At 51.3% G+C, this 67839-nt stretch overlaps 5 protein-coding genes across 12 annotated transcripts; 3 read left to right on the top strand and 2 right to left on the bottom strand.

Moving 5' to 3' along the window:
- The first annotated feature begins 25399 nt into the window (after positions 1–25399).
- LOC311162299 (polymeric immunoglobulin receptor-like) lies at positions 25400–32712 on the top strand. Its single transcript, XM_084220580.1, has 8 exons — positions 25400–25531; positions 26440–26763; positions 27115–27399; positions 28013–28339; positions 29684–29744; positions 30505–30620; positions 30897–30946; positions 31442–32712. The coding sequence occupies exons 1-8, from the start codon at positions 25483–25485 to the stop codon at positions 31640–31642; spliced, it is 1413 nt and encodes a 470-aa protein (XP_084076706.1). The 5' UTR covers positions 25400–25482; the 3' UTR covers positions 31643–32712.
- A 1034-nt stretch (positions 32713–33746) lies between these two features.
- LOC311162396 (triggering receptor expressed on myeloid cells 2-like) lies at positions 33747–38389 on the top strand. Of its 2 annotated transcripts, none has more exons than XM_084220726.1 (4): positions 33747–33872; positions 36152–36493; positions 37466–37520; positions 37640–38389. In XM_084220726.1, exons 1-4 carry the CDS (start codon positions 33833–33835, stop codon positions 37851–37853), a joined length of 651 nt encoding a protein of 216 aa, XP_084076852.1. In that variant the 5' UTR covers positions 33747–33832; the 3' UTR covers positions 37854–38389. The 2 variants fall into 2 exon arrangements, with proteins under 2 accessions (XP_084076852.1, XP_084076851.1); XM_084220725.1 differs by having other exon boundaries at positions 37463–37520.
- Positions 38390–40782: 2393 nt separating this feature from the next.
- On the bottom strand, positions 40783–56534 carry NFYA (nuclear transcription factor Y subunit alpha). 7 transcript variants are annotated; one of them, XM_084220668.1, is made up of 10 exons: positions 56415–56534; positions 54155–54241; positions 52088–52174; positions 49802–49948; positions 48048–48179; positions 47281–47386; positions 46680–46846; positions 45110–45283; positions 44540–44641; positions 40783–43768 (listed from the first exon to the last, which is right to left on the bottom strand). In XM_084220668.1, exons 2-10 carry the CDS (start codon positions 54227–54229, stop codon positions 43715–43717), a joined length of 1044 nt encoding a protein of 347 aa, XP_084076794.1. In that variant the 5' UTR covers positions 54230–54241; positions 56415–56534; the 3' UTR covers positions 40783–43714. The 7 variants fall into 7 exon arrangements, with proteins under 7 accessions (XP_084076794.1, XP_084076797.1, XP_084076796.1 ...); XM_084220671.1 differs by having other exon boundaries at positions 46680–46828; XM_084220670.1 differs by having other exon boundaries at positions 52091–52174.
- Positions 56535–56807: 273 nt separating this feature from the next.
- On the top strand, positions 56808–60038 carry OARD1 (O-acyl-ADP-ribose deacylase 1). Its single transcript, XM_084220452.1, has 6 exons — positions 56808–57075; positions 57379–57443; positions 58071–58215; positions 58317–58375; positions 59050–59162; positions 59439–60038. Exons 1-6 carry the CDS (start codon positions 57000–57002, stop codon positions 59539–59541), a joined length of 561 nt encoding a protein of 186 aa, XP_084076578.1. The 5' UTR covers positions 56808–56999; the 3' UTR covers positions 59542–60038.
- A 125-nt stretch (positions 60039–60163) lies between these two features.
- On the bottom strand, positions 60164–66471 carry APOBEC2 (apolipoprotein B mRNA editing enzyme catalytic subunit 2). Its single transcript, XM_084220451.1, has 3 exons — positions 66211–66471; positions 61901–62448; positions 60164–61511 (listed from the first exon to the last, which is right to left on the bottom strand). Exons 1-2 carry the CDS (start codon positions 66333–66335, stop codon positions 61908–61910), a joined length of 666 nt encoding a protein of 221 aa, XP_084076577.1. The 5' UTR covers positions 66336–66471; the 3' UTR covers positions 60164–61511; positions 61901–61907.
- Between the last annotated feature and the right edge of the window lie 1368 nt (positions 66472–67839).

The raw sequence follows: 67839 nt of genomic DNA, 5'->3' as shown, positions 1-67839 counted from the left end.
CGTTTGTCCAGACTTAACCCAATCCCCTGCAGTGACCAGGACGCCCCTTCCAGAAAGGCTGGAGCCATGGAACCACGGGAACCTCCGGGTCCTGGGGCAGATCTTCCAGGGCAGCATCACCTGGAGCAGGCCAGGGGGAGATCTGGACACTCCTGGGCTGCAGGGACAGCAGGGACAGCCTGGTTTGATGGTGGCATCTCAGAGCTTCAGATGGAATCAGGTCCCTGCCGTGCTTGGTGCTGGAGAGAGGGGACAGAGCCAGCCAGGAAGGGACAAAGCCAATTGTGCAGGCCAAGAGAAGCCTCAATTTCTGGCATTATCAAGGTTCTATCATCATCAAGGTTAATTCAATCCAAGTATGGACAGAAAGCCCTACACAGCTGAATTTTGGGGGTGCAGATGCATTTCTCTCTTCTCAGAACTGACCAAAGGCTGAATTCTAACCTGGTCCTAACAAAGCGAAAAGGGATTCCAAAATCCTTTTTCCTCAGCCATGCAGAAAGGGTGACTGGAGAGATGGAAAATGGATTTTGAATTTCCCAACGTGGGTGGAATTTCAAACCTCATCTCTGCTTGCAAAAAAAAAAAAAAAATCCCAAACAAAACCTCTTTTGGGGAGCAGAGGGGGTGAAACACTGCAGAACTTCCCACTCCTCTTTTTCCAACTTGTTGTTGGAAAAGCCAAAGTCTCTCCAAGCACTCAGGATCATTTGTGACCTTGGGCTTCCCACCAGGCTAAAAGCCAACTTTGGATCCTGGCAGCTGGAGCTGGGATCCAGCAATCCTTGCTTTAGGAATGCCCTGAGAGGTTCAAATGTAGTTTGATGAGTGGGATTGTTCAATGTGGACAAGAGAAGCTTCAGAGTGATGTGTGATTGTGATTGTGGCCTGAGGGAGCCAGGAGGAAAGATGGAGAGGGAATATTTACACGGGTCTGGAGGGACAGGACACAGGGAATGGCTGCAGACTGTCAGAGGGCAGGGACAGATGGGATTTGGGAAGAAATCCTTCCCTGGGAAGGGGCAGAGGCCCTGGCACAGGGTCCCCAGAGCAGCTGTGGCTGGGTTGGATGAGGCTTGGAAAAACCTGGGATAGTGGAAGGTGTCCTCATGGCAGGGGCATGGAATGAGATGAACTTTAAGGTCTCCAAGCCAAGGCATTCTGTGATTCTCGGAGTGCCATCCAGGTGGCAGCCAGCAGGAAGGCAGAAACCTTTCCCCCTGAAGCTCCTGCCCCCCAGGCCAGGTCTGATTCTGCCCCAGGGACACCCAGCAGCACTGCCAGGCCAGAGCTATTTTGGCATCCTTTTCTTTGAGCCCCATCTGCTGGAGTCCCACGATTTCATGACACATTTGATGTTTCCCTCATTTGTTCCTATTTCCAAAGCCCCCTCTGAGCCTTTGCAGCCAAGGGCAGGAGCCATAAACCCTAAGAAATGAAGTAAAACAATAAAATTGAGGAATTTCAGGACAGCCCCACGATTCCACAGCTTCTGGGTGTCAGTGGCTGGGGATCCCCTGCTGAAAGGAACCTCCTGGGCCTGGCTCTCATTCCCATGGGTTCCCATGGATTCCCTGCTCTGGCCACGCCAGCACATAAAAAGGTGTTGGTGTAAATGACAGCTAAGCTCACTTGACCCCAGCCAGCCTCCTCCTAATTTCCTCCAGCTCTGGGGAGGTCTGACTCAGACACCAGCCCGGCAAAACTTGACGGAGAGACAGACAAATGTACTCCCCAACCTGCTGCTGCCGCAGAGGCCTCGCAGCCAATTACCCCAGTGATCTCACTCCTCCCTTCCTCCTCCTCTCTCCCCCTTTTCCCATCACGTGCCAGCTCCCAGCACACGCACAGTCCTCCTGCAAGGGGGAAAAAAGGGGAAAAAAGCAGCACAGTGGAGGAATGTGGAGGGTTTGGGAGCCCCCTGAGAGCAGGTAGATCCATCTGAGCAGCGCCCGCCTCCTCCGAGGAGGGAGGAGATCGGTTTACATAAGTGCTTTGCCATATGAAGGAATAATTCAGAGGTATTAATAGAGGTTAAAGTTTCCCAGGAATCCCAAGCAGGCCCCACAGACACAGGTGGGTTCTTTCACTCACAGGGATGGGTGGAGTGACGCACTCCAGTGGGGCTCTGCCCTGGGCTGGGGGTGCCCAGGGGTGGGCACTGCCAGAGGGGTGAGTCGAGGGGAGTGGGAGTGACCCCAGACCCTCCCTGGGGCAGCTGGGGGGACAGGAATGGCCAGGCAGGGTGCTGGGTGCTCACAGAATGCAGGGATGGGTTGGTTGGGAGGGAGCTGGATCATCCCTTTCCATGCCCTGCCGCCTTCCACTGTCCCAAGGTGCTCCAAGCCCAGCCCAGCCTGGCCCTGGATGCTTGCAGGGATCCAGGGGCAGCCACAGCTGCCCTGGGCAATGCCAGGGCCTCACCCCCCTCACAGGGGGGAATTTCTTCCCTATATCTGATCCAAACCTGCTCTCCTTATCTGGGAGGAAGGAGCCGAGCTCCAGGTCAAACTGGAAGGGATCTGTGTGGGACACTGGCAACACACCCAGGCAGGGACACACGTGGGGTGAGGCTCATGATGTGTCCCACTGAATCCCAGAGCCTCTGAGGCTGGAAAAGCTCCTCAAGGCTGGCAAGTCCAAGCTGTGCCCGATCCCTACTTTGTCACCAGCCCAGAGCATTGTGTGACTCTTCCTCGGACACCTCCAGGGATGGGGACTCCAAACCTCCCCGGGCAGCCCCTTCCATTATCTGACCACCCTTTCCATGAGGAAATGGTGAATTTATCCCAGCCCAGATGAGATCAGGGATGTGTGGAGTGAGCTGTGCCAGTGCCACACTGGGAAATTCTGTTTTTCAGCTTTCTGAGCTTTTCCCGAGCTCAGGTGCCACAGACCAACCTGAAACCTCCTCCTGCTTTGGCACAAAGCCCCAGCTGGTGCCCAGCCATGATCCAGCTCCTGGAGAGGTGGCTCCATGCTCACTAAGAGGATAAACCAGCATGGAGCACAGCCAGAGGGGTACAAGAAGAGCCCAAATCCCCTTTTGTTTGGATTAGGATCCCGGATAATGTTGCTGATTCTCCAGCACGGAGCTTTTCACAGCCCAGCGAGTTTTACACCACCCCAAAAATAATCATCTCTCAGATCCCCAGTGATTACTGAGCTTTCACCCTGTAAACACACACAGGACCAAGCTCCAGCCCACCCTACCTGGACTGTGCTGCTTGCACAGATTTGGGATTTGGCCCAGAGCCTTGGGATCACAGCCCTGCCCGGAACATGTGGCGGCTGCTCTGCCCCAGAAGGGACTAACAAAGAAATAAGAATATTTGTTAATTTTTTTTTTCCACTGCAAAGCAGTTAAACCTCCTAAGACACTTTTTCCAGACATCTAAATCCTTTAAAAATATTCTCTAGACTCCATAAAACTTACATTTTCCCTGGGTTCTCCGGTGAGTTATTAAAAAGCTGAAGTCCCTACCTTAAGAGCTTAGAGCTTGGTCATGAGCAGAAAGCCAACAAGGTGCAGTGGCACCTCCTTGTGCATTCAGAGACACGGCCCAGGCTTGGTGGGGAACAGCTGGGGCTGCAGAGAACAGCCCAGCCTGGGGGGTTTTGGGGTATCCAGGCTGAGGCAGAGGGAGGGATGAGAGTTTGGGATCACTGATGGGCACAGCAATGTTTGAGGCTGTTGGAAAGTTGTTACCATGTCCTCAGCGTTTGCTCTTATCTCAACAAATGCTGGCAAAGTTGGATTTTAGTGGCATTTGGTGCAGTTTCTACCAAAATCAAGTTTTATTCTCTTGGTACACAGGCCAGAAGAAAGTTTTTGGATGCTGTTGTCCGTCCATCCATCCATCCATCCATCCATCCATCCATCCATCCATCCATCCATCCATCCATCCATCCACCCATCCCCATAGTGCTGCAGTGACAGGACAAGGGGAATGACTGAAAAACTGAAAGAGGGAAAATTTCACTGATGGGAGGGTGGGGAGGCCCTGGCACAGGTTTGTCCTGTGGCTGCCCCATCCCTGGAAGTGTCCAGGGCCAGGCTGGAAGGGGCATGGAGCAACCTGGGACAGTGGAACTTTTCAAGGGGTGGGACTGGAAGAACATTGAGGCCTCTTCAAACTCAAACCCTTCTGTGCTTCCATCCCAGCTCAACTCCGAGGGGCTTCAGACAGAGCCAGCACAGGGTGGATTTTTCCAGGGTTTTTCCATCGCTGCTTTCCCAGATCTGTGCTCCAACAAGGCTGGAATCAAAGGGATCTAAAACCCTCCCTGCTTGCCTTGAACATCAGTTTGTCTGGGCCGTGAACTCTGCCGACAGCAGCTCCAGTGGAGTGCTTTGCTCTCACTTTTCCCCTTTTTCCCCCCTTTTTTAAAAGCTTTCCCTCCCTGCTCTTGCCCGGCTCCCTCCCCGCAGCCTCCCAGAAGCACCGGTGGTGTTTTTAACCCAGGCATGAAACAATCCCGGAGCCGCAGATTGTGATGTTTCAGATAACATACGGAGAATGTAAATCCTGTCAGCAAGTGCAACAGCCGTAAAAGGCTAAAATGGATTCCTGCGGATTAGAAATAAAGCACAGAAAGGGCCCTGTTCTCTCACTTTCCTCGTCCCACAACCTCCTCCACCCCCACCTCCTCACTCCCCTTAAAAAAAAAAAAAATCTCCTGGAAATACAAGGGGCGGGTTTTTTATTTTTATTTTTTTTATAATTATTTTTTATTATTTTTTCTTCTTTTTCATCAACTTAAAAGAAAAATAAAATACATTCCAGGAAAAGGACTGCTGCTAAGAAAACTCAAACCAGAAAATGCTTAAAGATGTTTTAATGACTTAAACACAGGGCCGGGATTGTGCCTAAAAGTTTCCACATTTAAAAATGAAAAAAAAGAAAGAAAGAAAAAAAAAGGGGGGGAAAATTCAATACGAATCATCCCCTAGTACAAGTGCTGCTGGATTTCTTGCCGGATTTCTCTCCCAAACCATCGGATTTAAGCTGGGGGTTGTTAAATGAGGTCCGTTTAAGCAAAGTTTATGCTTCTGGTCCGAAGGAAAAAAATAAAGGAAAAAAAAAAAAGTTGGGGAAAATTCAATACCAAACGTCCCCCAGTACAAGTGCTGCTGGATTTCTTGCCGGATTTCTGTCGGATTTAAGCCGGGGGTTGTTAAATGCGGTCCGTTTAAGCAAAGCTTACACTTCTGGTCCAAACCAAAAAAAAAAAAAGGGAAAAAAAAGGGGAAAAAAAAAAAAAGCTCCTAAAAATAATGAAGGCCACGTGAGCGCGGGTCCGAGAGGCTGTTAACAAGCAGCTGACAAGTTTCTGCTGGAGGAATTAGCCCCTCATTTAGGAGGAGATTAGCAGAAATCTTCCCTCTCATTACGGAGCGAGCCGCGCTCGCTGCGCCGGGGCCGCTCCCGGAGCCCCGGCCCGGGCTGCGCTTCAAGGGCGGCTTCAAAGCCCGGGGGCAGCCCGAGGGGTCCCCGCTGAAGCCACCCCATGTAATTTGTCACGACTGTGTCGTGGAGGGCCCCGAGAGCTGATCGGGGCAGGGCCGGGAGCCGCTGCGGGGTCACGGCCCCGGGCAGGGCTGGGCTGCAGCTGCCGGAGCCGGGAGCGCTCGGAGGGGATGCGGGGAAAGAGCCGGGGTCCCATGGGGTGGGAGCGGGGAGAGAGAAAAGCTCCCAAAAGGGAGAGAAAACCTGCTAAAATAGCTCCGAAAGGGAGAGAGAAACTGTGCTCAAACGGCCCCAAAAGGGAGAGAGAAAATGGGCTCAAATGGCCCCAAAAGGGAGAGAGAAAATGGGCTCAAATGGCCCCAAAAGGGAGAGAGAAACTGGGCTCAGACAGCCACAAAAGGGAGAGAAAATCTGCTAAAATAGCTCCGAAAGGGAGAGAGAAACTGGGCTCAAACGGCCCCAAAAGGGAGAGAGAAACTGAGCTCAAACGGCCCCAAAAGGGGGAGAGGAATCTGGCTCAAAAAGCCTCAAAAGGGAGAGACAAAACCTGCTCGAACAACCCTGAGACACCCACGGGCAGCTCCATCCAGTGGCACAGCTCTGTCCGAGGGAGCAACGCCTGGAGTGTCCTGGGCAGAATGAACCCCCAAATCCCTTGATAAAAAATCAGCCAGGCTGAGCTTTGTCTGTGGGTGTGCCCCGTTACTGATGGGAGTGTGGACAGACAGAGGTACCCACAGGCAGAGCTGCTCCCAAAACCCCCCCAGTGCCTGGGAATGTGGGATAGGGGAGTTTGCAGTGTTCCACAGCAGAAACATCACCTGGGTGGAACCCAAAAAGGTCCTGTCTGGAGCCAAATGTTCCACCCTGCTCCCACCACAGCACCCTGGAATCAAATTTGCTGCACCCAAGGCTCTTCCACAGCTTTGAGAGGAAGAAACTCCTCTCCTACAAGGATCCTTGGTGAAAATAAACCAGTGTGGGACAGGGGATCCATCAAAGCACCGCTCTCCACCCCTCTGCACAGCAGGAAGGACCTGCTGAGGCTCCAACCCAAAACATCTCAGCAGCTGCTCTGCCACCTTCTCCCTTTCTTCATCCAAAAACCTCATTTCTCTTTTCCACTCTCTGTTGGGGAGGGCTGGGTGGTTCTTGGTTTAGTATTATTATTATTATTATTATTATTATTATTATTATTATTATTATTATCGTGCAATCGTGTTTCAAAGCCCAGATTTCTATCCAAAAGAGTAGGAGGCCGTAGTCAGACTTCCCAGACCACAAAGACGCACGGCTCTGTGGCTTTTCCAGCCAGTTTTTCCATTGTATTCTTCCCAGATGAACTTTTAAAGTGTGTGTGTGTTATGTGTCAGTGTGTGCACAAACGTGCGTGGTTTTACCTCTCTTAAAAATAATAAAAAAAGACTTAAAAAAAAGAGTGAGCAAGTGAGGCTTTCAGGAGGTTAATCACTGACCTGCTGCCAAGTTGGATATGTGCGTGGAAGGGGGGAGTCAAGGGTTTTAATCCCAGTTTTTGATAAATAGAAGACATTCTAGTCATAATAAAACGTGTTTTACACTTGAGGGGAGGAATAAGGGGGAGAAAATAGGAAAGTTTTGGCCAGGCACTGCGAGCTCCTGAGCCCAAACAATGAGGTTCAGAAACATAACTGTAACGCATTAGTAAATTGACAATGAAATTGCAGTTACTTCACTGGCTCTTTATTAAATAAACACAGCCCGAAAGGGACCTGTCTGCCCCGGAGGTATTTGCAGAGGGTTCACGTTACAAACCCAACACCGGCACCGCTCCCCCCCAGAGCAAACACATTCCAGCCGGACCCTGCGAGGTGGGGCTGCCCTGGCTTTTCCCCCTGTCACTTTTTCCCTTTGGTGGAGATCCCGGTTTTTACAGGCTCTGGAGTTTCGCCCCCAGCCACAGCTGCCCTCAGGGCTGGGTGGGAGAAGGGAGTGTGGGAATGGGACTTTGGTGGAGCAGCCCCTTCCCACACACCTGCCCTGCTCCTACCCCTTCAGAAAGCTGTGGATCTCCTTCCCATCCCAGCCCCAGCTCCTGGTGGCAGTTCTGCTCTTCCCGACCCTTCCCACTGAATCCCAACAATAAAAATTCCCCCACCCCGTTCAGCCGAGCACCACGGAGCCCTGGGCAGCTCCAGCCCCAAGCAGTGACCAGCAGCACTTCCCACTCAGCAGCTGCTCAGAAGGGGCTTCCAACAGCACCTCCATCCCTGTCCTGCTCTGGATTGATCTCATCAGCATTTCTGATGCTTTGCCAAAGCTTTGCCCACAGCCCTCCCAGGGTTGTGGAACCAAGATCCCCCACCAGAAACCTCTGGAGAACCAGCTCCTGGAGCTTCCATGCAAGGTGAAGCCACCTTCCCCTGCAGCTCTGCCTGGCTATTCCAGCCAAATCCCAGCCTCATTCCAGCAGGGAAACTGGGGTAATCCCTCCCTGTCCTGCTCTGGATCGATCTCACCCACACTCCTGATGTTTTGCCAAAGCTTTACCCACAGCCCTCCATGAGTGGAGCCGAGATTCCCCCATCAGAAACCTCTGGAGAACCAGCTGGAGCTCCCACTCAAGGTGAAGCCACCTTACAAACCCTTCACCTGCAGCTCTGCCTGACTATTCCAGCCAAATCCCAGCCCCATTCCAGAGGGAAGCTGGGGTAATCCATCCCCACACACACACGCCGGAGACAAAAGGAACGCCGGCGTGTTCAGCACCTTGCGAGGCCTTGAACGGCTGCCAAGGGCCTTTGGAGAGGGGCCAAGGCAGTCCATGAGATGTGAGGGATCAGGATTCTCAGCAGCCCACGGGGTCTGGAGCAGGCTGTGCTACTGTTGGAGCCTGGTCACGACAGGCTCCCCCTTGTTCCGAGATGTACCTCCTGTGGAGGCAGCTTTCCCCCGGCAGGGATTCCATCCCTGTCTGCCAGGAGCAGGGGAAAGCCTCTGCTCCTCTTTCCTGCAGCACCAGAACTCAAAGAAGCAGTGGGTTAAGTGTTTTCCTGCTCTGCTGTCATCGAGGGCTTTGTGGGAAAACATCAGACTCCCACAAAGGTAAAACAGAGAGAGGGGAGGAACCCTGTGGAGCAGAGGATTTACCTGTCACTAATTCCATCCAACCAGCCTCCACCTGGACTTCAAATTTCCCCAGCTCAAGGCTCATATTTCCAAACCTTCATGCAGACGTCTGAGGGGGTGGGAAACCACGCCAAAATTCCTTTTTTTGGGGGTAATTTCTTCAATGTCTTCTCCACAAACCTGAGCCTTGCAACAAGGGCATCCCACTCCCACTGCGGAGCCCCCTGCTCCTGCAGGGAGCAGCCAGAGCCAAGGGGATGAAGAGGAAGCAGAGACACAACCCCTGATGGGAATTTCAGTGCCATGGGAGATGAAATTGGCTTATTTTGTTTTTGTTTGTGTGCTATGGAAATCAGGAGGTGAAAGCTCAGGGCAATAATGTGATGTGGCTTTACACAACTCAGTGTCAAAGGCAGGGCTGGGGATGCTCTGCACCTGAACATGGTGGAGGGTGATTTGTCCCATCCCCTCAGGTGTCCCACTCCTTTAAAATCCACCAGGATCAAGTTCACACCAAGTGCTTCCTTTGCCATCCTGTTTTTCCACGTGAGCAAACAGTGCTGTTGGCCCATGGAGCCTTTGGAAGGGCTTAGGGAAGGGGGAGGCAGCAAATTCTCAGGGATTTTGGGATCTTAAATCAAGGCTGGGTGTCTCTCCCTAGGACATGATGCTGTGGCTCCACCAGGGAGTGCTGGAGCCTGCAGGAGAGGGTGGGAGTGGGCAGGGGGTGAGCCCAGCTGCTCCTGGGGATTCCATCTGGCCCCGAGGCTGAACATGGAATCACAGACACGGCCCCTTCTCTGCCAAAAGCAGCTTTAATTTGGTGAGTGAGTGCAAAGGAGAGCTTTCCACAGAGTTCTTTCATTCCTATAGACTGGTGGAGTTTCAGATTTTTTTTTTCCTCCCAACTTGGTGCAGCCTCCAAGTTTCCCTGTGAAAATTCCATGCAGGGATGGTTTTGTCTGTGAGTTACCTTGTGCAGACTGCCCAGGTGCAGCCCTCTCTCTAAAGGGGTTCTGACCTTTTCCTACCTGGGACAGGGATGAGTTTCCTACTCCCACTTTAAGAAACATCCACTGTGGGTTTGCCCTTTGTGGGCAAGGCATGAGGGAGAGAGGCTGCCACACAAAATTTACAGGGAGTTCAACTCTTGGAGTTTCCATCTTTTCCCCATCCAGGTGGTTCTAAGCATCGTCTCTCCTGGCAGTGGAAATCAAACCCCCTTGATTTCAGCATGCTCCCACCTTCCCCTGCCCCATTTTCCAAGCCTTCCCTTGCCATCTGGGAAAGAGGGCTCGAAGCCACCCTGCAATGAAACCTTACCCTGCCTCTTTTTCCAGCCTGTCTGACAGAACAAGTCAGCTGTGGGCCCCAGCCCCAACTTTAAACAACCCCCCAATCCAGCAGGTCAGGCCATTTTAGCATCTGTACCTTTTATTTGTAGCAGACTGTTAATAATTAAGTGATGCCTTTCATACAGACATTTACAATAATTTAACCTTGCCCTTGCTGTGTAATTTATTCTTCGCAGAAGCCAATAAAAATAAAGGCCCCAGATTTCGTCCCCCTCGCTCATTCTCTGTCCATATATATAAATATATACACACACATACAGCCAGGAGAGTGTAATAGGTTTCACATATTGTTCCATAGGTATCATTAGGGTACCAGAGCCAAGTGTCTCAGTTCATATGACTCTTTATAGGTGCCTTATAATCCACATAAAATTGAGTTTATGTTTCCTTTCCATCTGCTGATTCTAAAACAAGATGAGGAAGGGTTTTCTCACTCTTTTTCTCTGTTTTTTTTTCCTTCTTCACTCCAGTCCTCACTGCATCAAACTCAAAATTTAAAGAGGAACCGACAATCTCCAAACTGTGCATCCTTTATGATCCATCTTTGGTGATGCCTTATCTCTGACCATGATAAGCATTAAAGGCTCCAGAAAAAAGGTTGGAGCAGAGACAAATATCAAACCTCCTGCCCAGGGAGGAAAACCCTTCCCAAGTTTGCCATGGAGTCATTTTTCCTGTTTCTAAATCCACATAACAGAACCTGGCAGGTAGATGGAATAGGAGCAAGGGAAGGGACTAAAACCTGAGATTAATTTCTTCTCAAAAAAAAAAAAAAAAAAAAAAAAAATCAAATGGAGAGGAAAAAAAAAAAAGCACAGGACAGGGAAAAAAAGATCCAGAGCTCAAAGTATTGGCTGCACTTCCACAGCAAGTCCTAAAGAGCCTACGCAGAGAAACAAAAGAAAAACATTTTCCCCTAAAGAAACATTCGTAAAAACACATTTATTAAAGCCCCAAAAATTCCATAACACTTCAGAGCCCCGGTGCTCTGGAGAGTGCTGGGCTGAGCCTGCCCTGCAGGGCCTCCCAGTCTGCCCAGTCCAGCCCAGCCAGGGCCACCAGCACAGCACAGCTTGGCCTGATCCTTGTGGAACAGGGCCTGGAGCCTCAGCTGGGCTGCTCCAGCACTCCAAAAATCCCCTTTAATGCCCTTCCTGTGGTCTAACCCGCTCTTAAATCCTCTGCTTTAGTTATTCCAGCTTTTCCAGGGGAGCCATGCTGTGGGACAGGGCTTGGAGCAGGCTGGGATGGTGGAAGGTGTCCCGGTCCATGGCAGGGCGTGGAATGAGATGGGATTTAAGGTTCCAATCCAAACCAAACTGGGATTTTATGTTGGAGAAGCCTGGAACCTCTGTGGCACACAGGGGACCTGTTTCCCCTGGCAGGCTGGGATGGTGGAAGGAGTCCCTGTCCATGGGATGGGATTTAAGGTCCCTTCCAACCCAAACCAAACTGGGATTCTGTGCTGGAGAAGCCTGGAACCCCTGTGGCACACAGGGGACCTGTTTCCCCTGGTAACACTGCAAAAATTTCCCATTCCATCCCAACCACAACTTTTTTCTTTTCTCCCCTGGCTCCTCTGCAGCAGCAGCTCCATGAAATCCCCCTCACGCTGTTCCTGGCGCTGTTTTCCAGCAGGAGGACAGGGAAGGACAACCCAGACCCCGATCCCCGGCAGGGCTGGCTCAAAACTGCTCCGTGGTCCCCGTGAGGTGATGGAAAACTTTCCCCAGCATCAGGTGTGAGTGTGAGCAGCTCCAGTCCCACCCCAGCAAGTGTTATAAACACACAGGCACAATCTAAATATTTATGGCACATGAAATCTCCCGTCTGCTGTTGCTCAGCTCCCAGAGCCGAGGAGGGAGGGGGAGTTAAGAGGTGATTATTGTGAGGGGCCTGTAAACCCAAAATGTGGATTGAGCTGAGGCCAGTGCCCTGCAATGGTCACTGCACCAGGGCCAGGTGTCAGCTCAGCTCCCTGACGAGGATCTGAGGGGTTTGTCACCGCTGGGGCTGGCTTCCATGGGGAAACAGCAGATGGAAAACACGGCCCTGGCTCTGTGGGCTCCTTTTCCTCTCTAGCACCTCCTGAGAGAGCGGCTGCTCCAGCTCGTAAAACCTTCCTGGGGCTGGGAAGGAGGAGCAGAGCACGCCGGGCAATTATTTCCCTGGCCTGGAGAAAAATTATGATAGAATTTGTTTTCTTATTCGTGCTATTTTTTGCTCGGATCTCTGGGGGTTTTGTTAAAGGTTGAAATAAAATTTTCAAAAAAAAAAACCCCAATGAAAACACAAGACAACAGAAGGAGAGAGGCAGGCTGGGGAGTTCCATGTGTTTCTGGAACAATTGCCCATTGATCCAGCCTGGAAAGTGCTGCGTATCTGGAGGTGATAGGACTGTCTTGGCAGCAAGGAGCGGAGCTGCTTGAGGAAAAATGCTCCACTTAGCAAAGTTTGGGGAGCTGGTACTGCCCAAAAAGGCCACACCAACACAAATCCTGCCCACGCTGCTCTTTGGGCTCCCACCAAACGAGAGCTGCCAGGGTGAATGATGCCCACAGCAAAGAACTTCCTCCCCTCCTGGGAGCTGCTGCTGATTTCACCCTTCCTGAGGAGTGATTCCCCAGGAGGAGCAGTGGGGTTTCAGCTCCTGGTGGCTTTGGTTCCTGGTTTGGTTCCAGGAGAGCAGCAGTGGGCATTGGCAGCTGAGCCCCCAAAGCCACTCTAACTCAGTGGTGGAGCAGAAGGCTTTGAGGCTTTTTCTGAGCGAGTCCCAAGGCCAAATTATAAAATCCAGGCAATTTCAGCTCCATCTGGGAATTTGTAGAGAGTTTCACCTTGATTTGTGCAGGCGATGTGGGCACAGGCCGCAGACAGGGCCAGCAGGACACGTGTGGGTCCCTCTGGGCCGAGCTCCACCGACCAAACCCTCATTTCTTCGTTTTTGTTCCCCAGCCCTACTCTGCAAAGCCACCCTCAACTTCAAGGAAGCCTCAGGACCTCCAGGGGCTGCCAAAGGAGAGCAAACACAGCAACTTCCACATCCCCTGGAGCCGGGAGCGGGGCAGGGATGGCTCCGGAGAGGCTGCAGAGAACCCAGCCCAGCACAGCCAGGGCACGCCAGGCTTGGCACAGCCGGGGCACACCGGGCTCGGCACACCTGGGGCACGCTGGGCTTGGCACACCTGGCTGGTTTTGGCATTCCTGGCTCGTGTTTACACCCACACCCAGAGCGGCGCCAGCCCCGCGCCCCGGCCATGGCAGGCCGGGCTGGGCCGGGCTTCCCCAGCACAGCCCCGCTGAGGAATTCTGCGCCCAGGAGGCTGGGAGAGTTTCCTACAGGGAAAAAAAAGGAGTCTGTCCTTGGGAAAGGTGCTGGGTTTGTGTTTTAAAGAGGCAAAGTTGGATATCACCTCACACGGCCTAGCACACGTTCATCCCCGGCACTCGGGGATTCACCGGGGCCGTCAGTGAGGCGAGGGGCAGCTTTGGAATTGTTCCCGTTCCCCATTTCCCTGATCTCTCATTTAAACCTCTCCTATACCTCAACAAAGCACATTCCTCCAGGAACAACAGCCCAGCCAAAGGTAAAGCTACTGTGGATGTCCAGGAGCCTCCAGGCTACACCACGTCTGAGCCCAAGCCTCCAAAAAAGCCAAACCCCTCCAGCTCAAAGTAATAGACACATCTGCCAACAGCTTCTTTTAATTTTTTGGAACCACTCTCTAGATGACTTCATTGCCAAGAAAAAGAAGAGATATTTATGATAGCAACTGGAAAGCCTTGAAATTCCAAGTCAGATCCTCGCTGGTGTAAACTGAGGCTGCTCCAGCGAGTCAGGGGCCGCTGCCAATTCACACAGGTTGGAGTGGCTCTCTGCTCTTATCTCCGGGCTCCCCAGCACGCAGGGACAATTAAAGGCAGCTCAGGCAGCCACTCCATGAATCTCTGCCACTCTCTGCTCTGAAGTCATCCCCTTGGAAAAGAAACAGAAGGGCAAAAATGCGGGAGTGAAAGCAGACTTGAACTCAGAGCTATGGCTTCAGCAGGGAAAGCAAAAGCTGGAGGGACACAGAACACCTGCTGAGAGTGCCCAGTGATTCCCTTGAATGTTTTGTTCTATAAATCAGGGGGAAATATGTGGTTTTAATTTGAAATGGGTTCAAGCAGGTTTAGTTTGTGGGTATTAAAGGCGGGGAGAGGTTTCAGTAGCAAAGGAGCACGAGGGAGCTTTGGAGACACCTGAGCAGGTGCCTGGGTTTCTGGAACATTCAGCAGGTGCTGATGTGCAGCTCAGTGAATCCCAGACTTTCCTGTCCTGAAAAATGTTCTTTCCATCAAAAAAACCTTTCCTGGGGTGGTTTGGTTCTGAATCAGGGGCTGGTGTGACATGGGGTGGGTCTGTCACTCACCTGGGTGTGTGTGAGGAGACATCTCTGTGGTTAATCAGGGGTTAAAGAATGGACTTTGGAATTAGGAAAAAAAGCAGAATTTGGTCCACAGAAAAAGAAAATACAAGCTGAGGTGTTTACCAAACACACACCAGACTTAGCCTGGGAGTAAATTTACTCATGGTAACAGTTCCCCTTGTCTTAAACTTCACACTGGTGAAGTGATGGAGACTCCTGCAGGACCCTACAGAGCATTTAAAAAATTATTTTGAAAATTTTAATTTTTTTAATGTCTTTAAAAGCCCCATAAACCAGTGGTGAGCTCCTGTCACCCTGGGACAGGGGTTTGCACCCTTTGTTAGATCTGAATTTAATCTCAGCATGGAATTTTATGGGCAGCCCTGGGAAGGGAGTTTATAAAGGACAATCTGAATTATAAGGCCACGAATGGCAGCACTTCAATCACCCCATTAAAGCCACCAGTGCCTCCCAGCAATGCTGGGCAGGTGGAAGGATCCTCACTGGCTTCTGAGATCTTGGGATCAAGCCCAGATTTTCTGTGGATTTCAACTATTTTATATCCTTTCAATCCTTACTCAGCCAGATATTTTAAAATATGCTAAAAATCTGCCATTTCCTAATCCCAAATTCCAAATTTTGCCTGGGTGTAACTGTTGTCCCAACTGGTACTGGATGAGCTCCTTGAAGAGGTTTTTCCTTGAATTTGGGATGGGATTTTCCTGTGATTTTGGTGACACTTTGATTCCTTTAAAGCACTTGTTCCCTTTTGTTCCAGCCCACACTGACACTGCAGAGTGAGGATTTTAATTGTGGGGGTTAAAAAAAAACCCTTTTCAGTTATTTGGGGTTTCATTTTCATTTTCTCAGGAAGAAAAGACACAGAAAAAAATAATAAAGAGAAAATGGAAGGTTGAAAATTATTGGGTTTCGGGGGAAAATATATTTTTGGCATTGAAATGAGGAAAGGCACCAGGGTTAGGGAAAAAACCTGAACTGAGCTCTGAAACTTTACCTTCCTTTAATTATCCAGGTGACATTTCAGACATTTATTCTGATTTTTCTTCTTTGTTTTGCATCTGCATATTGAAAACACCCTTTTAAAAACATTTTCAAAAAAACCCAGCCGCTCCCGAACATTTATTTAGCAAAAAGTAAATCTTATAAAAATTCAATTGCAAAGTAGTTAAGGTATTTGAATTTTTTATATATATATTTTTTTTTTTTTTTTTTTTTTGAGGAAAGAAGAATCCCAAGAAAGAAAGTATTTGATGGCTAATAATCTCATTTCAATATAATAGGACCTTTCTTTTGCAAAGAGCAAGACAGGTTAAAAGATATAATTATGACTTTGCAAACTCTCCCAAGTGCTACGAGATCATCTGACAGTTCTGATCCCGGGCTCAGCTCTCAGAGGGGAAAAGTCTTTGTCTAGTTCGAGAGTTAAAGAGACAGGATCCCTATTCCACCCTCTGCCTACATTGCAATTTAACTGTCAAAAAAATCCAAGCTGCAAAATTGTCTTATTCCAACACAGCACAAGGAAAGAGAGAGAGGTTTGAGACTGACCTGTCAAACGCACCCTCTTTAAAAATGTATAATATATTTTAAACATTTTTTTCCAGAGGTACTTAAAGGTTAAAGATGTGCCAAAGAAGGAGGATGGATTTTTTTTTTCTTCTCCCCCTTTTCGCTAAAGCTTTTTAAAACAATTAAAACCAAAAAAAAAAAAAAAAAGAGGGAGGAAAAAAAAATTTGAAATTAGGGATCATCAGTGTAAAAAATCCCCTGAAGATCAAAAGGAACACATTAGAATCACATTAATTCTGATTAAAAAAAAAAAAAAAGAAAGAAAAAAAGAGGAGAATAAATCCCCTCTTTCAATGGGAAGAGAAACTTGGAGGACATTTAAATGGTGTTTCCATTGTCAGGATGTGCAGGAAGGTGGAGCAGAGTGTCAGGGAGAGATGGAGCCACGGGCAGAGCTGGAGCCTGGTGACACTCCAGGATATTCCTGGGCTTTTTAAAGCTTGGCTTTTTTCGTGTTTCAAAATAGGGAAAGAAGGAGAGGAAAATATTTTTCCCAAGTAACCAAACAAAAGGAGCCATTTCCACGGGGGGGTTTCCAAGGAGCCACAAACAAACAATTCCCAGTCATTTTTTGACCAAATATAGATGGCAAAGAGCAGCTGGACATGGCCAGAGGCTGGTCCGTGGTGCCACCACCCGGGCACGTGGCCGTGTCCCCACGCACCCCCTGTCACTCCACAGGGACACAGGGGCTGGCAGCAGAGCCTGGGAGCTGCAGGAATGCCAGGCTGGCATCGGGGAGCACAGGATTTGGGTGTTTGTGGAATCACAAGATGGGTTGGGCAGACCTTAAAAATCATTTTATCCCACCCCCTGCCATGGGCAGGGACACTTCCACCATGCCAGGGTGCTCCAAGCCCCATCCAACCCGGCCTTGGGCACTGCCAGGGATCCAGGGGCAGCCACAGCTCCCATGGACAACCTGTGGCAGGGCCTCATTGTAAAAAAAATTCCCATTATTCATCCTGGAGTGAGACCCCCACAGATCAGGAGTGGATCCCCACGGGACTGTGACTTCCCACCTGACAGAAACCAAGTGGGAGCGTGTTCAGGTCCATGATCCACCTCCATCCCACCCCAGCACACTGGGAACTGGAACTGGGATCTCTCAGCCCTGCAGGGTTTTTGGAGTCTTTATCTGCTGCTTGTCCAAGGAGCCAGGTGGGTTTTCCTCCCTCCTGAACTGGGATCTGCTCCTTGCCAGCCATGCCTTGATGGATGGGTGACAGATTGGTGGCTTTGGGACAAAAGGCTTGTGAAATAACATCTCTCCCTGTCCCACCTGGCATTGCAGGTCATTCTCATAATGGTTCCTCTCCCAAACCCACCAGAAAAAAACGGGAATCTCATCCAGGCTCTCAGCTGATCCTTCTACCCAAAGGTTGTGTGAAAGTCACGAGCTAAAATCTATTTAGGACTGAGAGCCAAAGGACAAAACCTTGGGGATTTTCCCAAATTATTGATGATCAAATAGTCCCAATCCAGCAGCACCTGCAGACTTGTGTCACCTGCACAGCTGGGCTGATGCTTCAGACTTTAAAGAGCTTGGAAACAGCCCCTGATTTCCTTGGATTTATACAAACACCAAGGCCGTGGGCACACCCAGTAAATCCACCCTGAATGGTATCAGCACAATCCAAGATAACCTGGCACCAGCCTGATAAGGGGCAGGAAAATCAACCCCTCCCTGTGCCAAATTCCTGCCTTTCCAGCCCTCCTCATCCTGTGCTTCCAGGTGGGAGGGGAAACTGAGGAGTTTTGCAGCACTAAAAATGTCAGATATAGAACTTGGGAACAGGGAGAAGTTGTGTGCTTATCTTCAATATTTAATAGATATCAACCTATGCTGGGCTGGGGGTGACCAAACTGAAAGAAAAATTAAAAAAAAAACAGGGATGGGGACCTCCTTAAAGCATCTTGGCAAATGGATTTGTCCCTGGTGCCACACTGGGAAGTGTCACAGCCCTGATTGCCTGGGACCTGCAGGGTGACAGGGCTTTTGGGATGGCTCACTGAGAGTGGAAGCCAAACTGGACTCCTGCCCCAGGAATGCTGCCAGATTCCTGCTCTGAAAGGAATGATAAACCTTTGGGATGCTGCTTGTCTGACTCTGCAGAGCCAGGGGTGAGTCTGGGATCTGAGCTCCTCATTAAATGGCTCCAGTCCTGCTTCCCTCCCATCAGAGGGGCTGGCCCAGAACCCAGCAGTGACACCAAGGTGTGCTCCCCATGGGTCATCCCAAGGCTCCAGGAGCTCTTCCATTCATGGATGTCTTCCCAAGGAGACAACAAAGCCTTTCCCATCCTTTCCATCCCAAATTCTGCTTGGTTTGCCTCAGCCTTTCCAGGGATGAGGTGGTGATGGGGCTTTCCCTGGTGCAACCAGGAGCAGGATTTTCTCCTTGGAAAAATCCTTGTGCCAAAGCTGAATTCCTCGTGGAAAACTGCTGAATTCCTCATGGAAAGCTGCCAGGATTCTGCCCACAGATGAACCCAAACTCATGTGCTTTGTACAACTTCCTCTCAATCCAACCCATTTTCCAGCTCATCTTGCCTGGTTTGGGATGAGTTTGGGAGGATTTGTCTCTCTCTGCCAGGGACAGGCTGGCTGTGACAGCACCAAGAGGGCTGCAGGTGTTGGGAGGGAATTCCAGCAGTGAAAATCATGGATGTAGCTCTGAGGAGACAGGGACAGTGGGGAGTGAGACACTGTGAGTGTCACCCGTTGAGAGGACAGCGTGTGACAAAGGTGACATGGTGATTCCAGGAACGCCCATCTGAAGGGGAAAGGGAATCAGCAGGAGAAACCCCAAGAAATCACAGACAAACCCATCCACGTGTGGATTTATCTGTTAAAATCACAGAATGGCTGATCCAAACCATGGGGAGCCACCAGCAGCTTTTCCAGGGTTTTCTCAGGAGGGGGATTCTGCAGGGGGTGTGAGGCTGGTGGTGGCAGTGCCACCCTGTCCTGGGTGTCCCCAACACTGGAGTGGAGCAGCCCTGGGCTGGGCAGGGCTCTGGCACCATCCCTGTCCCCAGCTGGGCCCCCCTCAGTGCTCAGCTCTGGTTTGGTTTGATTGATTTTGTAATTGCTCCTTTAATTGAACAGTTACAGCAACACTACCAGGGAAAGGTTCCAGGGCTGGGAGGGGAGGTGGGAGGGTGTGGGGGTGGAAGGGGAATTGGAGCTGGGGAAAGAGCAAAATGGGTTTTTCCCTGTTTCTCAAGATGAAAACAGAGGGGAGAGGCAGGGGATGAGTTCCCTTCAGCAGGAGCTGAGGAGGAGGAGAGCCGAAAACAATAAATTACAGGAGGAGAAGAAGAAAAATGAGAAGTGGGTTGAAAAGTGTGGCAGGGCCAGAGGGTCCCAGGGACTGCTCAGCCTCCAACTGACATCGGCTTCCTGAGGGCTGGGAGGGCTGGAAGAGGAAAATGGGCCACCGAGAAGGAAAGAGGGGAAGCTGGGAGGGGGAACCAGCAGGACAAGGTGGGAAAAGAGCTCAGTAAAACGAGCAGGAGCAACGTGGGGAGGAAGGGAAAGACATCCCTGTGCTAGAGGAGCTGCAGAGAGAGGAGTGGGGGAAGAGAACAGGTGGGATCAGGAAGGGCTGTGCTGCAGAGGGATTCCTGACACGGGGAAGGACAATGGGACAGTGGGACAGAGGGACAGAGGGCAGGGACACACGGGGTATTGGCAAGGGATTGTTCCCTGTGAGGCTGGGCAAGCCCTGGCACGGAATTCCCAGGGAAACTGTGGCTGCCCCATCCCTGGAAATACCCAAGGCCAGGCTGGACAGGGTTTGGAGCACCCTGGGGTGGTGGAAGTGTCTCTGCCATGGCAGGGGGTGGCACTGGGTGATCTTTAAGGTCCCCCCAACCCAAACCATTGCACGATTCCATGTGTAAGCCCACGATGTGCCACAGCTCTGAGCCCTGCTGTGGCACTGCCAGCCCCTGGCTGGGGTGAGTGTGAGGCAGGAGCTCACCAGGAGCGTGTCAGGAAAAGGACAGGAGAATCCAGACGGGGTCAGGGGGGAAGGTGCACGCAGAGGCCACGGTGCAGCTCCGCAGTGAAGCAGCTCAGGTTTCAGGAGAGCCTGGAGCCGGGGCTGCAGGGGGACAGGAGGTGGGCTCTGCATTCCCTGGCAGGCAGCACAAGGCAGGTTTAAAGAATATCCTTCCATTTAGGAATTTGTTTATTATTCTTAACTAAGCAGCTCAGACAGGCAGCACGGCATCCACGCTGGCTGCCCAGGAAGGCAGGGAAGGGAGGGACAGGAAGGCACATTTCCACACGGGGGGCAAAGGGATTTGTGCCCTGCTGGGCGAGGGAAGGGGGAAAAAAGCTTTGCCAGCTCCTTAGGAGAAGTGTGGAAGAGACTCAGCTTTGGGATGTGAGGGGAGGGGGTGAGGTCCAGCTGAGTGCCCAAAGGGATCAGAGCTGAGCTGCTGTCCCCAAACACAGCAGCACCTTTGGGGTGGCTGCTCCTCTGACACTTCAGACCTCGAGACTTTGATCTGAAATTCCTCAGACCCTAGAGCAGAGACTGAGAAGTGTTTTCTAGGGAGGAGGGAGAAGTGATCTCTCTGCTGTTAAAATCCACTCATCTGTGAGGAGTCACGAGGCACATTCGTGGTCGTAGAAATCCCCTCCCCTGGCAGGTGTGTCCATACTGGGGGGTCAGGGCACATCTCCCAGCTCTGCATTTTGAAGTTCTGGACCATCTGGAATGCCTTCAGCTGCTGCAGGGATGGCCAAGAACACGGCAACCCAGGCCAGGTTGGACATTTCTCCTTGTGAGGGTGGTGAGGCCCTGGCACAGGATGCCCAGAGCAGCTGTGGCTGCCCCATCCCTGGAAGTGTTCAAGGCCAGCCTGGGATGGTGGGAGGTTTCCCTGCCCATGGCAGGGGGTGGAAGGGGAAAAGCTGTGTTTTTCAGCCCAAATCTTCCAATATCCCTGACCCTGGTGCTGCAGATTTGGGTGCTGGACACCCACCCTGGTGTGAGCACCAGCAGCACAGCGAGGGAAGGACAAGCTGCCCTCCCCCAGTGCCCTGCATGCTGGAAATGAGGGTGAGGAAGGTCATTCAGGCTGAATCAAGGAGGGAAGTGGAGTGGGAGCCTGTGGATGCCAGGGAGCTCTCAGCAGTGGGAGGTGGTGGCAGAGGAATGGCTGATGAGAGCGGGAGCAGAAAATGCCAGGAATGGAAGCAGGGAAACGGTGGCAGCCAGAACAGGAGGCAGGAAAGGTGCCTCACCCTGGCCATAAGCAGGGCTGGTGTTAACTCCCAGGATTATCCTGCCCCAGAGGCAGGAGGGCTCCAGCCTCTGACAGGAAACCCTGCTGGGAACTCGCTGGTGCTCGGTGCAGAATGTCTCACTGCTGTAGAAATTCATTCCCCAGCCCTGGAACATTCCTGGGAGCAGAGCAGCAGGTGAGGGCTCCCACCTGGGCCCCCCAGCAGGGAGCTGAGAGCTGCCTGTCATCCCCTGCCAGCCCTCAGCCTGCCTTTCACCACCTCCCCTGCCACCTCTCCCTTCTCTCCTCCCTTTTGCTCCCATTCTCCACTTTCCTTTCATCCCTTTCTGTTCCTCTTGCCGAGCCTCTCCTGCCTCCAGGCCTCCCAAACTCATCTCACCTGTGCCCCATCAGCAGAGCTCAGCACTTTCTCCTGTGGCTCAGGCCGAGCCTCCAAAAGCCTTTCAGTGGTCAGTCCTCCCCCAGCCCTCTCTGGACAGAGTCTCCCTCTCTCCCTGCTCCCTTCCCCCTCCTCTTTCCCTCCCTCCCATAATATTTTCCATATGAAGAAGCCTTCCTGAAGCCTCACACTGCCCTCTTGGCGAGTCTGAGGCGGGTTAGAGGAGACCCTGGGAGCCTTTAATCCTCTCTCTCTCTCTCTGGCTTTCTTTCATCCTCAGCCACAGCTGGACGCCCCATTGATGTGGAACAGACCAAACACCAGGCCCCTCACTAAGCTGCTGCTGTGGGGCCTCTCCTCCTCCTCAGGAGCCCTGAGCCCGTGTCCAGCTCCTGAGCAGGGTCCAGTGTGTCCAGCAGCCCCTCCTCACCCAGCCTGGGGGTCCCAGCTGCCCCCCTCTCGCTGCCTCTGCTCCTTCCTGAGCCATCTTTAGCACTTTTATTCTCCCTCATCCCAGGATTGTTTGGGATCGATTCCCCCCAGCCCCTGCAGAGCTGGGTGAGGGTGAGGAGCTGCTCTGTGTTGGTGCCAGGGGGGGCCTGGTGGGCTCCACCAGCTGAGCACTCAGGTGTTGACTCTGCAATCGGCTCCAGGTTTTGGGGAGAAGCGTTGTTTAAAGCCCACTGCAGGTGAGGCAAGGATATCTTTGAATTGTGTGATGGTTTGGGTGGAAGGGATGTGGAAGATCACCCAGTGCCACAGACACTGTGACAGGGATCCCTGGGGGTGTCCCAGGACAGGGCTTGGAGCCACCTGGGCTGTGGGAGGGGTCCCTGCCATGGCAGGGTGGCACTGGGTGCTGTGGCAGGGGTCCCAGGGTGGCACTGGGGGTTCGGTGTGGTCCCAGGGTGGCACTGGGCGCTATGGCAGGGGTCCCAGGGTGGCACTGGGGCTGTGGTGGGGGTCCCAGATGGCACAGGTGGCTGTGTCAGGGGTCCCAGGGTGGCACTGGGGGCTTGGTACAGTCCCAGGGTGGCACTTGGGGCTGTGGCAGGGGTCCCAGGGTGGCGCTGGGGGCTTGGTGCGGTCCCAGGGTGGCACTGGGGGCTCGGTGCGGTCCCAGGGTGGCACTGGGGGCTCGGTGCAGCCCCAGGGTGGCACTGGGGGTGGCACTGGAAGCTTGGTGCGGTCCCAGGGTGGCACCGGTGGTGGCACCGGGGCTCGGTGCTGTCCCCGGCCCCCGGTGTCACTCGCGGGTGTCACCGGGGCTCATTCCTGAGCCTCCCCCGCCCCCTGGCGGCCCCGCTCCGCCACTGCAGCCCCCTCTGCTACGAAAACAACAACCAAAAAAGAAAAAAAACCCCATTAAAAACCCCCCAAATCCCCGATATTTTCAGAAAAGTCTAACCCAGAGACGCTTCTGTGGGTGTGACAGCAAGCAGAGTCAATCAGCTGCAATCAGCTGCAGTTCCAGGGTTTCCTGGAAGGCAGCAGAAAGGGGATGGCTCCATCCTTAAGCTCCAAAGGAACTTTGGGGAATCCAAGAAGACAGGGAAGAGGTGGATTGATAACAGAGTTCAGAGAAAGGGGGAGACAATGATCCGAGTTGTCAGGAACACAGCTGAGGACGGAAAAATGAAAACATTTGTGATGCAACTGTCTGGAGTGGAAGGACTGAGGGAAGGAGTGGAGAATGGGAATGATCCGATCTCTGAGGTCATAGTGGGTACAAAGTCATTAAAGTGGAGCAAGGCATCAAAGAGCAGGGAGAGGCAGAGCTGGGAGGAGTGCTCAGATGGGGCTGGTGCAGCACTGGAACAGGAAAATGCTGCAACCTCACTCAGCTGCTTAAAGAGATCTTTAGAAATGCCACGGACAGGCCTGATCCTGCTGTGTCACTGGGCTGGATGAAGTGACCTCCTGAGACAACATTCATCTTCTTCCCTGTGATTCTATAATTAAAATCACATTGATCCTCTGCCAGAGATGCAGCAAAAGGCCCAACTTCATTACATCCCTGCTGCTCCAAGATGCCAGGCCCTGCATGGGCATCTCCTCATGACCTGTCCTGCCCACAGAGCCTCTCCCCTGGGGCAGGACCCCCCATGGATGCAGCAAATGCTGTGGGAAGGGCTGAGGAGCAGCTCTTGGCTCAGTTTGGAGGCAACCAGTTGCAGCAAGTGAACTAATTGCAGACTCCTGGGATTTGTTCAGCAGAGCCCGAGCGTGTTCCCCCTTCTCGTTACCGAGCATCAAGTGCCTGATGAGAGAGGGATTTGGGGACGAGACAATGCAGAGATATCTAGCACAAAATGATTAGCCAGAATGTATTGTTAATAAGCTGCTTATTCACATAATTGGAAATTCTTTGCAGCTGGGGTGTCAGTGGAGCCTGAGTGTGCTGCTCTGCTGGAGCGGGGCAGGTACCGGCCCAGGGGACGCCGTGCTGCCACAGCAGCTCCTGCTCTGCTCCCTGCTCCTCCTTCAAGGGCAGGGAAGGACACAGAAAGGCTCAGCCAAGCCCTGCTGGTGAGGGACACGATTCCCAGTGTGGAATGGGGGCTGTCTGTAAAGCACAGGCCTTCTCCAGCATCCTTACAGCGCCCAGAGAGAGGCCAGGTGCTGGGGAAGATGAATCAGGAAGGCCTTATAAACATGATTGTCTGGCAAAAGATTTTGAGAATATGGGAACTCTAGGTGAGATTGAAATGAAAGCAAGCTCTGAGATACCTTAGCTACTGAACAACTGGAAAACAATGGCACAGCCAGCTGAAGGTAATCCCCTTTTGATCAGACAACACCCTCTGCTTGCAGGCAGCTCCAAGGGGCAGAGCAGACCCTGCCAGCCTGGCAGAAGGGGCCCAGAGAGGAGTTTTTAGGGTTTAAAATGGAGCACAGTGTGGCAATGTAATGATTCTTATGGGCTGTATGTAAATACTGTAGGATTTGTATCTTGGGCTAGATTGGTTAGTGAGAATTAGAATATTCAGCACAGGAGAAGATTTATGGTATTGTAACGGGAACCTCGCTCCCTTACTCTCTTACCCTCTCATCCTCTCTCTCTCATCCTCTTTCCCACTCTCTTCTCTTGACCCTGCTCCGAGCTGTGGCTGGCAGCTCCCAGCAGGGCCCTGCACTTGGCCCTTTGCAATAACCCACAAGTTCCAAGCCCTGGCTTCAGAGATCTCTCATCTCCATCCATCCCCACCATGGTACCCCCGATGCTCCTACAGCCAGGGGAGCGTGGCCTCGAGGCAGGTAAGACCTGACCCTGCTGTCCCACAGCAGCTGTTTGGGACAGAACCAGCTGTGGAAGACACGAGGGAGCCCCCCCAGAGGGGACTGTGGTTGTGGGATGCACACAGGGCAGCTCCAGGACTCAGCTGGAGGATCGCACAGGAGCACTGGCTCTGTGGGGGTTTGCAGAGTTCCTCAGAGAGGTGAGGGAAAGGAGGGAAAGAAGCCATTCCTTCTGTTAGCCCTGGCTGAGCCCAGCCTGCAAAGCACCTGGGTGCAGAATCACAGCACCATCACAGGAAATTCAAGTGACACCAAACCCTGGAACATTTCTCTCCCACCAGCCAGGGAGGAAGAGGAGCCGGGTCGGTCGACGTCACCACAGGCTGGGGGACAGGAGGGTGACAAAACAAATGCCACCAGCCAGGCGAGAGCAGCAGCAGCCTTTGGCACCAGGAGAGGCTGTGCCACTTCCCCAAAAGCAGCGCCCCGAGATTGCTGTCATATTAATTTTGTAACAAAACAAATGGGGAGGTGTTTCCGCTTGAGGCGAGAACTCAGCACTTCCCCCCCCAGCTGTGTCACTGCCAGCCAGGAGAGGCCAAGGGCACCCAGGCTGGCACAGGACAGCTGGGCAGCCCCAGTGATGCCCCTTCCCTGGGCCTGAGGATGGCCATGGAGCTGAGAGCCCTGTTCCTGCTGCCACTCTGCTTCCCAGGTAGGAGAAGGGCTCGGGGTGTCCCTGGGGACAGGGAGAACCGTCCCCACCTCCTGCTGCCCTGGGAGCTCCTCCAGCACCAGCCGGGCTCTGAGCTGGGCATTGCTGCAGGGCTGGCAGGGAAGGGCAGCCCCAGCTCCTCCAGGTGTCCAGGATGATCCATGCTGGGAGCACAGAGCCTCTCCCACCACTCTGGCTCCTCTGAGGCATCCCTGGGTCAGGGCAGTGCCCAGGGCAGTGCCAGTCCCTCAGCAGAGAGCACAGAGCTCCCAGCACCCAGAGCCAGCAGGAGCCCTGGCAGGCTGGGATGTGCCAGGGGAGAGCTGCTTCCCTGCCCTGCCTGCTTCCCTCTGCTCCTCCCCAGCACCCCACACTGAGCCCCTGGCCCCGGGGTGCTGTGGGCAGGGCATGGTCCCCATTTGCCTGCAGGGACAAGGGGACAGCCGCAGCCACTGTGCCACACATGGCCAGCGCCTCGAGCACCCTGTGAGATTTAATCCCCAGCTCAAATCTCAACGCTGCCCTTCCCATTTCCAGGCAGGTGAATTCAGCATGGGGAAGGGGTTTGGGGTTTTGGAGTCCTTCCAGCCACCAGGCTCCACGGGGGAAGGCTGCAGGCAGAGGTTCCCTGTGTGCCCTGAGGGGCTGTGGGCAGCTCTGCACCTTCACAGAAGGGGTGGTGGGGCATTGGAAAGGGCTGCCCAGGGGGCTGGGGGAGTCACCACCCCAGGGGTGTTCAGGAACAGACTGGATGTGGCACTGAGTGCCAGGGTGGTGTTGGGACACGGATCAGGCTTGGTCATCTCAAAGGTCTTTTCCAGCCCTGTCGATTCTGTGATTCTGTTGTGCTGTGATTCTGCAGTTCTGTGATCAGCTCCCCTCTCCCTCACCACGTCTGATCCTTCCAGGTCTCCAAGGCCAAGCCCCAGAAGCCCTGAGACGACGGGAAGGGGGCACTGTGTACATCCAGTGTCCTTATACAGAGTGGGCTGCTGACCGGACAAAATACTGGTGCCTCCAGAAAAATGGAGCATGTCAAGAAGTTCTGCGCATATACCCATCTGAACTCAGCAAAAAATCCCAGGATGGGAGAATTAAAATAAATGCTAACACCACTGCTAAGACTCTTTCTGTCACCATGACTGACCTCAAGGCAGAGGACACAGGCACATATTTCTGTGCTGCTTCCTACAACTATCTACTAAAGACAATCTCACTGATTGTTTTCAGGGGTGAGTATCTGCACCCCACCCAAAGCCAAGCCTTGTCAGGAAACAGCATCATTCCTTCCCCTCCTCTACCCTCCTGTCCCCCACAGCTGAGCAGCTTCCCCTGGTCCCCCCAGCCTCGCTCCCTGCTTTCCCTCCCACACAGGGGGAGAAGGAGCCCCACAGACCTGCCCGGTCCTGCTGGCTCCCAGCTCCTGCCCCACCTCCTGAAGGGTCTGTCCCAGGTGCCCCTGTGCCCAGCACTGAGTGGGCAGTGCCACTTTGGTGTTCCACAGAGCTGCTCAGGTGGGAGCTGGACACGCTGACAGTCTGTGCCCAGCACTGAGTGGGCAGTGCCACTTTGGTGTTCCACAGAGCTGCTCAGGTGGGAGCTGGACACGCTGACAGTGCAGTGCCCGGAGGGGAGTGACGCCTGGTGCCAAGCACAGAATGACTGCGCAGTCCCAGTGAGAGGAAGAACATCTTCAAAACAGAGTGAAAGGAAATCCCTGCAAGGCAGAGTGTCAGTGCAGTACAATGCTGGATGGGCTCTCGTTGTCACCATGAAGAGCCTGCAGATCCAGGACTCTGGTGTGTACTGGTGTGCAGCGGACTCCGGGCGCACCCGGAAAATGGAGGTCGTGCTCTCTGTGTTCAAGAGTGAGTACCTGCCACGTTCCCTGTGTCCAAGGGTGGCTTCTTCCTTCACTCAGCTCCTACTGCACTCCCACTGCCCAGGAGTGAGCCCCTCCTGGCAGCCAGGTGTGGATGTGGGCAGGTCTCAGCCCAGGTGACACCCTGCACTGTCCCTGTTGCACACACAGTGCCAGCTGGTTCCTGCCACCTTCGAGCCAAAGCTCAGCCTGGCCCTTCCTGCTCTGCCTGCTCCCAGCAGAGGCTCAGGGGAGCTTCCTGTGGGTCCCACAGATGGGGATGCTCATCACAGGACTGCTCCAGCACTGGTTCCCACTGGGTGCTGCTGGGACCCTTCCCCATGCCAGGCCCTGCTCTTGCTCTCACCCCACAGCCCCCAACCCTCCCAGATCCTATGGGCTGAGCCTCCCACTCTGAAGGAACCAGAGGAGGGGGACAGTAGCCCCAAATTTATGACACCTCTGCCTGGGGAATCTGGGTGCAGTCCCCTTCTGCCTAGGGGAGGTGGGTGTGCAGGTGGAGGTGGAGGCAGCTCCAGGGTGCTGCAGTGCTGGGGAGGGGGTGCCCCACTGTGGGACCCCACTTTGGGCTGTCAGCACACGTCCTGGGTGTTTTGCAGGGACCCAGAAGCTCACAGCCGAGGAGTCAGGCAACGTCTCAGTCCACTGTCACTACAAGACCTCAGACTACAGCGCTGTCAGCAAAGCCTGGTGCAAAAGGGAAGAGGGGAAGACGTGCAACGTGCTGGTCACCACCAGACCAGAGCCCCCAGCAGCAAACAGCACGGCTCAGGAGCGTGTCAGGATCCAGGATGACAGCCAGCAGGGCATTGTCACTGTCACCATGGAGCAGCTGCAGGTGCAGGACTCGGGCGTGTACTGGTGCGCGCTGCAGGACGGCTCCGGGCTGCTCCGCGTGGAGGAGGTCACGCTCAGCGTTTCCAAGGGTGGGTACTGGAATGTCACCAGTGTGGCTGGACAGGACTGCCTGAGCTTGTCTGGCCCTTGGTGCTGAACCAAACAGCAGCACTGTGCTGTTTCACCCCAGGGACACTTTTGGCCATGGCTGGGTGGTGTTTCACCCCAGGGACACTTTTGGCCATGGCTGGGTGGTGTTTCACCCCACAGACACTTTTGGCCATGGCTGTGTGGTGTTTCACCCCACAGACACTTTGGGCTGGCTGGGTGCTGCCCTGGGCACGTGGGGACAAGTCCAGGCGTGCAGGAGCTCTGGTGGGGCTGGGATGGAGCCTCCCCCCATAGCAGGGGCTGCTCCTCAGGGTTCCCTCTGTGGAGAAGCTTTGGGGCGATGGTGAAGGAAAGGAGTGGGTTCTGCTGGAGGGTTTGGGTCCAGAGCTTTATTCTGCCCCACAGCCTCTGAACCCACAGCAGCTCCAGCAGAACTCCTGACCCCGTGGCTGCTGTTCTTTAACCCCGGGAGAGGGCAGGGAAGGGGCAGGGAGCCACCAGCCAGGGACAGGAGGGGAGGGCTCAAGGGACAGAGGACACCTGGATGGCCCAGTGCCCCCGGGGGTAGAGGGCATCCTTTGAACCTGCCAATCACTCGAGGCCCTTCTGGAATGCCAGGACAGACAGACAGTGCTGGGAGGGGTCAGTGAGGGGAAAGGAGAGGGGACTGACACACCTGGGAGGGAATGATCAGGGGAGGGACCCGAGGTCCTGAGGTAAATCCTGAAATCACAACTCAACAGGTGGGTATGGCTCTGTCAGGACACCTTTGTGGATTCCACACTCCCTGCCCTGCTCTGTCCTGTACTGCCCAGCTCACCCCACTTCCCACCTTGCCTCTGTTTCCCTGCAGCTTTGGGTCTCCTCGTGGCCACCACCCTGTGCAACAGCAGCAGGGATGGGAGCAGATCCACTTCAGTGCTGCCCCTCCTTAACCTGGGAGCAGCTCCAGCTGGGCTGAGAGGGGTGTCTGGCACTCAGTGTTTGATATCAGTTCTTCAGAGTGACTTCAGAGCCCTTTTAGAGTGATTCATCCTTTGGCTTTCACAGACCTTCCCTTGGGTTGTCAAGGGAACAACCTTAGACTGGGATTTCACAGATCTGTGACTTGTGGGTTCTCTTTCAGACAATGTTTCAGGGGAGGCACTGAGGTCATGGCAGAGCAGCACCAGGCTCAGCCTGGCTCCTGCAGCACTGAGAACAAGCAGGGCAGATGATGAGAGGGGTCACTGGGATGCTCTGGACAAGCTCAGGGGATCAGGGCATGGGAATGCAGAGCAGCCCCACAGTGACCTCTCCTCTCCTCCTGTCTGTGATTGCAGGACCTCCAGGAGGTTTTCCAAACTCTGGAAGACAAAGTCAAGGAATTCTCTTTGGTGACAGGTAAGGCCTAAGGTGAATTTCTGAGCCTGAGCACTCACAGGTTACTTGTGGTGTACACCTGGGACAGGCAGGCCCTGGGCACTCTGCCTCCTGCCTGCAGAGGAATGGGATGTGACATCTGGATCCTCACCAAGGGTGGCCTCTCCTCCTCCAGCTCCTGCCCTAGCCCTAATTCCAAAAGAAGAGCCAAATTGGTAAAATCATGTCAGAGCCTTCTGCAGGCGATTTTCTGCTTCTTTATCCTTCTCTCTTCTGCACTTCACATGAACAGAACGCCCAGATTCTGCCCCTCAGCCTCAACTTTGCTCCCTGCTGTCTGAGTGCTGAACAATGGGACAGTCCTTGGCTGCTATTATTCCATTTACCAGTTAAAAGTGAAGGATTTTTCCCCCTTTGTACATCTGCTGTCATCAATGCCTCAGCAGCACCTGAGAGCAGGATCATCCCTGCTCCAGAGAGCCTGGAATTGTGCTTGGAGCTCTGAACAGTGGCTTGTTTCTGGAGAATGGTTTAGGAAAAGCTCAGAAGATAAAGCCAAGTAGAAAAATCAGGAACCAGGGAAGGTCCCCAGTGCCTCTCTTCCCCTTCTGAATCAGCAGGGCCTTGCCCAGGCTCATAGAGGGAGGAATCTGCAGGAGAACCAGACCCTCCTCCCAATGCTTGAGCTGGGCACATCAAACCTGTCCCTGTCCTTTTGGTGCCTGTTTGGTGCTGGGCTCTTCACCCACCCCACACTGGGAACTGCCTTCCTCTCCTGCAGCTGCAGTGGGAACACCTTCCTCATCCTGTCCGTGGTGCTGCTGCTCCTGCTGCTCCTGGCCCTGCTCACCTGCGTGGCCCTGGGGGTCAGGTACTACAGGCTGCTCCTGACAGCAGGTACGTGGGGCTGGGGCTGTGCCAGGTGAGCTCAGTGCCCTGGCAGGACCAGGCAGGCTCCTCCCTGCCTCCCCTCGGGATAAATCCAACCCAGGTTCCTCCAGAGCCTGCACAGGAGTGCAAAAACCTTCGAGGAAGGGTGGAGAGAGCAAAGTGTTCCCCAGGGCAGAGGCACATCCCATCAGGGCAGTCCCACAGCCCTCACAAACCTCCTCGGGCAGAGCTTCTCCTGGATTTCTCCACATCTAAACCCTCTGATTTTGCCTCATTCTAAAGGTGGCAAAGAAGCAGAGCACACCAGTGACAGAGCAGAAGGCACAGCACAGGTAAGGAAAATGAAACATTTCACACAAGGTGCCAAAGCCCTGAGCAGCAGTCTGGGAGGAACTGCCAAACCCCCCTGGGGAGGAGCCTGGAGCTCAGTTTGGGTATAAACTGGAGGGAAATGGTGTTTGATGGCAGCAGAGAGAGGAATACTCACAGCTGGAGAGAGAGGGGGGATTATTGCAAGGAAACCCCAGTAGGAACAAACCCAGCAGAGCAAATTCTGTAACCCCTGAGAAGAGACTCAGGCAGGGTCAGAGCATGAGGCTCCACCTGGATCCAGGAGAGGTGGGGAAGAAAAGAATTCTCTGTTCCTTCACCTCTGTCACGACCAGAGGTAAAATTTGACACAGCTTCTCCTTTGCTTGGGAAGGAAAATCAGAGGTAAAATTTGATACAGCTTCTCGTTTCCATGTGGGAAAATCTCCTTCTCCTGGCAGCAGCTGTGGCCTGGCACTGACTCATGCTAACAAGTGTTTTCCCTTTTTTTTTCCCAGCCTGGCAGCACTGGAAGGAGGGAAAGTTCTCAGGATGACAGCAAAGGGCCAGCATACATCAACCTGGATGTGCAATCCACCCCCAGCCCTGAGGATCCTCTTTACTGCAACGTGGAGCTGGGCCAGGCTCCCAGGAACCCCCAGCACGTGGAATATGCCATCATTGCCTTCCACCCATCCCCAGGGACCAGCAGGGAATGAGCACAGAATCCCAAACAGGCCAGAAATGGGAGGAAGGAACTGGAATACAGAGTGGGAATGAGGAGCAGGAGGTGTGTGTGCTGCTACCTGAGTGTTTTCTGCCCTCCCTCCTGTTTTAGGAAGCAGAGGTTTTGCCAGATTGCCTCAGGTCAGGCAGAGCTGTGGGGGAACTCCCAGGATCTCTTGTACATCTGCTTTTCCAATTCCATTAAAGTGCAGAATCTTGGAGAGGCAGGTGTGGAGGCCTGGCCGTGTGAGAAGGAGCAGCGTGGACGTGGCTGGGTGGGATATCCCAGCTGTGTCCTGGTACAAACCCTGCCCCAATCCCAAAATTGAGCTACTGTGGGCAAGCAAAGCCATTCCAGGGCTGCAGGGATTGAGCTCAAACCTCGCTGTGGCTGGGTTCATTTTCATGGAATGGGCTGGAGGTGCCAGTGCTGGATTCCAAGAATATGCAGAACCAGCTCCTGCACTTCCCTGTCTCTGCTGGAAACGCTCCAAATGACACATCTGATTTAACAGTCATGTGGGGAGCAACGTGAAATGAGTTTATGGGGCTCAGTTCCATCTCTCCAGGAGCTCTGGCTCCTGATTTCCCTGCCCCAAGCCCTGCTGGAGGTGACAGAGCAAAGGTGCCTGAACCAGCCCTCATTCCCAGGCCAGTCACATCCCACAGGCTCCTCTTGCCAGGGCTGGAGCAGGGAGGCTGATGGAAATTTTTGGAGATTTTCAAAGTTGACCTGACAGAAAGAAAAAGAAAATGGTTCTGGAAATGGTTCATTCAGCCCAACATTCCCCCAACAATTTGCTCTTCGTGCAGTTGCGCTGGGTCAAGCTGTGGAAGAGTAATAGCAAAAAACAGTGGAGTGGAAGAGAGGCATTTTGGGGAAGATTCTTGAAGAGAATCCAGATTTGTGCTCACTGGAATGAGAAAGAACAAAAGCTGCCATCAGTCACCTGACAGAGAATTTCTGGGCACTGTGAGGGACCATTTTCTTAACCACTAACTGGAGGAAAGGCACATTTAGGAATGGCCAGGCCTGCAGGTTCAGCACCACACCAGTTTCAAAGCCAGGGTCTATTTGTACTTTCATAGATCTCCAAGTAAATAAATCACCCTAACAATGAAAATCCAGCAGCCCACCCCCATCAGTGTGCTGATCCTCTGGGGGGTCTGTGGCTGCATTCCTGAGCCCCTCCAGCACCGTGGTGGCACTGGGGGCTCAGAATCCCCAGCAGAGATTTTGTGCCCTTTGTGCCAGGCACAGAACAGCACCCACAGCTTCTCCTGTGGCTCCTGTGCCCCTGCCCTGCTCTGTGTCTGGCTGCATTTCAGACAAGGATGCTCCATGCTCTTCTTTCCCCTGAAAGCCCAGGGGATGATTTCCTTGTCCTCCTTCACCCTCAGGATGAGCTACCAGGAGAGCCTCCCCTTCAGCTTTCCAGGAATTCCCCCCATGCACAGCTCCTGTCAATCATTTATCCTGATTTATCACCATTGTGCTTGGAGTGCCAGCACAAGGGATGGCTGCCCAGCACCACAGGGATATTGGGAAGGAATTGTCCCCTGTGAGGAATTGTTCCCTGTGAGGGGATGGCTGCCCAGCACCACGGGGATATTGGGAAGGAATTGTTCCCTGTGAAGGGATGGCTTCCCAGCACCACAGGGATATTGGGAAGGAATTGTCCCCTGTGAAGGGATGGCTTCCCAGCACCACAGGGATATTGGGAAGGAATTGTTCCCCTTGAGGGTGGCCAGGTCCTGGATCCCTGGTAGTGTCCAAGGCTGGTTTGGACAGGAATTGGAGCAGCCCAGGATGGTGGAAAGCATCCCTGCCATGGCAGGGCTGGAGCTGGATGAGCTTTAAGGTCCCTCCAACCCAAACCATTCTGTGATTCCGTGATTCCACGAAATCCTGCTCCAGGGGGAGCAGACACCCAGCCTGTGGCTTCAGGCCACCACGTGCTGCTCCCTCCCAGGCTGGCTCTGGGCACTGCTGATGCCTGAATTTTCAGCCCACGAGAGCAATGCCTGTTCCTGGAGGATTGCTCAATGTGCAGGATGAAAAGGATGCCAAGTTCCTGTGCTCCTTCCTTCCGGGCCGGCGAGCAGGGGGAGAGGAGCTGCCCGTGGGCTGAGCCAGCTCGCTCCTCTCCAGCTCCTCTGCTCTTCCCTCTCTGCTCAGCCCCATGGAGAAGCTCCTGCACCTCACCTTGCTCTTCCTGTCAGGTAAGAGCCACACTTTGGGCTCAGGTAAAGGGGGAAGGATGGGGGCAAAGCTTTGGCTCCATCCTCAGAGTTTTCCCTTGGTTTAGCAAAGGGCCGCCCATCCAAGGGTGATCCCAGTGCTCCCAGGTTTTCTCACAGGGATCATTTTGAGACAGAACAGGAAGCACTGCTGAGAGAAGTCCTGTGTGTGATGTGAAATTGCAAAATTCTGGGTTGTTTGCATTAGCAAATGGGATTTACATGGATGCAAATGATCACAGGTGGGGCTCAGGGGAAGGAAATGAAACCCAGCGAAGGGCACAGCTCTGAAATCCCTGGGTTTTCCAGCTTGGAAAGGAATGTCCATCTGAAATGAGGTACAGGGCCCAGCTGGGGCTCTCTGCAGTGCTTTGGGGATCCCAGATCCTCACAGCACTGCAGGGAGAGGCAACAGACCCGGGGTGTGGGAGCGCAGGAACCTGTCCCAAAAATTGGGATGAGTTTGGGAAAAGTTCACTGTGCTTTGCCCAGTGGCACCCAAGAAGAGAGGAGGAGCATCAATCGTTTATGATCTGTCAGCAGAGCTGGTTGAAAAGAGAATGACACAACTTTTTCCAGAGGGACATCAGGGAATCCATCAGTGATTCTGTCTGAGAGATGTTTTGCAGTGCTCTGGGAATTCTGGGACTGAAGGGGCAGAGCTGGAGGAAGGAAGGGGAAATAGGAGAAGAAGTTAAAGAGTTTGGGAGGGATTGAACAGGACTGGACTGGATATTCCATGAGGTAAATTCTGGCTGGAACAACCAAGTGGAGCAACACATCAGGATAAAGCCCTGTAGGTGTTGGACTGCAGAGCACAGATCCATTTTAGGTCTTCTAGTCAAGCTGAAAGAACTTCACAGTTTTTAGTTTACAATTCGCTTACAATTGTTGAAATTATTGTAAGAAGTGTTATTAAAAGGCTCAGCCAGCACTAATTCCTCACAAGAGCTTATTTTTAAATTTACTTCTGTTTTATCATTATGTATGATCTCCCAGAAGCATTTGCCTGTGACTTTTTTTCACTAGAAATAGAGATTTCCACAAATACCACACTGCACTTCTCTGGAAGTATTAATAGCTCAGACTCTCCCCTCTGCCTGTCACAAGGAGGAATGGAAATTAGAAATGAGGAACCAAGACAATAAAAAAAAAAAAATCAAGCAGACAAAGACCAGTTGTCAATATGGTTAAAATTAGCAAGGTATTAAAAGATAGGGTGGAAAAAAAAGTTAAACTGGATTTGATAACTGGGATTCAGAAGGAACCAGTGAGCAGGGCAGGGGCTTGGAGGTGTCACCGGGACAAATTCCAGATCTGAGCACAGTGGGCTGGTCATGGGGAAAGTGGGCAGGTGACATCCTACAGGTGACAACCCTGAGGGTGACAACCCTATGGAGACACACCTACAGGTGAAATTCCTACAGGTGCTAACCCCACAGGTGACAGCCCTGCAGGTGATGCCCTATGGGTGACAGTTCCACAAGTGACAGCCCTACAGGTGACAGCCCCATAGCTGATAGCCTTACAGGTGACATCCCTATGGGTGACAGCCCTACAGGTGACACTCCTACAGGTGCTAACCCCACAGGTGACACTCCTACAGGTGACAACCCTACGGGTGACAGTTCACAAGTTAAAGCTCTACAGGTGACATCCCTATGGGTGACAGTTCACAAGTTAAAGCTCTACAGGTGACAACCCTACGGGTGACAGTTCACAAGTTAAAGCTCTACAGGTGACATCCCTATGGGTGACAGTTCACAAGTTAAAGCTCTACAGGTGACATCCCTATGGGTGACGTCCCTGCAGGTAACCTCTTTACAGGTGACAGCCCCATAGGTGGCTCTCTACAGGTGACAGCCCCATAGGTGACAACCCCATAGGTGACAGCCTTACAGGTGACATCCCTAGGGGTGGCATCCCTACAGGTGACAGCTCTACAGGTGACAGCCCCATAGGTGACAGCTCTACAGGTGACAGACCTGGGTGACACCCCTACAGGTGACACCTCTACAGGTGACAGCTCCATAGGTAACAGCTCTACAGGTGACAGACCTGGGTGAGATCCCTACAGGTGACAGCCCCATAGCTGATAGCCTTACAGGTGACATCCCTATGGGTGACATCCCTACAGGTGACACCCCTACAGGTGACATCACTAGACGGTGAAAATGACATTCAGCATCCCCACAATGAGGGACAGACCTGGCAGAGCCCTGGCTCACCTCTCTGTCCCTCTGTCCCTCTGTCCCTCGCAGCCCCCTGCGCCGCCCAGAACGTCACCGTGCTGGTGGCCGTGGAGGGTGACACCATCTCCGTCAACTGCTCCTACGACCCGCGGCAGTGGTGGCGGCACAAGAGCTGGTGCAGGCAGCTGGGGCAGGGCCGCTGCCGGCCCGTGGTGAGCGCGCCGCCCGCCTGGCTGCCCTTCCCCGGGGGCAGCCGGGGCGGCACGTCCATCCGCGACGACGCGCGCGCCGGGCTGCTGACCGTCACCCTGGGCCGCCTGCGCCCGCGGGACGCGGGGCTCTACCGCTGCCAGACCGAGTTCCTGGGCCACACGCGCAGCCTGAGGACCGTGCGGCTGGAAGTGATGGCAGGTACGGGCTGGGGCTGCGGTTTGGAGGGATCCTGGTGGAGGTTCAGGGGTTCCTGGTGGAATTTCACAGGCTCCTATTGGGATTTCATGGGCTCCTATTGGGATTTCGCGTGTCCCTACTGGAATTTCAGGGGTTCCTCTTGGAATTTCAGGGGGTTCCTGTCGGAATTTCACAGGCTCCTATTGGAATTTCATGGGCTCCTATTGGGATTTCACGTGTCCCTACTGGAATTTCAGGGGTTCCTGTTGGAATTTCACGGGTTCCTATTGGGATTTCACATGTCCCTCCTGGAATTTCACGTGTCCCTCCTGGAATTTCACGTGTCCCTCCTGGAATTTCACGGGTTCCTCCTGGAATTTCACAGGTTCCTGTTGGAATTTCCCATGTCCCTACCGGAATTTCACAGGTTCCTATTAGAATTTCACAGGTTCCTATTAGAATTTCACAGGTTCCTACTGGAATTTCACATGTTCCTATTGGAATTTCACGGGCTCCTATTGGGATTTCATGGGTTCCTACTGGGATTTCACGTGTCCCTATTGGGATTTCATGGGTTCCTATTGGAATGTGACAGGTTCCTGTTGGAATTTCACAGGTTCCTACTGGAGTTTCATGTCCCTACTGGAATTTCATGGGTTCCTATTGGGATTTCATGTGTCCCTACTGGAATTTCAGGGGTTTCTGTTGGAATTTCATGGGTTCTGGAATTCCATGGGTTCCTATTGGGATTTCATGGGTGTCTGCAGCTGACAAGGGCCCACTTGAGTCAACATCTACTTTTGTCTCGCTCTAAGGAGGTTCTGTGTTTCACTGCCTCTTTTTACTCCTGATTTACAGCAGCGTGACCTCCCTGTTAGAGGTGACATGTCACCTCCTTATTGCTCCCAGTGCCCTGTCTCACCTGGGTTACCTGCCCAGCTGAACATCACCCAGAAACATCAGCAGACTAAACTCTTGTGTTTCCATCAGCAGCTGACCTGGTGACCCACGTGCCAGAGGAGCCCAGAGCTGTGCAGAGCATCTCCAGGTGAGCTCAAAACTCCTCGTGCTGAGATCTCTAATCTTCCTAGGACTAAGGCAGCACAAAAGTGATTTTTTCCAAGGTTGGACCATCCCCTTGATGGTTGCATTTCTGGTTCCCCACAGGTCCCCTCCTGAAGAGGATTTCACTGTTTTCTACATCATGGCTGGGTTCCTGGTGGCCAAGTTCATGGTGGCTGTGGTGGTTGGTGCTGTTGCCCACAGCAGGAAGAGCAGGGACAGAGGGCAGGACGCAGACCCGGGGGAGCAGCAGGTGCTCCCACTCCCTGCTGACCTCGGACGTGATGGGATTGGGCTCTCCCGGGAGAGCTCTGCCTGAGCCAAGCCAAAGGGAATCCACAGAAAAGGCAAATCAGGGGTTTGCCTCCTGCCATAAGAAAGGGATCACTGCTAAACACAGGTCTGGAAGAACCTGTCACTCTGCAGAGGTTCCCATCTTCTTCATCCCCTCTTCCCCTTGGCATCCCATCCCAGTAATTCCAGACATCATTCCCAGGATCATTCCCTCATGGTCTGAACTGACACCCATCAACTTCCTGCCACCTCAGGTGACAGATCCTGTCTTTCCAAGGTGAGGAAGAGCAGCTCCCAAAAGCTGCTTTGCACAGTGGGGATGCTTGGAGAAAATCCCTGTGGAAAGGTGTAAGGAACTGCAGGACACAGCAGGACAGGGATGTGGTCTCCTTGCATCTCTGAGCCAGCTTCTCCTCTCTGAAGGGGCTTTGTGAGCACAGGAGCTGTCTCTCTGTTGTTCTCCCTGTGTTTCCTCTCCCATGTGGTGGCTGTTCCCCCCTCCCCACTGAGCTGCACTCAGCTCTCCCAGACTCACGTTTTATTTCCCTGCAAAATGAAATAAAATCCAGCTGATTCTCTGGCTTGGTGTGGATTCCTGCAGGACAGCAGGTGACAGTCGTGTCCCAGAGCAGAGGTGAGGCTTGGGACACCCTGGAGTGTTTAGAACATCCAGAACAGGCTGGAAGATCCAGAGCCAGCTCTGTGCAGGAGCAGCAGCTCAGAGCCAAACCTCTCATTGCCCACAGGAGCAATGGCTGAAATTTGCTTATTTTAATTACACTTTTGGGTTCTCGTTTTTAGAGTAGTTCTGTGTTTTGTCCAGAAATTCAAATTCATGGTGAGACACCTGGCAACCTTTGTCCTTCTGAGGTCTTTCCCTCCCACCAATGTGAGGTTCTCAGTCTTAAATCAGCAAATTTTGGGGAAGAAAATCTGTGTTTGTTGTTCTCTCCTGGTCTAGACAGTGACTTGCTGTACGACTGCATCCACAGAGAGGAATTTGCCATCTGAAATGAAAATATCTCCAAGGTAATAAAAAGAAATAAATAACCTAGTGATCACCATCAAAAACAATGAATGTAATTTGGTAGGATTGTATTAATGAGAACCAAATGGGTTTGGGGCAGAGCCATTTCTGGGGCTGGTTCTGTCCTTCCCTCCCCCTGTTCCCTCAGTTCCTGTGCTGGGTGACCTGCACACTCTGTTGGGATTGTTTTTTCCTGTCCTCCCCCTCAATGAATCACAACTCGAGGTTCATCAGAACTTTTGGGGCTGTTTGCAAAATAAAACAAGAAAAGGAACTCCCTGTCCCTCAGTGCTCCATCCTGTGGGAGCCAACAGGAAACTCCAAACTTGGGTTTGGTGCAAAACACGGCCCCAAATTCAAGGGAACTCTGCTCAAAGCCCTTTAAAACTCACATTCCCTTTTACCACACATCCCCTCTGCCCTTCCCCAATTTCATGAGGCAAGGAGGAAATATTTGCAGCTGTAGATGAACCAAGGCTGATACCCAGAAGCCAAAACCACTTCACTTAAAACCACCCAGCTCAGTTTGTGCCCAGCTGCTGAGGGCGGTGATGGGGTGAGGGGAAAGAAAGACCTGGATGCAGAATTGCCCTGGGAAATAATTGCATTTTTCCAACAGCACAGCACCTTGGTGGGCAAACCCAGAGCAGAGCTGTGCTGCATTTGATTTCCAAATTACTCTGTTTTTTAAATAGCAGGGAGCTGTAAACCCAAATACAGGAACCTGCTGGTGTCTGGCAGCAGCTGATACAGCACTACAGACAGACCAAGGGAGCTCCTTCCTCCAGACTTAAATATTCACCAAAAAAGTATTAATTACTGCCCATTCTGATGAGATTCGGCAAAGTGGTGAAAATCTGCTTTATTTTAAACCTATGAGATTTTTCCTGGGCTTCAGAGAGACAAATAATGCATTTGACACGTTCTGATAAACAAGGGGCTTCTTGGAAAATATTTGTCTGCTTTATAGTATAAATTGTCATCAGCTTGAGCTCCTGGGGTGGAATTTACACTCCAAAGTAGTGATTTGTCTTACAAAGAAATAACTCTGATTTTCCCTGTTTGTTGTTTATTAACACACACCTGTCCTCCAGGATAAATCTAGCTTGACTTTATTACAAATTACACCCTGGTTGATCCAGCTACAGAATCCTGTTACGGTGCTGATTTGAGCAAACATCCCTCAGGGATTGTGGATAAATCCCCAAATTCAGCTGACTGAGATTTTCCTCTTCATTCCATGAGCTGGAGACCAAGGATGCTGAACAGGACACAAAATTGGGTTTAATTTTTTGGATATCAAGATTGCAGGAAGACTCCAGGCTGGATACTGGCAGGCAGGGGAGGGAGGAAGGTGGAAAGGCAGGGGATACATCATGGATTGATAAACTCTGCTCTGAGAGTGATGATGCAGCTCTGAAGGTGAGGCTGAGAGAGAAAAATAAATTCTTGTTGGTTTTACCATTATATCCAAGATGATTTTATTATTCTACTGCAAATTATCTGAAAAAAAAATAGAAAATTACATCATAAGAGCTGAAGAAACTGATTTCTGACTTCCTAAACAGGCTTGCATGATTGTTCTCCTCATTTCCTGCCCAACTTCCCATTCTCTGCTCTGTCTTACTGTCATTTCCTTCTTTTTTTTGTTTGTTTGTTTGCATTAGGGTTTTTTTCTGTGTGTGATCATCACTGTGTTGACCAATTCTGGAAAGAATTCATGAGCTCTGGGGTTTTGGGATGGTGAAATGTTGGTGTGGAGTTCATGCAGTTCAAAGCTCCCCCTGCCCTCCCACAGCCCATCACAAAATTCCCAACACAGAGCAAAACTTCTCAGTTTATAAATTTTATTAGCTGAAGAGTGTACACAGTACTTACAATTGCATCTATTAAAGACCAAAATACACTTGAAAAAATGCATCATATAAAAAAAATTAAAAACTTTTGAACTATGTACAAACTTTGCCTGACATTACGTTAAGCTCAGGACCCTCCCACGCCCCTTCACAAAGAAAAGTTTATTTTCCTCCTCTTTAAAGAAAAGTTTATTTTTCCCCTCTTTTTAACATGCAGGGCCTTAAAGCCATTTAGCATCACTTGAGGATCATTCCCTTCCAAATCCTGATCTTTACACTCCTCCAAATCTGGGTTTTGATGGTTTGATGCTTCACTGCTCTGGGCCAATCAAACACATTTCTCCCCAAATCTCTTTTTTCATCCTCACCCACTCTTAACTCACTCCTAAAGTGAAGGTTTTTCTCAAGTGTAGCCAATCTACAAAGAATTTTAATTTAATTACTAGGGAGGTTTGAACTGGACATGTCTCAAATTTTCACAGATTTGCCTGGAAAAGAAAGCAGATATTTTTGGTGTTGACTGCTGGCTCCAACCTCACCAAATAAACAAAACTTTCAGCAGTGATATACAGAACACAAAACAAATAAAAAAAATTATAGGAGCACTTGGGCTTTCACATCACTATTTAAAATATTAACAGTAAGACTTCCTAGAACATAAATCCATGTTTCTTCACACACAACCTACAACAGATCAGAGAACCTAGATATGAAGGGATATTGGGAAAAAGTTTACAAGTTCTTTAAGAAAAGTAAATTACTTATTTAAAAAACGAAACAAAATCTATGTCAGAGCAATAATCTTGCTTCCAGAATTTCCAGCTCTCAAGAAGGTGTTTCAGGACAGATTTAGCATCAACTGAAGAGCAAAAAATATCACAGAGAGGGTCTTACTCCAGCACACAAATATTCCAACTAAATGTACAGATGCTCAAAAAAAAAATATTTACAGTAATGCTGCAAATTCAACTAAAATCCCTTAAGGAGAGCTGCACATTCCTGCAATGGGGGAGAGCCCAGGAAATGCTGTGTGAGTTTCTGGACAAGGATTTAAGGCAGAAGCAACCAGAGGCCCTGAGGATGCCATCCATGTTAAAAATGCCCTTGAAATGATTAGAAATAAATCCTCATTAAGAGTTGTGAGCAGAGTGTCAGATTACTCATCTAACTTGGGACAAAAACTGAAAGAAAGAAGATTTATTTGCCTTCCAGGAGCCTGGCCAGCTCCTCCTGCAGCTGCAGGTGTCCCTGAGTGTCCTTCCCAGCTGGGGGAGGACAGGCACCAGGACTCACACCAAGGAGCTGAGCTGCTTTTACAGATCCAACTGCCAATTCCAAACCCCTCTGCAGCTCCTCCTTGTCCCTCCTCTTCCTCCAGGACTGCCTGCTCACAACAAGGATCCAACATTGCTCCTCCCTCTCAGGTTTAGGATTTTTCTTCCATCCAAAGGAAATAGCATTTTCCAGAATCTGTTCTTTTGTATCCTCTTGATTTGTCCTCCACTTTGCCTTTAGCCATAAGCTTCCAGTAAATGGGAAAAGATGGGAGGGAGGAAATGTAATTTCCAAGCTGCATTTCCTTGTCCCTTGCATTCAGCCTTCACTGGGTTGAACCCAGTCTCAGCCATCCTTGGCAGCATCTCCTCAGGAACTCCTCACTCTTCAGCTCCACCTGGCCAGGTTCAATTTCACCCAGCACATTCCCAACCCTAAACTTCACTGCTGTGATCCAGTTTGAACTACAGGACACAAAAACTGGAAATTCTGGGACTCCAGCAGGCAGCTGATGCCCAGAGCTGTGTATCCCAAGGTGAGAGGAGTGCAATGTTGAGAAATCACCTGTTAAACGCTTTTAATTACTGCTCCCATCACCAAAATTCAAATTATAATAGAGCAGGCTTGGAATCTAAATTAAAACTCTGTTCTGTGGAGATGCTCAGCCCAAAGCCAGCTGTAGGTCATGGGAAAATCCTATTTTTTAATAATGTAAGTATTGCTCCTTTGCTAAGTGCCACTTCTGTTTTGTTTTTAAGAGCTTCATTTATAAAAAGCATGAAAGGTTCATCAGTATCTGCTGAGTCCTTCAGGTACCTCAGGCTGAGCTGCCCCAGCTGCTGCTGTCCTGAATCATCCCTCACTCTGGAACTGCAGAAATGATTTAGGCATCAGAAACTCCATCCCACCACTGTGACACTGGGGGTTCCACGACTCTTGGAGGAACCATGGACTTCACTGGCAGGTGAGAAAAAAGATTAAAAAAAAAAATCCTTTGGAAGAGAGTCACTGAAAAGTTTCAATCCTTTCTGTACTCACATCCAGTTTTCTTCCAAAGCAACAAGTACTGGCAAAGAACATCCAAACCCACCCAGATTTACTGACCCAATCCCCCCCACATCTCCCTCTCCCACCCCACTTGCAACAGAGACACAACACATCAAGTCCTGCAGTAATCTTGACTATTTCTAGCATTGATTGGATGGCTGAACCTTTCCCAGAGAAGAGCTTCTTTACACATTTACAAGGTGGAATTGAAAAGAATCCCCTTCAGTTTCTGCCAGGCTCAGAAGTGCAACAGGGACCCAGCTCAGGGAAAACCGAGCCCAAAGGGGTGAGGAGTGATGGAGTAACAAATCTCAAACCCAGCCCTGTGGTGCAGCCCCTCAGTGCTGGCTGGAGGAGCTGCAATCTGTCCCTGGACAGGGCTGAGCTGCCCCAGCCACAGGGACTGAGGTGGGAAAAGGAAGGAAAACCAGAGATGAGCGCTCGGACTCCGAATTCCCTGTGCTAGATCAGGAGAGGGCAGCGAGGAAGTCTGAAAGGTTCTGTTTGAAGAGCTGAAACCTCAAGCACGTCCTCAACACGTGGTGCTTGCTCTGTGGAAAAGGACAGGCTGTGACATGGAGATTGTCCCACTCCAGGATTCACTGGACACTCTGGGCAGGCAGAACAGGCTGGCAGGAGGGATGGGAATTCCCTTCAGGTGTTTTTCCCTGGAAGCAGGGGTTAGGAGACCCTGATCATCTGTGTCATTGCTTCTTCGTTGCCTTGAGTTGGATCCTGCAGACACAAAAGGGTGGAAATTCCACAGTTTTTCCATGAAGCAGAGAGAACCACACACAACCACCAGGAGGAGACACTCCTGCACTTCCCTTGATCTCCAAAACTGTCCTGCTTTTCCTGGGTTTTACAGGCCACAAAAATCCTAAATACCTCCCAGGAATTTGTTGTTTCTGGTATTTAGGACCAGTATTTAGGAATGATTTTAGTTCAAAATAAGAAACACTCCCTAAAGGCACAGGACTGTTCTAAAGCACTGAGCAACCACAGAACCTGTTCATTCTACTCCATTATGTCCCTTCCTCTGAAAACTGCCTTGCACCTTTTATGCAAATCAAGGTGCAGCTAAGAATCAGATATTCCCATTTTTTAATTTTCCATCAGATGTAAAGGTAAGGAGTCTCTACCTTTGATTCATGTCCTGAAAGGACAGCCCAGTCCCCAACCAGAAAGGCTGTTTTACAAACAGAATGTTTATGTGCATTCATCCTAAGAACTACAAAGTGAACACACTTCTACCCACATTATTGTCATTTAATTCCTCAGGGCAAACATCCCTTGCTCCCCACAAGCAGTGACAGGAGATTTTATTGCCAATGCTTGGAATAAATCTAAAGGCAGGGAGGGCCAAGAGGCAGCAGATGAAAAATTCAGAGGCAGTGAGGGACACGGGTCAGCAGCCGAGCCCAAAAACCCAAACAAAGCAGCACAGACACCTCTGATGTGTGTCCTGAAGGGCTGAAAAGGGGATTTGCCCCAAACCCCACTCACCTGCATGTGGGGGCTGTCCTTTTCCTTGGGGGAGAAGAAGCGACCCCCCTCTCCCCGTTTCCGGGCCATGGCGTGCCGGTGCCGGGACTCGTGCAGGTATTTCTGCAGGGAGGGGAGAGCAGGTGAGGGAGAGCCACTCCTCCCAGCCACTGCCTTCCCAGAGGAAATTCCCAGTCCCCATCCATCCATCCATCCATCCATCCATCCATCCATCCATCCATCCATCCATCCATCCATCCATCCATCCATCCATCCTCTGCCCCACAGATTCCCAGTCACTGCCTCTCCAGAGGAAATTCCCAGTCCCCATCCATCCCCCTGCCCCACAGGCACTGTGCTGACAGTCAGTACATGCTCACACACAGCTCCAGACACTCCCAAAACCAGATAAGCAGAATTATCCTCAAGGAACTTAAAAGATTTACTCTGATGTAGCTCATCAACAACATCAAAACCACTGTAAAACTGAGGAACGCCAAAATTCTTTCTAATCCTCATTTTCCAGCCCAGGTGGGATTCTGTGCCTCTGTCACAGAGCTGCCCTGTGTTAAATCTGAGTTTTATTCTCACCCTTCTCTCTTTGGGGATTTTCCCCTCTGCTTCCAGCTTGGCCCGTGCCTGCCTCCTCTTCAGGATGCGGTGGTACTGCTTGGCATTGACATAGAGGGGCTCCTCCTCCAGCATCTCTGCTCCAGGCAAAGGGATCCTCTGGATGGCTGGGACTGAGCCAGCTCCAGGCACCATCTGTACACACAGGGGGGTTTAGTCCTTGCAGCTCAGCACAAACTGACACAAAAATGGCATTAAAATGCTCAGTATTGAAATAGAAAGTGGGTTTTGTTCAGGTAATGCAGCTGCTTAAATGAAGAGGAGCAATGAAGATGTTCTGAAACTCCAAAACCAATCTAAACAAATTAATTCCTTATCAGTCCTGCTGGGTTTTCCTGATAAAGTGTGGTGGTGTTCACAGGGGTCCCAGGACCAGGGAAGAGATGAGGATCTGACTCTGTGTTTCAGAAGGCTGATTGATTATTTTATGGGATATATATTATATTAAAACTATACTTAAAGAATAGAAGAAAGGATTTCATCAGAAGGCTTGAAAGGAAAGGAATGGATGATTAAAAAATCTTGTGACTGACCAGAGAGTCTGAGACAGCTGGACTGTGATTGGCCATGAGTTAAAAACAACTACATGAGATTAATCAAAGATCCACCTGTTGCATCCCACAGCAGCAGATAATCACTGTTCACACTTTGCTCCTGAGGCCTCTCAGCTTCTCAGGAGAAAAAAATCCTAGCAAAAGGATTTTTCATAAAATATGTCATGACAATAAAGGTAACATTGCAATACAATTCCTTGACTGTGATGCTGCTTCTTGGACAATTAAACAAGCAGGACGTGGCTGGTGCTTCCCTTTCTTTTGGGTCATCTTTTATTTCAATTCTTTCATTTCAGAGCACCTCTAAGCCAACACTGCAGAGCTGCTGACACCTAGTGGGGACCAGCAACATTCAAGAGGTTCACACTACAGAGAAACAGGAATTGCCAGGAAAAACCTCCACAAATGAGGGAAACAAATCCTAAGGGATCCTCAAGAAAATCAGAATTGACTCAATTTATTTAAACCTTTGCTCATCAGCTCACAGCTCAGTTTGGATTTCAGTTTCTACATTTCTGAGCTGCTGTGGGAGAAAGTTCAGAGCAAAGATCACAGCAGGATCCAGGCCTGTGGAGCTGAAAATTTGTGTTGTTTAAACTATAAACTATTGGAACTTACAGAGAGGACTGAGCATGGTATCTCAACCTCAGATATCAGAGAGCCAGGGAATCACAGGATGGTTTGGGATGGAAGGGATCTTAATGATCTCCCAGTTCCAACCTCCAGGGACACCTTCCACTATCCCAGGTGCTCCAGCCTGGGATGGAGAAGCCACAGCTTCCCTGGGGTCCCTGTGCCAGGGCCTCCCCACCCTCCAGGGAGAAATTCCTTCCCAAAATCCCACCCAACCCCGCCCTCCTTCGACTCAAAGCCATTCCCACCATCCCATCCCTACCCTTGTGAAAATCCTGCTAGATTTGAGCACAAACCCCTCAAAGCTCAGCCTGCAGAGGCAGCAGTGGGGGTTTCACACCTACCATGACCATTCCCCCTGAATTGACCACGTTCCCAGCCACTGGCAGTGTCACTGTCACCGTCCCCTGGCCACTGCTGGTGGTGTTGGTGTTGGCTCCTGTTTGGACAATCTGGGCTCCAGCCAGGCTGGCTGCAGGAATGGTGATCATGCCTGTAACAGGGACTGTAACTTTAAGGAAGTAGAACACAAAAGGAAAGGCAAAAAAAAAAAAAAAAGAAAAAAAGAAAAAAAGAGAGAGAGAGAAAGAAAAAAGAAACAAAAACACGCACACAAAAAGAAGGGAACAGCATTAGTCCCACTTCTGTGTTTTACTCATTCATCCTTCCAAAACATGCAGAGAGTCAGGAAAGTGCTGAAGTAAGGGATTAAATTCCATCAGAATTCCTGGTTTTTGCATTTGTAACCTCATTGTGAGTAACCATGTACTCTTGAGGCAGAAAAGCAAAATTAAGGGGTTTTATTCTAGCAGGCCTTGCCAGAGACAAGGAGATTTTCTGTTTCTGGGGCAAGAACCCTGGAGTGAATTCCTGCAGAGCACACAAACACCTCAATAAATAAAAAGCCTCTCCAAGAGGTGCCCTGGCTCCTCCCAGCCCTCCTACCTTGCTGCAGGATGGTGCCATCAGCATTCACAGGCTGGTACACGATGGTCTGGCCCTCAGCAGCCTGGGCAACCTGCTGGCCTTGCACTGCAATCTGCTGCTGGGTCTGAACGAAACAAAGAGCACAAAAACGTTACAAATTGCCTCTTTTTTCCCAGTGTTTACAATTCCTGAATGAACACATGGTGCTTGAGGTGTTCCAGGTGTCTATGTCTGCTGCCTCATTAGCAGCAGTAAGAAATAGGCTGGAGCACAGAGCAAACACCTGGAGATCAAACACCTGAAGCACATGTAAGATGCATTTTCCAACAGTTCAATAATGAAAAAAACCCAAATTCTAAGCTTCCTGTCTCACTATGAAGATGTGAAAGGAAGAACTGTTCTGCTCCAAAATTTAATTTTGGCCCTAACCAAAAGCATCAGCAGAAACCCCAGGTGTGACTGGACTACTGCACACAATGGCCCAAGTATGGAATTAGCAATGCTTCATGTTTTCAAAATTCAACAGAGAGACAAAAACAACCACGAACCAATAAAATACAGAAACACGATGGAGAAAAACATGCAATCTGATTTTTCTGCCCCAGAGTCATGTATGAAACACTACAAAAACATGAAAACATGACACTTATTCTCAAGTTCTCCTCAATATTAATAATTCCTTTTTTTTTTTTTTTTTTTTTTTTTACTTAACCACATCTTAAATCATTTGTCAAGTTTCTCTTCCTGTTCCTCTGCAGAAAAGCCTTTCATGCTGGTGCAGTTACCTGTGTCTGGCCAGCAGTAACTGCAGTCTGGGGCTGCTGTATAATGATCTGCTGGGTCTGGCCCTGCTGCCCCTGTACCTGCACAGCCTGCCCACCTTGAATCTGAATCTGACCTGGCTGGACCAACTGAATCTGTGGAAGAAAGAGTCAGAAAGGAACATTAACTATGCCTCTGATTTCTCCCTCCTCAGCATGACCAAGTCATCTCTGAGGGTGATTTACTGTTGCACAGAAAAAGGAAGCAGGGAGTCTTCTCTTTTTCCAGTTGAGAATGAGGAGTTGGAATGGATTGCTCCCTGTGACACAGCCACACGGGGCAGAGGGACCAGCGTGCTGTGTCACCGTGCTCCAGCACTTCTGCACTGCTTACACAATAAATCACTCAGGAGAAATCAATTATTCACATCCACTGGGAACAAACAGGCAGGTGGAAGAGGAGGACTAAGATTTAAGACATCTCTGTGGTGTTAATTATCCAGCACTCAGAAGTACTTCTGGGATTTATAAAGTTGTCCTCAGCTTTGCAGAGTCTTTCCACCACTGTGGAACATTCTTAGATTAAAAAGGAAGAGCTGGAATATGGTTTGAAGTTTGTGTTTAAAAACACAGTTATGGATTTTCCTCCACCAACCAGACTGAGAAGAACCTCATACAAATTACAGTGGTTTGCAACAAAGGAAATATTAAATAAACCTCTCCAAACATCATGACATCATTTGCCTTCCTGGACTGTGCTGGGTTCCTAAATCCCATCCTAAATCATCAGGACACTTTCATTATGCCACGGTTACAGTTCTTCCCTTTGCTATTCAGGAACACTTCAACCACCTCCTTAAATTTACCAACTGTCTTTTAAATAATAATTATTTCCAAAAAATCCATTTTCTGTACCTCCTTCACTATTGCCTTCTGTGCAACAGGGATGTTTAAATCCCCCATCACACATTAGAGGGGCTCAAGCACAAATTACTTGCAAGAAGCTTTCTTAAATAATTTTTTTTTTAAATCCTCTTTCTGAGCCATAAATTGAACAGGCACCAGATCCCCAACTACATTGCAAGGACCAGATAAAATAACCCAAGAGATAAAAATCCTGCTCTGTGGGAAGGTATCCCACATGACAGGTATCCCTCTTTTCCCATAGGAAGGGAATATGGCAGGAAGGTGCAACGGGATGAGCTTTGAGATCTCACCCAACCCAAATCATGATGAAAAACCCCATAGGAAGGCATCCCTACCTCTGGCAGGGGGGTGTAACTGGATGAGCTTTGAGATCTCACCCAATTCAAATAATGATGAGAAACCCCATAGGAAGGTATCCCTACCTCTGGCAGGGGGGTGCAACTGGATGAGCTTTGAGATCTCATCCAACCCAAATCATTCCATGATGAAAAACCCCATAGGAAGGCATCCCTACCTCTGGCAGGGGAGGTGTAACTGGATGAGCTTTGAGATCTCACCCAACCCAAATCATGATGAAAAACCCCATAGGAAGGCATCCCTACCTCTGGCAGGGGAGGTGTAACTGGATGAGCTTTAAGATCTCACCCAACCCAAATCACTCCATAATGAAAACCCCCAAACCAGCCCAGCTGTGTTTTACCTCTGCACCAGGCCACAAACCATAAAAGCTCAGCTCATAAAGCACTCCCACTCATTCCCACCGTGCCAGAGCCACCGAGCACCGCCTCAGCCTGGCCCTGTGTGGCAGTGGCAGCCCCCCAGAGCTGTGCAGTGCCCCCAGGGTGTCTCACCTGCTGCAGCCCCTGCGTGCCAGACACGGGCACCTGCATGATGGTCTGGCCCTGGCCCCCGGGCACGGCCTGCACCATGATGGGCTGGCCCGTGGAGGTGATGAGCTGCCCCCCGCTCACCTGCACCATCAGAGGCTGCCCCTGCACCTGCAACGACAAAACAACAATGAAAACACCGCCAGAGGAGCCCCAGAGCCGCCCCTGCCCGCCCTGGCTGCAGGGCAGAGGAACTGGGGAACGGGCACTGAGCTGCTTCAAACCAGCTCTGCCTCCCAGTGCTACGGATTTAGTGAGTTATCCGCTTCTCTAGCTGTTACAAAGCATGAAAATCACATTTTTCAGCCACAAGAACTACCTTCATGCACAGCCCAAGAGCAAAGTGGGATAAAAAAATTTCATCATTCACCTCGCAATTACTGATTTCTTAGCTGAGGTTCCTATTGAGATATTTTAGATTTTTTAGTTGAGGTTCCCATTAAGAGAACTCTGTTCTGAGGGGGCTTCAGCTCTCTCCAATTTCATTCCTACAACATTCCCATTTCCCAACTGACACAGATCATGGGATGTGCTGAGAGAAACTCTCCACTGGTTATCGAGGGAAATTGTAACAGGAGCAACACAAAATGGAGATCAGGGAGGAAAAGTCAAAGTGGGTGAGCAGCAGCTACTTCTGGGCCCAAAAAGAATTAGATATATAACTAAAATATAAATGTAAATGTAAATGTAAATGTAAATGTAAATGTAAATGTAAATGTAAATATAAAGTGTGAGGGTGGGCAGGCCCTGGCACAGGCTGCTCAGAGAAGCTGTGGCTGCCCCTGGATCCCTGGAAGTGTCCCAGGACAGGCTGGACAGGGCTTGGAGCACACTGGGATAGGGGAAGGTGTTGGGGTGGGAACTGGGTGAGGTTTAAGGTCCCTTCCCACCCAAACCAGTCTGGGATTCTCTGGTAACTCTGGCCTGAGAATCTCTGGACTCTTGGACCTGGTATCTCTCTGGTCACTGGGAAAAAGGCCCATGAAAACAAAAACAAGGGGAAAACCTCTCTGTTTGAACCCCCTCACCTGCCAAGTCCCCAGATTCCCCAAACACATCTTGAAAAATACTGTACTCCACAGCCCAAATGCAAAATCAGTCTCATGAACTCGGGGATCACAAAATCTGATTTGTTTAGGAACAAGAACATCACAATGTGGTAAAGTCACAGAGTTCCTGGGTTTCACACCCCAGAGGGTGAGGAGCCAAATCCTGCCCTGGGAATTGGAGTTTCCAGGTCCCCACTCTGTCCCTCAGCCTGTCCACGTCCCATCCAAAGCCCTCAGCCCCTGGGCTGGGTCACACAGGGAGGAGCATGCTCAGGTCAGCACAGAGAAGCACAGGCAGCAGCACAATACCCAAGAAGCAGAAAGGAAAACAAGACATTCCAGGATTGTTGTTAATGAATCACAGCAAGGCAAACTAGAAAAAAAAAAAAAAAAAGGTGGGAAGAACATGACAACAACCAGAGACCCCAGTGAGCCCAGCAATCCAAGTCAGGCAGCATCTGAGAGTTGAACTCTGAACATAAAAAATGCTGTGTTAATTCTGCAGCTGGCAGGGCCATGCCAGCCCCTTGGAACCACCCTGCTCTGAAGAATTACAAACCAACCAAAACCAGAATCCTGAGTGCAAAACTGCCACGGCTGCCCAGGCTCTGCCAACTGCTCTACAAAGGGCTCCTGGAAAGCCTGGGTGAGTTAAGGAAGTGGAGGCTGCAAGATAGGAAACACTTCACACTGGAACCAATTCCTTTCCAAACTGGGCTGTATTTGCTGTTTGGATCCACATGGCTCCTGGGTTTCCCTGTGTTGTTCACAGGTAAATAAGAAATTGGATCCCTCAGTGCCACAGTGCTGTCCCCAGGTGCCCTGTCAGTTCCACTGTCCAAGCTCAGGCTCTGGCACCGCCTCTGTGTGTCTCATGCAGAGCCCTCCTCAGGGAAGAGCTCAGCACCCTCATTTCCTTGGAATTTCAGGAAATCTTTGGGGTTTATCCCAACTGCTCCTTCCTCATTTTGCTGTTTATAACTTTAAAATCTCCCTGAACTTTATTCCCTCCCAGAATTCCTGGCATGCCCCGACGGGAACAGCTCCAATGCCATGGCAAACCCTAGAGGCAGCACCCAGCAGAGATTCCTGCTCCACATCCCCCTGCTCCTCCTGGAAACCCTGGGAAAACACAGCATTAGATATGTGCTGCTGGGGAGGGGCATGCAGTGCTCAGAAACACAATCAGAGAGGTCACCACTACCTGGAGGGTCTGGACTTGCTGGCCTGAGGCCGATGCCACCTGTGCCTCAGTCTGCAGCTGGACAGCTGTGACACCTCCCTGCTGCTGGGAACAGGAACAGGGAGAGCTTGAAACATGGAAATGCACAACACACTGCTGGGACAGGGGTGGGGATCATACACACTGCTCCAGGAACGGGAGGAATGATGGGAGTTTTAGCAAACCTAGGGATGGAGCTCCCTGGAACTGCATGTGGCACTGCCAGGCTTCAATATTCCAACTCACAGGGAACAGGGCAGGGCATTTTGCAGGATTTCAAGCTCAGTTTCAGGGGTTTAGTTTTGAAATTTCAGGCTTCAATATTCCAACTCACAGGGAACAGGGCAGGTGATTTTTGCTCAGTTTCAAGAGTTTAGTTTTGAAATTTCAGGCTTCAATATTCCAACTCACAGGGAACCGGACAGGTGATTTTGCAGGATTTCAAGCTCAGTTTCAAGGGTTTAGTTTTGAAGTTTCAGGCTTCAATATTCCAACTCACAGGGAACAGGGCAGGGCATTTTGCAGGATTTCAAGCTCAGTTTCAGGGGTTTAGTTTTGAAATTCCAAGGCACAGTCTGAGCTTGTCTCTGCCACCCCTGTGTTGGTGGCTGCCCGCCAGTGACACTTAGGGACAGTCTGGAGAGGCTGCAGGAGCAGTCAGAGCTAAAAGCCTTTTCTATCTTTAGCCTCTTTGCTAAGAGTCCCAAAATACTCCCAGTAACTGTGTTAGATGGGGAGATGAAGGACAGCTCCCTCCCAAGTGCTGCAACAGCCTGGTAAAACGACTCATTTTAGCAAAATGTTTCATATCAGACACAGGCTTTAAGAAGTTGCACTGAAAATGAAAGCAAAAAGCTGGTTTTATCTCCTTTTCACCTGGAAAATGTCAATAAACCAACTACATCTTTGGTTATCTGCTGCAAACAGGTATTTCAGATAATCCTTAATATAAAATGTTTTAATCTCAAATGCAATCTTGTTCTGGCTGGAAAAGTAAACTCAAGTTAAACCCAGTGGAAGGATTTGGTCCCTCCTGAGGCCAAGGCAAAGCAGATTTCCCTGAAAACATCATCCAGTGGCTCAGCCCTTTGCATGGCAAACCACCAAACCCCCTCAAACCAGAGCAGAAGACGCAACAAAACTTCAGCAGCAGCTGAAAACACATCCCCAAATCTGGATATGGAAAGCTGAACAGCCAAAATCAGTAAGCCCTCTAAACTCAGCCCTGGTGTTCTGCACACTGCAACATGAATTTCTTTGTGGCATGGATGAGTTGTTCATCCAAAGCTCCTTGGCTGGTTGAATTCCTGGTCTGTATGGTATTTTTGCTCCACCTGTTGCTCTGAAACAAAGAATCTCTACAAATGTTCATTTGGTAAAGCTGGAGGAAACCTCTGTGGGCTTGAACAAAATCTATTTCAACTTTGGGGGAATTTTTCTTTGATTGTTTCTGTTAATATTGTTTTCTCCATTTTCAGAGAAGTGTTAATATATTTTTATATTTTACTTTCCCCATGTCACTACCATTTTGCAAACTTCCTGCTACACTGAAATTTGGTAACGTGTACACCCACAATTTAATTTTAAAGAAATTGTTATATTTATATTAAAATCTTATAAATTTAATTTCATTTTTAAAATATATTAAATGTATTCTAAAAACCACATTAACTCTGACTTCCAGGCAGGTGCCATCAGTGCCCAGGTGACAGAAGTCAGGTGAACAGGTACCCAGGAGGATCAGGATTGTGCTGCTGAAACCAAGTTCTTTCCAAACTGTATTTGCTGTTTGGATCCACATGGCTCCTGTGTTATTCACAGGTAAATAAGAAATTGGATCTCTCAGTGCCACAGCGTTGTCCCCAGGTGCCCTGTCAGTCACAGCTGAGAAGGTTCCACAGTCCAAGCTCAGGCTCTGGCACCGCCTCTCCTCAGGGAGGAGCTCAGCACCCTCATTTCCTTGAAATTTCAGGAAATCTTTGGGGTTTATCCCAACTGTTCCCTCCTCACTCTGTGCAAAGGGCTCCCCCATTCCCCATTCTGTACCTGCTGCTGGATCTGCCCTGCCTGCACCACGATCTGCTCCGTGGAGCTGCTGCTGTTGGCTGTGTACTGCTCCATGGTGCCTCAGCCCTGCAAGAAAAACAAAAATCAGGTGATCTGCTGTCCCCAGGCCTGGCAAGCCCCACTGTGCCCTAGCAGCTGCCAAGCCAAGCAAAGCAGGAGCTGCCCCAGGGCAGGGCTGCTCCATCTCAGCAATAAACAGAGGAGACACTTCAGGCACATCCAAGCTGAGAGAGCAGCAGAACCACCTCAGTTCTGGCCCAGGATTCACGAGCTCCAGCAGTTCTGTGAGTCTGCACAGCCTGGGGAGGGACACTGCTGGGAAAGCTCAGGAAATGCAAAAGCTGCAGGTGGGAAACTGAACTGCACTTCAAGAATTCAGCAGAGCTGGGAAGAATTCTCGTTTTTCTTCCCTCTCCTCCTGCTCCCATGGAATGGTTTGGGTGGGAAGGGACAGCAAGGATCACCCAGTGCCACCCCCTGCCACCTTCCACCGTCCCAGCCTGGCCTTGGGCACTTCCAGGGATCCAGGGGCAGCCACAGCTCCTGACCCAGGGCTTCCTCACCCTCACAGGGAGGAATTTCTTCTCTAAAGAAGTATTTCTATACTCAAATACAGCCTTCATGAATTTTAGGAAGCAGATTTCCCTGCACCTCCATCCTCTTGCTGCCCCTCATTCCTCAGCCCTTTCCCTGCACACATCAACACCACTGTGCTGAAATAAAAACATCTTTTCCCTGCCACTGCTTCTCTCCTCACTGGCCCAACAACAGCAGAATTGCTGCTTTAGTGAGGTGCTTGATTTATGCCACGACTGAACAAGTTCCTGCTACGCTGCTGAACAAAACCACAGCCTGGAACTTTAATTTTCCAAGGCTAAAGCAACAAAACCTCTGGCTCCCTCCATTTTTCAAGGAATGCTGACAGGATTAAGTCACAGACTCTCTGTACCCGTTGCTGTGGTTACTGCTGCTGTTTGAGTTCCATCCTTTACCCATTTCCTGAGACTTTTGCACAGCCAGAAGAAAAGAAGATAAATAATCTTTCTGAAAATGCTGCTGCCAGGCTCCCACTTCAATTTCACACAGGATACTTCATTTCTGCCTTGAATTAAAATTTTTAATTAAAACATTAACAGCTCTGTAATGCCAACAATCTGCAGCAGCTGCCTGAAGTTCTGGACAAGGTTCTGGATCCTCACCATCCAAGGGATTATCTCATCCTCTTGGTTAAACACAGAGTAGCCAAGTTAAATATTAATGATCAGGGATCAATCTATGGCAGAGGATGGCAGCTCCTCCCCCAATGAGCTCATGGGCAGCTCCTCCTCACCGGGAATGCTCTGGGAACCAGGGAGTGTTCCAGTCCCAGCAGCAGATATTCACACAGACACCACATATATATATAATATACACACACACAAATATATATAAATATGAATTTGTATGTATGTATATATGTACCGAGTTGTATGGGACTCATTAGGATCATTAAACTCCTGGCCCTACACAGGATAACTCCAAAAATACACACAAATATTGATACATATACATATATAATACACATAATTTATATTTATACAAATTAGTTGCACCAGGAGCAGTTTCCTCAACAACCAACCCACACCAAGAGCAAACCAGTGGCACCAAGAGCAAACCAGTGGCACCAAGAGCCCGAGAGCTCCCGAGCATCGCTCGAACCGTGCCCCCGAGCTCCGTTCGGCGGGATGCACCGCTCCCGGGACACCGCACGCCCACACCCGGCGCGGGATTTAACACGGGGGCGGTCTGAGCACCACATGCGGCGCCCGGGCTGAGCTCTGACTCCCGCTGGAAGCCAGGGACGAGCCGGGGCTTTGTGTCACTGCGGGAAGCCCCGGCCCGGGGGTCTCCCGGTGCGCTCGAGCCCCCGGCCGCCCCAAATGCGGGCAGCTGCACCGCGCACACCGGGAGCGGACGGGGCGGCCCGGGCCCCTCCGCCGGCGGGGAGGCTCCCGGGGAGGGCGGGGCGGGCCGCGCCGGGGGAACAGGCCGGGCCCCGCTGCGGCGCTCGGCCCCGCGCCCCCCGCCCGGCCGCGGAGTACCCGACCCCGCTGCTCGCGGCCCCGCTCGCCCCGCGGCCCCGGCGCGGCCGAACCGAGCGCGGCCCAGGCCCGGCCCCGGTTCCCCCCTCAGCCCCTGAGTGGCCGCGGCCCCGCCAATCCCGGCGCGCGGGGGCTCCATATTGGCCGCTCGCGCTCACCGTGCCGCGCTGCCCGGTCCGCGCCCCGCGCTGATTGGCTCCGCCGCGGGGCCCCGAAGCCCAATCAGCGCCCGCACTCGCCCGCCGCGCAAAATGGCGCCCAACCGCGGACAAAGGGGGCGAGGGGCGGGGCCCCGCCCGGCCGCGGCCGCCCAACCGCGCGCCTCGCCCTGCCCGCCGCCGCTGCGCCTGCGCGGGGGCCGCGGCGCGCACGCGCGGGGCGGGCACCGCTCGGCTCCAAGCTCCGCCCCCTGCCCGGAATGTTCTGGGCCGGGACCATGGAGGGTCCGCCCGCCCGCGCGCGCCGCCGCCATGTCGTGTGGGGCGGGGCCGCCATGTTGTGTGCGGCCCTACCGCCGTGTTGTGTGAGGCGATACCGCCGCTTTGTGTGCGGCAATACCGCCGTGCGCGCTGAGGACGATCCGCCAACCCCCCTGAGAGGCGGATCCGCGATTTCGCCGCGAGGCGGAGCCGCCGAGGCTGAGGCGGTATCGCCAATGTCCCCCTGAGGCGGAGCCGCCGTGCCGGCTGAGGCGGTGCGCTGTGGCCGTGAGGCGGGGCCGCCCTTGCGGCTCGGCCGGAGCGATGTGGGCGGCGCTGGGCAGGCTCGGCGTGGCGCAGGCCGTGGGCCCGGCCCGGTTGATCGCTGTGCGCCCCGCGGGTGCGGCGGCTGAGTGGCCCTGAGGGGTGGGAGGGGAAGGAGGAGGAGGAGGAGGGTGATGATGGTGATGAAGAGGAGGGCGGCTGCCTGGGGGTGCTCATCGTGCGGTGACCCAGGGCTGGGGCCTCCTCCCGGGCCGGAGCTGTAGGCGCAGCGGGACCGGGTCAGGGGCACCGGCATCTTCAGGGGTGTCATGGTTGTCCCGCTGTTACAGATACAATTAGGCTCAGCCTCGCCCCCTCTAACACACTCTTGCTGCCTAGCTTGAGGTTCCTAATAATTGTTTTTCTCTCATCTTTCCAGCCGCAGGAGCCTTCTCCATACCCCACGTTACCATGGCCACCCACTTCTCCAAGGATCAGGAGAGAGTGCGTAGGAAATGGGTTACATGGGATATTATTGTCTGTGCAAAGAGGCTTTCCTCTCATTACAGCCCTGACAGCACGGCACTGGCTGCATCCTGCAGATTCTGAGAGCTGCCAGTGCTGAAATCCGTGTGCTTTTTGTGTGTAATGTCAGTGGGGCAGCTGCTCTGCAGCAGCACAGAGCTCACCTGCCTGCCTGAGCACCTCCAGCCTGGTGCTGCTGGAGGGGTTTCACTAATCCAGCTGTGCTCCCTGTCACATAATTACCCTTTTAAGCTTTGATTTAGTAAGATTACCTGCTGAGCTGGCACATGATGCTCATAAATGATCTTGTTGAGGAGGTGTAGTGGGTTTGTGATTCTCTGTAGTGGGTTTGTAAATCTCTATATTGGGTTTGTTATTCTGTGAGTTGGGCTTGTAATGCTGTGAATGGGGTCTGTGGGGTTTGTAATTCCACACGTGGGGTTTGTAATTCCCTCCCTTGGGTTTGTAGCTCCTGCCAGCTCAAACACTTGTGCCCTGCACAGCAAACTCAAACCCTGCCCCTCTTGCTGCCCGTTCCCTGGTCACCAGAGCGAGCCCTGTGTGCCCAGGTGTGCTCTCCTCAGGTGTTGTTGCCCTGCCCTGCAGATCAGGTGTGTCAAGGGGGACCTGTTCTCGTGCCCGGGCACGGACGCCCTGGCTCACTGCATCAGCGAGGATTGCCGCATGGGCGCCGGCATCGCCGTGCTCTTCAAGAAGAAGTTTGGAGGCGTCCAGGAGCTCCTGGATCAAAGTGAGTGGTGCCTGAAGGAGCTCCTGATTTCCAGCAGGGAGGGTGTTGGGGCTGCTTGCATGGACTGTGGCTGTTAAAACACCTTGATTTTTGTGCTTTAGAGAAGAAGACGGGGGAGGTGGCGGTTCTGCAGAGGGACGAGCGCTACATTTACTACCTGGTAAGGGCTGGGGTGGCACTGGGACACCTCCCTGGAGCTGCACTGTGCCACATGTCAGGCATTAATAGCTGGGGGGAGTTGGTTGTGTTCAGGGAATCACAGAATGGTTGGGGTGGGAAGGGACCTTAAAGCTCATCCTGAGCAGGGACACCTTCCCCTATCTTAGGGTGCTCCAAGCCCCGTCCAGCCTGCCCTTGGACACCTCCAGGGATGAGACAGCCACAGCTGCTCTGGGCAGCAGAGCAGGGCTTCACCACCCTCACAGGGAACAATTTCTTCCCAGTATCCCATCTAACCCAGCCCTCTGGCAATGTGAAGCCATTCCTGTTGTCCTGTCACTCTAGGCCCTTGTAAATAAATAGTCTCTGTCTTGTTGGCTCCCTTCGGGCACTGGAAGGGAGTTTCTGGAATGTTCCTCTCAATAAGAGATGTGTCCTCAAACGTTGCCTGTGAGGAGCAGCCAAGCTGCATCTGCATTTCACCTTTACATGGACAGAACTGGCTGCTAAATTAGTGTTGTAAGCTGTGAAATGTTCTTTGCTCAGGTCTCTCCCCAGAGACAAGTCTGGGTGTGGGGTTTTGGGATGTCAGGGAATGTGTTTTGTATTTATAACAGACAGAAGTTTGCAGGGATGATGCCCAAGGCACAGCTGAGCTTTTCTATTTCCCTGTAGATTACAAAGCAGAAGGTTTCTCACAAGCCCACCTATGAGAGCATGCAGAAGAGTTTGGAAGCCATGAAAGCTCACTGCCTGAACAACGGAGTCACCGACATCTCCATGCCCAGGTGAGGGGCTCAGCAGCTGGATGCCAATGCTTGGGAGTTTAATTTCTAGAAGGATGTCTGAGGGATGCTCCCCTACTGTGAAATAAGAATTCTAGCATCCAACTCTATCCAACTCCTCTGTTCAGTGGGGCAAATCTGATTTGCATTTCCCTGTGCATTTGTTTCCTTGTTCTGCCCACATTCTGTGGGTTCCTGGGGAGCTGTGGCAGGGCCACCTCCAAGGCTGGTTGGGTGCAGCAGAAGGCCCCACAGCTCTTTTGGTGCTTTGTCTTCCAGGATTGGATGTGGACTCGACGGCCTGCAGTGGGAAAAGGTGTCAGCCATCCTTGAGGAAGTGTTTGAGAACACTGACATCAAGATCACAGTGTACAGCCTGTGAGCAGAACAAAGGTCCCCATTTCCCCCAGGTTTGGGAGCAGAACCTCTGAACTGACATGGGGGGACCTTTGTGTGGAGCACGTTCTGCATTCAGCTGTCACTCACTCGTGTGACAGTCACAGGGGCTTCCAGCAGCAGCAAGCTCCAGGAAGTTCATTTGGGCTGTTAATTAGCGGGAGGCAGCGGCGCTGTGTGAACCCTGGGGGAGCTCCCAGCATGTCCCTGCAGCCACCAGGTGTCACTGGGGCTCCACGCAGTGAAATGGAGCCGCTGCCTCGGGGGACTCGGGGTTTGTGTTGGGGCTGGTGCTGCCCCAGGCAGCGCTGGCACCTCTGCTGTGTTCTGTTTGCCGTGCCCTGCCTGGCACTGCGGTCACTCACCTGTTCTCGCACGTGGAACGGTTTCATTTCTCCCTTCCGGCCACAAATTGGGTTTGCTGAGGTCGTGCTCACTCAGGATCATGCTGTGATGTGAAATAAACACTGCCCTGCTGTTGGATTGGTACCTGTGGCTCTTCTGGGGACAGGCTGGGATTGCAGGGACTGCTGGAGGGGGGTAAATACACCTGGTGGCTGTGTTTTATTCAGCAGCTCTATAATTTCCAGTCTGCAGAGCTCTGTTTGGTGAGGATCCAAACAGGCTGATGTGCTCTAAAAACTCACAGGATGGGGTTTAAGGTGGGATTTCCACATTTCTTTGTTTGTTGCATTTTTAGTCCAGGTGTTACACAAAGGTTGATGTTTGTCACCCAAAACTAAAGCAAATCAGTACCACCTCTGCTTTTGAGATCCATGGAAAACTCCTGATTTGGCAGAGTTTGTTCCAGAACTGAGGAACTGCCACAGACCTTCCCTTTGTGTTTGGGTTTAAACCCTCCCACAATAACAAATCTTTTGGACTTCTGTTATTCTGCATGCCCAGAAAAATGCCAGGTGTGTTGAAGAAATATAAGAATGGGACATAAGGGTTGGGAATTTTGTAGCATGACAGGGTTCCTGGTTGGATTCCTTGGGAAGGGACTGGGTTACTCAGTTCTGTGGGGCTTTTTGCTGCTGCAAATCCTGTTTGTCTTTATCCTTACTCTCCTTGTTCCTTGCCCATATTTTGTAAACCTGTTTGGTGGGAATTGCTGTAGCTGGGAAAAACAGCAGAGGAATTTGGAGCAATGAGGCTGCTCATGGATTCAGTCTTTCCCCTTATTTGTGTCTGGGTTTTTGTTCTGATTCCTTACTCATGGCATCCCCGTGAGCTTTGTTTTACATGGAAAATGATCCTGCTTTCCAGCACTTGTGTGTACTCTGGAAATTTTTTTGGCATTTAGTTCTCCCTTCCCAGCTACAAAATATTCCCTGTGTGGCTGTCCTGGGATGTCCTTGAACTCAGACTTGTCAGGTTCAATTTAGGACTTCTTGCAAGTAGAGAAGAAGGAATAAACAGTGCTTTGGCTTTTGCAGTGGCTTCCCATTTTATTTCACTCTGCTTTTCCCAGGTTTATATCCCAAACAACATTGTTTGATGTCCAGTTCTCAGGCTCCATCATGATTTGGAAGAGAGCTGTTGGCCCTGAATTAAATCACAGCTCTGACTACTGAGAACAGAGGGAGAAAACTTCTTTTTCTCCTTTAAATCAAATTCTTTTCCCCTTTCTAATGCGTTTATCTAACCAGCAGCTTTGTTCTAAGGTCTCTTCCCATGAAATATTCCCAGAATGTGATCCCACAGCCTGCCTGTGGATCACTGCCACCCCTTTCATCACAGCATGGGTTTGGTTGGGGCAGGGAGGGGGAGGAACAAAAAACACCCAAAAAATGCCAAACACCAGAGGTCTGTGTTGTGTGTGTGTGTTTGGAGTCCCACAGGGCCTTGTCTCCCAGAGGCTGGTTCTCCATCCTGCTGGAATCAAAGCTTTGGGAAGCAGGACTGTCCCAGGTGTCCAGGTCTGTCACATCTCTTCATGGATCCTTTCTGATCCTGGGGACGGAAAAAGAGATGTCCTAGAGACTCAGAGGGGACTCTTCAGTGCCCCATAGAGAAGGGAATTCTGCAACCACTGGGATTTCCTTTATTGGTGTTTTTTAGATTTTGGGGTGTGAGTAAAATCCCCTTCAGTCTCCATTCCTCTCTCCCTGTTGTGCTGAACATCATCCCTGTGGGGAGCAGGGGCTGTTCTGGAACCTTTTAATTCTTTATTCCTGGAGGAGAAGACAGAAAAGCACAAAATCCCTTGGGAATGTGCTATGGGGGAGCCCCTGGAAGGGGAAAGCCACTGCCTGGGATTGTTAGCAATATTCAGCTGACAATAAAAGAAATTGGAACCCAAATTAAAGAGAGGAGAGTTAATGAGTGACCCCCTCACTCACCTGAGCCTCAGTGCAAGATCTCCGCCAGCTTCTCCTCGTAGTACTGAAAATTCTCCTGAATATCCTCCCAGGGCACAAAGGACTTGGCCTCCTCCCCTTCCTCCTGCTCCACAAAGTTCTTCCAGACATACTCAAAGTCTTGAGGCTTCATAATCCTCAGCTTGCAGCCGGCCTCCTTCATGCTCCTGAGGGCCGCCTGCATCTCGGGCTCCTCCCACATGAAGAGCCTGCCCACCATGATGGTGAGGCGCAGCCCCTTGTTCTTGCGCAGGGCCTCGCAGATCCTCTGGGCGCAGGTGACGCAGGGGCTGGAGGACACGTACCAGGTGACATCGTGGCGGGCACCGGCCTGGCACGTGGGCAGGATGGTGTTGAAGAAAGCCATCTCGGCGTGGGCGGCCGCGTGCTCGTCCTCCAGGTACCCCCGGCTGGTCACCGGCTCCTTGCCCTGCGTCTCCACCACGTAGCACAGGAAGGTTTTGTTCCTGCCCGAGCTGTACTCCACGTTCCTGAACTGGAATTTGAAGAAGATGGCTGGGAGGCGTTCCCTGGGAGGGGAGAGAGCAGAGAGGAGGCTCAGAGGCAGATTCAGGTGAGGGTCACACTTGTGGGTCACCTCTACCCATGAGCAAATCACTGCATCGCCCCTGATTTCTCTGTGTTCCAAGGTTTAGGCTGGGAGGGGAGAGGAGAGCAAAGAGGAGGCTCAGAGGCAGATTCAGGTGAGGGTCACACTTGTGGGTCACCTCTACCCATGAGCAAATCACTGCAACACTCCTGATTTCTCTGTGTTCCAAGCTTTAAGCTGGGAGGGGAGAGGAGAGCAGAGAGGAGGCTCAGAGGCAGATCCAGGTGAGGGTCACACTTGTGGGTGACCTCTACCCATGAGCAAATCACTGTATTGCCCCTGATTTCTCTGTGTTCCAAGGTTTAGGCTGGGAGGTGTTCCCTGGGAGAGGAGAGAGGAGCCTCAGAGGCAGATTTAGGTGAGGGTCACACTTTTGGGTCACCTCTACCCATGACCCAAATCCCATGGGCAAATCACTGCATTACCCCTGATTTCTGTGTTCCAAGCTTTAGGCTGGAAGGCATTCCCTGGGAGAGGGGAGAGAGCAGAGAGGAGGCTCAGAGGCAGATTCAGCTGAGGGTCACACTTTTGGGTCACCTCTACCCATGACCCAAATCACATGAGCAAATCACTGCATTACCCCTGATTTCTCTGTGTTCCAAGGTTTAGGTTATAAAATATCCAGGATCAAATCCAACTTTTCTGTGCAAATGTGGATTTCCTGCTGGAGTCCCTGCTGATAACTTCACCTACTCTTTTAATTTATTGTGCACATCTTCCCTTCTGTGACTCCAAGATCACCTTGTGGTGGAACATCTCATGGGATGGCTCTGGAGATGAGAAGGGAAAGGGATGGAAAAGAGTGGGAAAAAAATGCATGTGCTTCAAAGAATAGCACATTTCCTGCTTGGTATCCTGGATAGTGAGTGCTTCTTTGGCTGAGGATTCTTTAATTGATGATTTTTTGAAGGGCAGACATGAGACACTCATTCCAGAGCGATGTCTGCAATGAGTGGTTTCACAATAACATCAGGTTTTTAAATACATCAGAGGCACGGGGAATTTCATCCCTGATTTAACTCTCTGACAGCAAAGGGGTCACAGCAGTGACGAGGTTGGCTCTGGGTTTTCATGGAACAGCTGAAGCAGCAGCAACCTGCTCCAGGATGGATTGACTCAGGCTGGATTGACTGGGAGCTGCATTTAGCCAGCCCTTCCTGATGGATTTTCTTGCTTATCTCGGCATGTGCCTGGGCTTAGCTGGGATGTTCACCTCGATTCTGCTCCCAGCACTTTGGAATCTGAATTAGTTCAATTAATAACGTTCCAAGAAGGAATAGAAGCAACACTCAGCGTCCATTCCAATGCCTGGCAACCCTTGCTGTGAAGAAATTCCCCCTGATGTCCTCCCCTGGCACAATTTGAGGCCATTTCCCCTCATCCTGTTGTCTGGGAGAAGAGGCTGATCCCCACCTGGCTCCAGCCTCCTGGAAAATGAAAATGTTTATGGAAATAATTTTAAAACTGTTCACAGACACTCAATTCCCCAATATTCTCAATATAAAGCCCTGCTCTGACACCAGGCTGGGGTGGCACAGCTCACCTGAGGATAGGAAAGGTCAAAATTGAAACCTCCCCTGAAAAGCATTGTTAAATGACATTTTTCAGGGATTTCTAAATGCTCCAACCTAATTTATCAGTTTTCCTGGGTAGAAAAGTGATAAATCATATTGAGACCAAAAAAAAATTGAATTTTGAGGCAGAATCTTCAATCTGGGATTGAAGTTGCTAAAATCAGATGGGCTGGAGGAAAGAGCAGCTACCCAGTGTGGCCCTGGCACTGTCACACAGGAGAGAAGGAAAACATTTAATGAGGAAATAAAAATGTGGATTATCTAAAAGAGTAACAAGGAATTATTCCTACAAGGACCCTCATTTACACCTGGGGGAAATGGAAATAAATGTGGCAGGAAGTGCTCACAGATTGGGATTACAGGCTGTGTTCAGCCAAAAAAAAAAAGGGATAATATTCTTAAAGAGAGTAATTGGCTTCCCAGGGATTCCTGGAAGCCAGACTCCTCCTGGAACTGTGAGCAGCAGAGAGAGAACTTGGCTGGGAGTCCTGAGATGCCCCTAATCCAAGGGCTAAAGCTGAAATGCAACATAATTGGGTTTAAGTGCTTCTTCCCTGGCTGCACTTGTGTTTCCCCATCACTCCCATAACTGCCTTGATTGGCTGGGAATTTGTAAATCACTGGAAAAACCCTGCTGGTGATCCCAGCTCAAGGCCTGGCCTGATCTCCTGGTGTCCTCCTTCAAATGAAACTAAAAAATCCCTGGGGTTTCTCTACCTCTTTGGGGCTCCTTTAGGATCTTTGTTTCATTTCCTCACTCTCCCCTCTGCAGGGTGGAAAATCCTGTCAAATCCTGGAACTCCCACGGCATTCCAAGAAAGGATTTCATTGCAGGAAGGTGCTCAGGGAGTTTTCCAGCCATGGTTAGCCCAGGGCCTTGGGCTTAGCAGGGAAGTTTGGACATCTTGCCCAGTCCCTCAGCACTTCTAACTGCAGGCTGAGTGCTCCAAGGCTGAAAAAACCCATTTCCTCATTAAAATTCAGTTTAGGACATGTCTTAAGTGTTCAGGATTTGGCCCAGTGGTTTATATCCACAATATTTGGTGCCTTAGTTCCATTCCTAGCAGAGGGATGTTCTTTCCTTAAAAGCCACTGCTAATCATTTATTTCTATGATTATGTGTGACAGAGACTGCCCCAAGAAGGGATTTTTTTCACATTTTGAGAAGAGAATGGAGATTTTTTTTTCTCCCCTGAGCAGGAATGGAACCCAATCCTGCCTCACTCATCTTGGTCAGAACAGGCAGCCAAATTTCACCTGCAGGGCCCATGGCACAGGCAGAAGGATTCCAGGGGATATTTTGGAGACCTGAGTTTTAAGTTTTAAGGAGCTGGAAGAAATCCTGGGTTTGGTTTATTTGCTGGGACACTCCTTTGGTGACTGATAAGGGAAATATGAGGGGAGAAGGACTCATCCTGCTCCTCCAGGGACAGACACCCAGGGCTTTTCCTACTTGCAGCTGGCAATTATGGCTGAGAGTTCAGCTTCCACCAGAGCCCTGGGATATCCTGCTTTTCCAAAGGCCAGGCTCCCTGCTGCCCTGCTGCCTTCAACACTGCCTCTTGTTTTGGAGCTTTTCTGCAAGTTGGGCTTTTTGGTTTCTTTATGAAAGTCAGGTTCCAGCTGTGGCCGTGGAGCTCCTGAAAATGTGAACCTTTAGGTCTCTTGAAAAATCTGTCTCTCAGGCCCATCAAGCCAATCAGCCGTAGCAGGGGTGTTTTTCCTGATCCACAGGTGGAGAAACTCTCAGACAAGAGCCATTGATCACAGCAAGAAATCGATACTGAGCTCTCATCAAAGCCAACACCTCCATCCCCATCCCGTCAGCGGGGCTGGGAGGGAACAGCTGCAGAAGCAGGTTCTATAAAACAAGTGCACTGCAGAAACAGAGCTGTTCCTATAAAACAAGTGCACTTCTGTGCCTGCCTGGTGGGAGTCCATCCTCTAAAAGTCAGCAAAACTTAGAGCAAAATCCCACAATAAATCCAAACCATTTCAAACTCTTCACAAACACACTGCGGAAGATGCTGCTTGTGTTGCCCGACCTAAAAGCTGAGACAGAGGTCAGTGAACTGCCCCAATTCCATATTTAAATCCCAATCTCTTACCCTGTGACAATCTCAAAGGGTGGCAGGTCCTCCCTCTTCACCTTCTTCTTCTTCCCCTCGCCCTCCTCGGCGTTGTCGGGTTCCCCGTTCTGGGCATTGCTGGGCTCCTCCTGCTTCTCTGCCATCGTCCCCAGGGCACTGGCACCGAGCTGTGGCCACTGGGAGAGAGAAAGAGCAATTTCTGAGAGCTCTGGGAGCTGAGGGAGGAGGGAAAACAGAGCTGGGAGTTCCTGCCCCAGGCACAGTTGTCAGGAACTAAATATGGAACAAAGCGGCAGCGGCAGGGGCTGGACAGGGTTGGGTGACCCAGGGCTCTCAGGTGTCACCTCCTTCCCCTGCTCTCTCCAGCTCCTTTCAGCAGCCCCTTTTGCTCCCCTTTTCATTTCAAACCAAGTGACAACTTCTCAGGGGGCGGGAGGAGCCCGTCATTTTCCCTGATGGAAAATCCTGGAAGCTCTGGCGCGTATTTATCCCGAGGGGTGACGGATGGCTGGCACGGGGCACTCCCTGCTCTCACAGCCCTCTCCCTCCTCTGCCAGTGGATTCCACAGCTGACCTTGAAGGACCAGCTCAGCCTGGCCTGGCTCAGGCAAGAGGGGAAAGGGTTGTGGTCATTTTGCTGGAAAATCTCTGGTTTTGGTGGGTTTGGCTTCCTGAACCACCTGGAGCATCCTGTGGTTCCTCCCACCCTGCACATGCAGGACTCTGAGGGGGAAATCTCCTGGCTGGAGCTGTAAATCCAAGCCAGAACCTTCTCCCAAATATTTGGAAGTCCTGCTGGAATTCCCAGTGGGCAGCAGTGCTGTTTCCCCATTGTTCTGCATTTTCCTCCTGAGTGTTCCAGAAGTTCCCAGTGCACTGGGTCTATTTGGGTTGGAGGGGGTTTTCCCTCTCTTTTTTGTTCCCTTCAGGACTATGTGAAACTATCCCAGCATCTCCCTCTCAATTTTGATCATTTACAGTTTGTATCAATCCTGCCTGAGCCAAGTTTAATTAAAAACCTGGATGAGGTTTTCCCAGGGACCAATCCTGGCCATGCCATGAGGCAAAGGAGGGGGGAAAAGTGTGGCTGTGAAGGATTTTGGAATCAAAGCACACTGGAAATCAAACCTGTGGGCTCTGCTCAGAACCCACCACCAGCAAACTTTGAGTAAATGTGGAATATTCAGCTGTATTTGATGGAGTATTCAGTCAGTATTAGTGAAAAAACCTGCTCTTAGTTTGAGGAGGAGAAGAGGTATTCCATAAAAATCAAATCACTGGGAATATCTGCTTTGGAGCCAAGTCAGCCTTTGTGATCCTGTTAAATTCAGCTCTTTAGAGCCTTGGCAGGAGGCTGCACCATCACAAAGTGAAATAAATCCCCACCATCAGGCAGGGCATTTATTATCAGAGAAAATTAATAACAAATTATCACAGATAATTAATTCTGGCTGCTCTTTCCAGCCCCCTGCCTTTGCTGGGCTGGATATCCTTTGGAGCTTTTCCCCAGTGCCACCATGGATGCAGCTTTTGGGGACAGAGCACCCCTTTGAAGAGTTGTTGTTTAGGTGGTGTTGTTTAGGTGACAGAGCTGGCAGTGGTGACAGCCCAACCGAGGATTTGACAAATTTCAAGACACCCTATCCA

This window comes from Fringilla coelebs (genome assembly GCF_963513975.1).
Source record: "Fringilla coelebs genome assembly, chromosome: 23".
NCBI lineage: Eukaryota > Metazoa > Chordata > Aves > Passeriformes > Fringillidae > Fringilla > Fringilla coelebs.
This window is presented reverse-complemented; position numbering and strand designations above follow the sequence as displayed.

Coding starts and splice junctions, on each gene's coding strand:
- NFYA (XM_084220668.1), bottom strand. CDS start 54,229: ATGGAGCAGTACACAGCCAACAGCAGCAGCTCCACGGAGCAGATCGTG. Junction 44,642..45,109: donor AAATCCCCAAAGAGAGAAGG/GTGAGAATAAAA, acceptor CCCTCCCTGCAG/AAATACCTGCACGAGTCCCG. Junction 43,769..44,539: donor AGGACAGCCCCCACATGCAG/GTGAGTGGGGTT, acceptor TTGTGTCTGCAG/GATCCAACTCAAGGCAACGA.
- LOC311162396 (XM_084220725.1), top strand. CDS start 33,833: ATGGAGAAGCTCCTGCACCTCACCTTGCTCTTCCTGTCAG. Junction 33,873..36,151: donor CACCTTGCTCTTCCTGTCAG/GTAAGAGCCACA, acceptor TGTCCCTCGCAG/CCCCCTGCGCCGCCCAGAAC. Junction 37,521..37,639: donor GCTGTGCAGAGCATCTCCAG/GTGAGCTCAAAA, acceptor GGTTCCCCACAG/GTCCCCTCCTGAAGAGGATT.
- OARD1 (XM_084220452.1), top strand. CDS start 57,000: ATGTGGGCGGCGCTGGGCAGGCTCGGCGTGGCGCAGGCCGTGGGCCCG. Junction 57,076..57,378: donor GATCGCTGTGCGCCCCGCGG/GTGCGGCGGCTG, acceptor TCATCTTTCCAG/CCGCAGGAGCCTTCTCCATA. Junction 57,444..58,070: donor TCTCCAAGGATCAGGAGAGA/GTGCGTAGGAAA, acceptor CCTGCCCTGCAG/ATCAGGTGTGTCAAGGGGGA.
- LOC311162299 (XM_084220580.1), top strand. CDS start 25,483: ATGGCCATGGAGCTGAGAGCCCTGTTCCTGCTGCCACTCTGCTTCCCA. Junction 26,764..27,114: donor CTCACTGATTGTTTTCAGGG/GTGAGTATCTGC, acceptor GGTGTTCCACAG/AGCTGCTCAGGTGGGAGCTG. Junction 30,621..30,896: donor CAGGCTGCTCCTGACAGCAG/GTACGTGGGGCT, acceptor CTCATTCTAAAG/GTGGCAAAGAAGCAGAGCAC.
- APOBEC2 (XM_084220451.1), bottom strand. CDS start 66,335: ATGGCAGAGAAGCAGGAGGAGCCCAGCAATGCCCAGAACGGGGAACCC. Junction 62,449..66,210: donor CCCTTTGAGATTGTCACAGG/GTAAGAGATTGG, acceptor CTCCCCTCCCAG/GGAACGCCTCCCAGCCATCT.